General features: G+C 36.9%; 9 protein-coding genes across 14 annotated transcripts in view; 3 read left to right on the top strand and 6 right to left on the bottom strand.

Moving 5' to 3' along the window:
* LOC125480481 (serine carboxypeptidase-like 31) overlaps positions 1–2,250 on the top strand; it is a 3,876-nt gene extending 1,626 nt beyond the window's left edge. The window contains exons 4-10 of the mRNA XM_048591379.1: positions 130–222; positions 314–396; positions 498–785; positions 993–1,123; positions 1,275–1,370; positions 1,464–1,569; positions 1,711–2,250. Coding sequence (XP_048447336.1) covers positions 130–222; positions 314–396; positions 498–785; positions 993–1,123; positions 1,275–1,370; positions 1,464–1,569; positions 1,711–1,860 — 947 coding nt within the window. The 3' untranslated portion in view covers positions 1,861–2,250. The remainder of the gene's footprint in view (positions 1–129; positions 223–313; positions 397–497; positions 786–992; positions 1,124–1,274; positions 1,371–1,463; positions 1,570–1,710) is intronic.
* A 1,221-nt stretch (positions 2,251–3,471) lies between these two features.
* On the bottom strand, positions 3,472–7,418 carry LOC125480482 (NAC transcription factor 25-like). Of its 5 annotated transcripts, none has more exons than XR_007260826.1 (5): positions 7,140–7,418; positions 6,708–7,036; positions 5,888–6,497; positions 4,002–4,063; positions 3,472–3,796 (listed from the first exon to the last, which is right to left on the bottom strand). XR_007260826.1 is itself a non-coding variant. In XM_048591382.1 (4 exons), exons 1-3 carry the CDS (start codon positions 7,321–7,323, stop codon positions 5,898–5,900), a joined length of 1,113 nt encoding a protein of 370 aa, XP_048447339.1. In that variant the 5' UTR covers positions 7,324–7,418; the 3' UTR covers positions 3,472–3,796; positions 5,888–5,897. The 5 variants fall into 5 exon arrangements, 3 of the variants coding, with proteins under 3 accessions (XP_048447339.1, XP_048447338.1, XP_048447337.1); XR_007260827.1 differs by having other exon boundaries at positions 3,472–3,793; XM_048591382.1 differs by lacking the exon at positions 4,002–4,063.
* A 2,793-nt stretch (positions 7,419–10,211) lies between these two features.
* LOC125480449 (uncharacterized mitochondrial protein AtMg00810-like) lies at positions 10,212–11,587 on the bottom strand. The gene is made up of 2 exons (XM_048591335.1): positions 11,401–11,587; positions 10,212–10,966 (listed from the first exon to the last, which is right to left on the bottom strand). The coding sequence occupies exons 1-2, from the start codon at positions 11,585–11,587 to the stop codon at positions 10,212–10,214; spliced, it is 942 nt and encodes a 313-aa protein (XP_048447292.1).
* Positions 11,588–18,231: 6,644 nt separating this feature from the next.
* On the bottom strand, positions 18,232–21,403 carry LOC103926602 (alpha-galactosidase). The gene is given in 14 exon segments (XM_048591334.1): positions 18,232–18,303; positions 18,410–18,496; positions 18,498–18,538; positions 18,541–18,556; positions 18,670–18,810; positions 18,902–18,926; positions 18,928–18,979; positions 19,076–19,140; positions 19,268–19,352; positions 19,478–19,601; positions 19,724–19,799; positions 19,871–20,018; positions 20,102–20,176; positions 21,205–21,403. Coding segments are annotated over 14 exon segments (1,206 nt in total).
* Positions 21,404–25,391: 3,988 nt separating this feature from the next.
* On the bottom strand, positions 25,392–26,387 carry LOC125480447 (TIR-only protein-like). The gene is made up of 2 exons (XM_048591333.1): positions 25,906–26,387; positions 25,392–25,470 (listed from the first exon to the last, which is right to left on the bottom strand). Exons 1-2 carry the CDS (start codon positions 26,385–26,387, stop codon positions 25,392–25,394), a joined length of 561 nt encoding a protein of 186 aa, XP_048447290.1.
* A 7,844-nt stretch (positions 26,388–34,231) lies between these two features.
* On the bottom strand, positions 34,232–35,245 carry LOC103944259 (TIR-only protein). The gene is made up of 2 exons (XM_009354688.2): positions 34,764–35,245; positions 34,232–34,310 (listed from the first exon to the last, which is right to left on the bottom strand). The coding sequence occupies exons 1-2, from the start codon at positions 35,243–35,245 to the stop codon at positions 34,232–34,234; spliced, it is 561 nt and encodes a 186-aa protein (XP_009352963.2).
* An 8,487-nt stretch (positions 35,246–43,732) lies between these two features.
* LOC125480400 (COP1-interacting protein 7-like) lies at positions 43,733–47,948 on the top strand. Of its 2 annotated transcripts, XM_048591235.1 has the most exons (8): positions 43,733–43,973; positions 44,239–44,415; positions 44,523–44,620; positions 44,969–45,018; positions 45,103–45,155; positions 45,263–45,415; positions 45,690–47,448; positions 47,561–47,948. In XM_048591235.1, the coding sequence occupies exons 1-8, from the start codon at positions 43,921–43,923 to the stop codon at positions 47,741–47,743; spliced, it is 2,526 nt and encodes an 841-aa protein (XP_048447192.1). In that variant the 5' UTR covers positions 43,733–43,920; the 3' UTR covers positions 47,744–47,948. The 2 variants fall into 2 exon arrangements, with proteins under 2 accessions (XP_048447192.1, XP_048447194.1); XM_048591237.1 differs by lacking the exons at positions 43,733–43,973; positions 44,239–44,415 and having other exon boundaries at positions 44,558–44,620; positions 45,103–45,109.
* A 1,067-nt stretch (positions 47,949–49,015) lies between these two features.
* On the top strand, positions 49,016–53,112 carry LOC103926965 (uncharacterized protein At4g04980). Its single transcript, XM_048591441.1, has 9 exons — positions 49,016–49,395; positions 49,682–49,876; positions 50,039–50,134; positions 50,235–50,361; positions 50,491–51,832; positions 51,917–52,082; positions 52,186–52,350; positions 52,438–52,590; positions 52,679–53,112. The coding sequence occupies exons 1-9, from the start codon at positions 49,339–49,341 to the stop codon at positions 52,880–52,882; spliced, it is 2,505 nt and encodes an 834-aa protein (XP_048447398.1). The 5' UTR covers positions 49,016–49,338; the 3' UTR covers positions 52,883–53,112.
* A 15,440-nt stretch (positions 53,113–68,552) lies between these two features.
* The window catches only part of LOC103956758 (polyphenol oxidase, chloroplastic-like), a 2,338-nt gene continuing 593 nt past the window's right edge, over positions 68,553–70,297 (bottom strand). The window contains exon 1 of the mRNA XM_048591010.1: positions 68,553–70,297. This exon is cut by the window's right edge and continues 593 nt beyond it. Coding sequence (XP_048446967.1) covers positions 69,094–70,297 — 1,204 coding nt within the window. The 3' untranslated portion in view covers positions 68,553–69,093.

Raw genomic sequence — 70,297 nt, 5'->3', positions numbered from 1 at the left:
CTCTATTTATTTTCCAAACATGTTAATTTATATATTTTGACCTAATTAATGACGAGTCTCATGACTGTTAGAAGATTTTAATCTGGTTTTCTGATATGTTTTTCATTCTGTTCCTTGGATTTCATTCAGCGAATGATGCGTATAACTTCTTGCATAAGTGGTATCTCAAGTTCCCATCATACAGAAGAAGGACCTTCTACATTTCTGGAGAGAGTTATGCAGGTAAGTCACTCTCAGTCCCTCACCCTTTTGACCATGTGCTGCAACTGAACTTCCTTTGTGTACCCTAATTCTTCTCGGTCTTTGTTAACAGGAAAGTATGTTCCGGAACTCGCTGAGCTCATATATGACAAGAACAATAATCCTTCCCTCCATATTGATCTCAAGGGTATCCTGGTATGGTCATTTGGGAAACAATAAAAAGGATCTAGCTCCGTTTAGACATCAAATAAATAAATAAAAAATTGTCATTTCAATTTCTTGTGTTTGATGTACAGTTGGGTAATCCTGAAACATCTGATGCTGATGACTGGAGAGGTCTGGTAGATTATGCTTGGAGTCATGCTGTGATATCAGACGAAACTCACAAAGTAATAGGCGAAAGCTGTGATTTCGACAGAAATGATACTTGGAGTAACAAGGATTGTACTCTAGCTGTGGAAGAATTGCTAAAACAGTATGGGGAGATAGATATTTACAGCCTTTACACCTCAGTCTGCATCGGCGATACAGCAAGTTCAAATGATGGGTCGATGCACGTCATGATGAAGCGCACATCTACGATGGTGAGTAAACCTTTTTTTTTTTTTAAATAAATTTTATAAACCAGTACAGTGATATACAGATATATTATGTCCTTAATTCTACAATTTTAGGAGAGAATTGGTATATCAACTTTTTTCATCAGAACATGCTGTACTTATGAATTTTTGGTTCAACAGATATTTTAGGCACATTTAATTAGTTTAATGTTCATGATTAATTCTTATCAGATGCCAAGGATTATGGGTGGCTACGATCCATGTCTCGATGAATATTCAAAAACCTTCTATAACAGACCAGATGTGCAAAAGGCCCTCCATGTTAGTGATGGTGTCCGGCTCAAGAACTGGAGCATCTGCAAGTAATTAACGCTGCCTCCCTCTCGGTCTTTTCTGAAAGTAGCAGTTATAATTCATTTTAATATGTTTTCCAAGGTCATTTATCTTTAATATATGTATATTCAAGAAATTCCAACTTGCTGAGAACATGTTCTTCAACTATTTTGGTTGTAGCAAAACAATATTCGACGACTGGGCATATACGAAGCCGTCTGTTCTCCCTATATACAAGAAACTCATTGCAGCAGGGCTTAGAATATGGGTGTACAGGTAGATGTTTCCTGCCTCAGCATCGATTTCCTTGATAAATATAAAAAATATGAAACCCCGCCGGCTTATGTTTTTATTTTTCGGATGGCTCAGCGGAGACACAGATGGAAGAGTTCCTGTGCTTTCCACAAGATACAGCTTGAGTGCTCTGGGATTGCCTATTACTAAAGCATGGAGACCTTGGTACCACGAGAAGCAGGTAATTAGTTGATTAATTAGCTAGCTTTAAAAATTGAAGTTGGCATAAATAATTAAAACTATGATGATATAGCTTTTTTCTGTTCTCTGTTAATTCAACTTTACCAAATTAATTGATCTGGGATTATGGTATATGTTGCAGGTCAGTGGATGGTTTCAAGAATATGAAGGTCTTACATTTGCAACATTTAGAGGAGCTGGGCATGCAGTTCCCTGCTTCAAACCAAGCAACTCACTAGCTTTATTCACGTCTTTTCTCATTGGTGAACCTCTGCCCGCCTCTCGAGTGTAACTAATTAAAGTAGATCCTATATTAATCTGTATAGGGCTCAAAATGATTTTGCCCTTAGTACTTTACCAACTATTGCTAGACGACATATGTAGTAGAAGACTATATATAGCCAAAATAAAGGATAACAATGTTGGTTTACACATCAAGAGGGGTAACCCTTCAAATATTTCTATATAAAATAAAGCCCTCGGTGCCAAGAAATTAACGAGTATTATATACAAAACTACGGATGCAAAATAAAACCTTCAGATATCATTCAAATGTTCTGGTATCTACTTTTCTGAGTAGTTCTTTGTATATTCAAGTTTCGTATCTGTACATCTATCAATTTTTTTAGGGTTTTTACCTCGTTTGGTCTTGAAATTGAACCCTTCAATCAAAAGGTCCTTGGAATAGAAAATCCTTCAATTTGGTCCCTAAAAATGAGTCTCGAAATCAATTTGGTTCTTCTGTTACCTTTTTGTCAAATTTTCTGTAAGTGTGTTGATGTGGTACACATATAAGTCTCACCCAGACCAACATCTAAAATATCAACTGTCGACCAGATATCCTAGCTCAGACCAACATCTAGAGTATCAGCTGTGGATACCAATCACAATTAACCGGAATACTATCTATTTTTAGCATTAGACAGAGCAAAGGAGGGGGCTGGGTGCATTATGAAATAATTTCCGAGAAATATTTGAAATGTTTGTCTGTGAAGGAGAATGAATACTAAGTTGAATGGTGGGTGAAAAGACAGAAGAAAGTAAGCTTTCCTACCCAGATATCCTCCGCCCCATCTGCGCCCCACACCCTCCCACCCTAATCCCAGCCCAACAATACCCACACCCCTTCATCTGCCTCTTGAATTCGAGACCAATCAGATAACCCAAAAATTCAACCTTTCAAGTTGGGTAAGGGAAATGGGTGTAAAAAAAAAATAAAAAATGAGTGTTTAGAGAAAAATAAATTCATAAAATGTAAATGAATAAATTATTTTGGGTGATCAAAGAAATGAAGTAAATTAGATGTTCAGAAAAACAAAAGTGTATAGAGACCAAATTTGAGTGTACAAAGAATCACTCTTTTTTCTAGTAAGTACCCATTAGTCATTTTGAAATTACTAATCTTGTTTGATTAGGCTCAATGGACAATCGACATTATGCCACTGTCATGGAATGGCTCAAGGGGTTTCAATATTTTGCACAAGTTACAAGCAATATGGGAGGCAGTGGGAGTTAACACAGAACTTCATGTGCAAGGGTAAATGCTTTTAATTACTTGAACTAAAAGTCTCTAACGATTTTTGAACAATTTCAAGTTACACAATCAGTGCACAAATAAAAGTGTGGACGTGGGTTGGGATGTCGATCTGTCATTGATGGAAATGAAAATGATATCTCCTTTTCAATGTTTAGATGATTATGAAATGCCTATACTATACTAAGATTTTGGGTGACTTCCGATTTCTATTCCAAATGGACTAATTATGTGGATATTTTCATAAAGATATTTTGTTCTCTTTCTTAACTAGAGAAAGTGATTGCTTACAAAGCATGTTTAATTAGGTGGTAATGAAGATATGATGTCTTATATATATATATATATATATATATATAGAATGCATTATTCCGTGGATCCATAATTTCTTACTTCCACAAGATACAAATATGTCTTCTTGACATTTACAAAACATCATGTAAAAGATCTTAGTTTTTTTGTACGATGATAATGGTAAGGAGATCACATATTTATACTATACTTGTATACCATTTCATGCAATAAGCGATGTATATAATCAACATTCAATTGATGATATAAATTCATTAATTGACATGACATCTACACATCACTTATGACATCGTATGGTACACAAATGTGATATAAAAATGATGTCTCCCTAGAGTTTTCCAGACCTTGCATTGCATATTATTTTTCGAACTATGCTTCTCTGCTAAAAAAAAAAAAGCAACAAGTATTACTAAAAAACCAATCACAAATTGACACGTATTTGAATAATTGAATTTAAACTGTATTTGGACACTTGTCCATTTATGCTTGGATTTCAACAGTACTTCATGCTTTTTTTCAATAGCGAAACATAATTTTTATTTTTCCAATCAATTAAGATTTAGGGCAAATAGGTCAAGGACACGTACGCTATGAACTGCAGCCAATCAAGAAAACGCGACAATTAGGTGGAAGTGCTTTTGAGATAAGCCTGCCATTACCAGGGCGATACATAATGTGCATTAGAAATTAGAATTAGAGAAAAAATTAGCTCGGATGAAATATTCTATCGCGTCATTAAATGCCAACTTTTGCCACTTTGACATGTGAAACCCAAAATCTCATCTTGTAATCAACGGCGGATGGCGACATGGAATAATCATGCATCATTTCGTGGAAAATATTGGCCTCACTGATTCTCTCCCCATTTTCCATATCTTCATATATTATCTTAGGTTTTTCTTCCTACATTCAATTAGATTTGCGCCACTTGGCTGTCAATAATCACTATCAGTCCTTTTAATATTATGGTTTGTGTCCATATCATATGTTTTATAAAGTCTCGAAAATTCTATGCCATTAGTTTTGTTTTTTTTTTTCCGAAGCCCAAGGTATACTGCGCCCCGGAACTAGTTAATAAATTAATTCTAAACTGATAAAGATTTATTTTGATAATATTTCTTATTAAAGTTTTAAAATAATATAACAAGGTATAAAGAACATTTGTGTCTTGTCCAAAAAGAAAAAAAGATGGTAATATCTACAACAAAAATATAAAACGAAATCCTTTGTTTTGATGAAGATACAAAATCATATATTTAGTTAGACAGAATTTAACATTTCATGTTAAAAATGAAAGAGATTAAACAAATGAAATAAGGCCCTGCTAGCCGATAGCTAAACCCTAGCCAGTCAAAAGAAAGTAAATATATTGGAGACAACTAAAAAAACTGAAAGAAGCTTCGTGCAAGTTTGTGATGAGAATGAATCCTGTATGGACTTATAAGTAGTTGGTCTATTTCAAATTGCTAATTGGTTTTATAGTGGAATCTTAATTTTTTTATGGTACGTATCACATCAGGGGGTCCAATGTGTGAAGCCCATCATACACACGTACTTCACATCACCCGATTTGTGTTGTCTACGTGCTAGGTTTGAAATTTTACCACACTTAAGGGGTATGTTGAGAATGAATCTCACATTGACGAGAGATGACATTGCATGTGCTTATAAGTTATAAGTAATTGAACTAATCTTCATATTACAAATTAGTTTTATGGTGGAATCCCAACTCCTTCAGTTTGCTGCATGCACGCCTAGTTAACTTCATTAGTTTAAAGTCGTTTTAATAGTTCTAAAAATTCTAGCTTTTAATCGAAGGGTTTTTGGGCTGGCCTACATAGTTTTTAAATTTATTAAAATAAAGAAAATAATTCTAACAATTAAAACCATTTTTCCAAGAAAAATCGAATTGCCTAGTGCTGTTCTATAAATGTGCAAAATAAATAAATAAAAAGAAGGTCGAAAATTATTAGTGTATATTAAGTAATTGTGCATAAATGTAGATAACATCTCATATGGGTTTATGGTACGTAATTGAGAAACATCTCATGTGGCTTAAGTATGGCCTGGTGAGGGAACTGGCTAGAATTTTACCAAGATAATTTCAGATCACGCCACATTTTTTTTTTCTTTTGATACACCTATCATTCATACCACATTAAAAAAATAAGGAATAGATTGTCCTGATGGTTAGGCGTGCTAAACTCATTAGTATACATTAGCGTAGAATATCGTTTTTGATTTAAAAATAAATAAATCAAGGTTTCTATATATTCACACTTAATACAAATTAGAGTTGGATAAAACTATCAAATTAATTTTTTTATCAATTGTTTAAGTATCTACATATAACATATTTGTTTTCGCCTATATAACAAGTATATAATTTGAGAGTGAAACTAAACTAAAAATTTAAATCACATGTTCATTAAAAAAAAATATAATAACATAAAACATATATACGAAACCTTACCAAAACCAAACTAGGAATTCCAGTTCATGCTTGGGAGTTGAAACTGTGGGCGCAAAACCCCATCTCCTAGCAACTCAAGAAGTGCAGCATTAGCGTGAAACGGTGCCGTACCCTGTGGCGTCTGATTCAGCATAGAAACAAAGGAGTTGTTTTCATTGATGAGATCAGCATGAAACTTTTTTCTCGATGAAGTAGTAGCAGCAGCAGCAGTCCCTATCGATCCCACGTCGTTCCAAAACGGCGAAGGAAGATGACGTTTCAAGGGTAGGCTGCTTTTTGAGATGGAAGTTGATATAGCGCCAAACTGATCATGATCATGATGATGAGAGTGAGAGCCTGGTTGATGATCGCTTGACGATAGTATGCCCTCGAGATAGCTCTCGTGATCATCGCTTTCTAGCAACGCGGTGTAATCTGTAGTTGGCAGCTTTGATGATGGTGGCGGCGGCAGCGGTGGTGTTTTTTGAGTTGTCAGTATTGACGGGTGGAGAAACATATCTTCCATAGAACTATTAGAGTCCTCGGCCTTGTGAAGAAAATGATCACCATCTAAAGACATCACAGGCCCTTTGTTTTTCTTATAAATCCGACACAAAACCCAATCATCAAGCTACAACAACAACATGATCAACAATACATAACAAGGAATAGATCATACAGTCATGACAAAAAAAATGAGCACAAGATATATGTCGCACATGATGGCGTGAGTGAAAGTGCTATTCGTGGACTGTGCCTGATAACACGATATGCCGTACACTTTCAGTCAGGCCGTCTTGTGCTACACATGTCTTTTTTGTTGTACAAAAGAAGTGCATACCCTTAGGGAGGGTTTTTTGTTAGCTGGATCAGGAGGCTTAGTAGTACTAGAACTCATGTTGATGGTGGTGGTGGTGGTGTTGTTGACAAGCCGATACTCGTGCATAATCCAATTGGTTTTAGTCCCTTTTGGGGGTTTCCCTCCATAGAAAACAAGAGCTTTTTTCACACCGACTTTGTGGTTTCCGATTGATGATAGAACAGGTTTATCCGTCCCAGTCGCCTTCCAATACCCTGAAGTTGCTGCCCTGTTTGGCCGCGCCCCATTCGGATACTTCCGGTCCCTTGGGCTGAAAAAATACCACTCTTGCTCCCCAAACGTCGCCTTACCTATATCACCAAAACCAAAATCAAAATTTTCCCACAATTGAAATTTAATTTCAGACGCGAATTAGGTCAGTTCATATCATGTAAAAAAACCAAAGAAACGTACTTGGCAGTTCCCATGGATCAAACTTGTACAAGTCGACCTCCGCGATGATGGCGACCGAAAGCGGGATGGAGGCGGCCTTTTTCTTGAGGTAATGGACCACCAGTTCTTCGTCCGTCGGGTGAAACCGGAACCCCGGCGGAAGCTGCGGGTGCTGTGAACCCGATGATGAATTTGTGCTCTCCATCAAATTCTCCCTCTTAACAAATAATTAATATTTGAAAGAAAAGAAAAATACGAATATGAATTGATGAAGATTTAGAAAGGGTTTGAGAGTTGGCTGTGGGAGCTGGATATAAAAGACAGTAGGGGAACAGGTGATCGGCCGACATGTGGATTTTCTACGCAATGGATTGGCGACACGTGGGGGTTGGGGACCACGAATATGCAAGGGGGCGGGACAGGTTTTGTGGGTCGGAGTTTTGGAACTGCCTGTACGCCTTTCATGTCATGCTTTTCTTGTTGGACAGCCAAACACTCCCTCCAAATAACAGATTTTATGAGAGAGAGAGAGAGAGCATGTTGTAGATTCCATTTTCTCAATTTGTAGATGAACCAAAAACAGAAGGAAGGGTCCTGATGTAATCTGTGATCTTCTCATTGAGGATATAGTACTTTTTTGTGATCTTTATATTGGTGATGAACGCTCTTTTTCTCTCATTCGAGTTAAAATTCCTAACAAAATTTTTATCGAAACCCATTGTATGCATCCTATCTTTAATGTTGTACGTATTCAATTTTCAATGAATATTGTAAGGGAAAATTACACCTACCTCTTGAACTTGTCTTTTACTTTTGTTTACCAGGTGAGTGAGTTCATTGCTTGTAGATGTGATTGACTTGAATTTTTTTGTAATAGATGTTAATTAAAGGCAACAAGCTTTATTGGATTGAATCTATAGTCAGGCGGATAACATGTTTACTTACTTAAAATAGGGCTAGGTTAAGAGGAAATAGGCATATACGAGTTATCAACTTTTCAAATTAAAAAAAAAAATACAAAGTAACCAATCTAATTTCTAAGTTTTTAGAAATTGGATTACAAATTTTAATATGGAAATTAACATATTTTTTTTTATTAATTCGTATGTATTAATAAACACATGAAAATCCAAAATTGAATAACCTTAACATTCATTTCTCATAAGTAAACACGTCAAATTAGCGCAATTTCCACTACTAGCTCCCCATTGCATGCGTATTAATTAATTTAGAAGCTCAAGTAGCTAGTGATCAAATTAATTTAGCCATTTAAAATAAGACCCAAATGACATTTGAATTGTAATTTACCCATATAACTAATAACGCGGCCTAGCTATGGCTAGCTAGCCCTAGCTAGAAGATTCAGTTGAATGTTATTTTCTAATTTCCATTTAGGTAATTAAAACGCAATCATCTATTGGCTCATTTGGTTGTATTATTACTTCGATTTCTACATATTATCACATGGGCGAGTACTACCGATCCATGGAATCAATTATATAGGCCTAATCATGCATGGATGGACTTTGACGGATTTGGATCCCATATGAATCCAAATATCTTAATTATTCATCATGCGATCCGCATGATATATACTGAACAATTAGGATGTGGGGATTCCTAAGATCCCTATAAAATGAATTCGGAGGGAATCCTCTTCCGACTTTGACTACTATACGAATGGTCCATGTTACTTTTGTCCACTCAATTTGCTTTCAATAACCAAACGGTGGTATAGTGATGCTCACTTAAGGTCCTTGTTTTGAGAGCATGTGAGGACCTCTTTCATGTGAGTTGTTAGATTAATCTAACGATAGCTAAGCTTATTACTAAAATAAGTTAGGGTAAATTATATTTTACTCTCTCAGGTTTGTAGTCGATTTCAATTTCATACATTTACTTATCATTTTATTTCAATTTCATACATCCGTTAGAAAATCCATTAAGTAAATCGTTAAGTGATGACGTGACAAATATGGGATCCACATTTGTGCTGACATGGCTACCAAATTTATGCCACATGACAAAAAAAATAATTTTTATGCATTTAAAATATAACAATTCACCCTATTTAAAATTAAAAATAAAAATAAAAATAAAAAACCCAGAAACCCATCTTTCCCCCTCGATCCACTTCCTCTCCTCCACTCTCTTCACCTCCCCTCCCATCCAAAAACCCACCCCACCCCACCCCACCCAAAACCCCAAAAAACCCAGCTGTTAAACTCAAAACCCACATGTCTCATGCCTCATCACCCTACCTCATTTCTCCCTTCTCTTATCTGCAACCCCACCCCACCTTTCTCTCCTCTGCAACTCGCACCCACCCTCCATTCTCTCCTCTTTATCATCGACTCCATCCACCAACTGTTGGAACCAGAAACTTGCAAAGGACTGCTGTAATGCAAAGTTCGAGAGCATACAAAGCAACAAGGGAGAATTCTTATTAAGCAAAGCAAACTTCATGGCTATTAAATAGCCTTACATTTGAACAAGAAAATGAAACAACTACTTCCCACGATCACCAGACCTACGATCGTGGTGGAGACTACGTCAAAACAGAAACATGCATCATGTCCCTTAAGTATAGGGATTATTGTTTCCTAAGAGATAAGTCAACCCTAAAAACTAGGAACCCTAGCTGTAAACCCTTATCAGATAACGGCTAGAAGTTTTAAACAATTCTAACATCTTCCCTTAAACTGAATACCACAGCTATTCAGTTTACTCCTGAAGCTTGCAAACACCCAGTAATCCCCGCAACTTCAGAAACAAGTCGACCTTCAACGGTTTCGTGAAAATATCTGCAACTTGTTCCAGAGAAGAGCAGTGCACCAGTTCTAAAACTCCATCCTTGACCAAATTTCGAAGAAAATGGAACCTTACATCAATATGTTTGCTTCAACCATGCAACACAGGATTTCTTGATAGTTTGATAGTCGAAATATTATCACAATACACCACGGTTGGACTACGTTGCTCATGGTTAAGACTCTTCACAATTCTTCTTAACCAGACCACCTGGCATGCACTTGATGTTGCTGCTATGAATTCTGCCTCAGTAGTGGATAAAGTAACAACTATCTGTTTTTTTTAGGACCAAGAGACTGCGCCCATATTCACCATAAATACGTAACCTGAGGTGCTCTTCCTATCAACTTGATCACCTGCGTAATCACTATCGGTGTACCCAATCAACTCCTCAGTTCCTCCCTTCTTGTAGAATATCCCCAAATCAGTAGTTCCTTTAACATATCTGAGAACTCTTTTTGCCGTCTGCATGTGAACTTCAGTTGGACGCTCCATGTATCGGCTAATCAAACTTACAACAAACATTAAGTCAGGGCGTGTAGCTGTTAGGTACATGAGACTTCCTACCATCTGTTTGTAAACATTGCCATCAACCTCTATTCCTCCTTCATCTTTTGTAAGTTTGTAACCAGGAACAATGGGATTTAGTACTGAGTTGCATTGATCCATGTTAAACCTTTCCAATATCTCTTGAGCATACTTTCTTTGACTAATAAAGATTCCTTCAAAACCTTGTATTACTTCAATACCAAGAAAGTATCTCATTTTCCCGAGATAGGTCATGTCGAACTCCACCATCATAGATTTCTTAAATTGTTCAAACATCATCTTATCATTTCCAGTAAAAATGAGATCATCGACGTAAAGACATACTATCAAGATCTTACCTTCTTCTGCAGTTTTGATGAACAATGTGTGCTCAAAAGGACATTTGTTGAAACCTTCCTTGCTGAAATACGACTGTACCAGGCTCGGGGAGCCTGCTTGAGTCCATATAGAGCCTTCTTCAGTCGATACACTTTCGTCTCTTGCCCCTTCTATTCATACCCCGGTGGTTGATCAACAAATACTTCTTCATCTAACTCCCCATGCAGAAATGCGGACTTGACATCAAGCTGATAAATGTCCTAGTTCTTTTGCGCAGCAAGCGAGATTACTATGCGAATGGTGTCTAGACGAGCAACTGGTGCGAAGACTTCTGCATAGTCGATCCCATATTGTTGGCAATAACCTTTAGCGACTAGTCGAGCTTTATGTTTATCTACTTCTCCATTCTCGTTAAGTTTCGTCTTGAATACCTATTTTACTCCGATAGTTTTCTCTCCAGGTGGTAGCTCGACTAATTCCCACGTACTGTTTTTCTCGATTGCCCGTATTTCTTGATCCATGGCCTATCTCCATATTTCGGACGTCACTGCTTCTTCAAAGGTTGTGGGATCTTGATCAGTAAATAGTGCCAATTGAGCCATACCCTCATTCTCCTCATCGGATAAGCCCTGACCTGTTTTGTAGTCCCTCATCCAAGTTGGTGGTCTTCGAGTTCGTCCTGTGAAAGGTGAGGCTTCATCAACTTGGCTGTCTTCTTCAACTATTGATCCACCATGATCAGATTCAGTTTCAATTTCTTCATTACTTTCAACCTCAAGATGACTTGTCATCTCAGTGCCATTTTCTTCATCAATATCTCATTCGAGATCTGTCATAATAACTTCGTTGTGATTTTCATCCCAAACCCACTGTTTGTCTTCTTCGAACACTACATCTCGGCTTATGATTATTTTCTGTGAGACAGGATCAAATAATCGATAAGCTTTAGACTCTTCACTCACCCCAAGCAATACGCATTTACAGCTCTTGGCATCGAGATTCACTCTTTTATTGTCAGGTATGTGAGCATGAGCAATGCAACCAAAGATTCTGAAGTGGTCCACGGATGGTTTGTGTCCATTCCATGCCTCCTCAGGTGTCTTGTTCTTCACGGCAAGAGTGGGGCATCGGTTCAACACATGCATTGCCCAGTTAACTCCTTCTGGCCAGAAAGTTTTTGGAACTTGCTTGGCTGACAACATACTTCGCACCATATTCATGATGGTGCGATTCTTTCGTTCCGCTACACCGTTCTGTTGGGGAGTATATGCTGCGGTTAATTGCCTGTGGACTCCATTCTCTTGGCAAAAATTTGTAAATTCGTGTGAAGTGAACTCCCCTCTTCGATCTGTTCTTAAGCTTTTTATTGATGTCCCAGTTTCCTTCTCTACCCTTGCTTTGTAGGATTTGAACATGCCAAATGCTTCGGACTTCTCTACCAAGAAATAAACCCATGTTTTTCTGCTGAAATCATCTATAAAAGTGATAAGATACCTCTTTTTGCTGTTTGATGTAGGATTAATTGGCCCGCATATGTCCGCATGCACTAGTTGTAGTACCTCGGAAGCTCTCCATGTGCTTTCTCTGGGAAAAGGATCTTTGTGTTGTCTCCCCACCAAACAGTTTTCACATACCCTTTGAGAGGCAGTGAACTGAGGCATTCCTTCCACCATATGCTTCTGTTGAAGTATTCTGAGCCCATTCCAGCTAAGATGCCCGTAGCGATAGTGCTAGAGTCGTGTTTGATCAGTGGTTTGAGACGAGAAACATCTTTGTTCCTTTGGTGGACCTCGAGCTGATATTGCAAACATTCGATTAGAACTCATCTTGGTCTCCATGATTAGACCTTTCTCCGAGTGAAAGATTTTGCACCTTCCATGTTGGATAAGTACTGAGAGTCATTTCTCTTGTAATTGTCTGATGCTTAACAAGTTGTTCTTCAAATCTGGCACATAGAACACACTGGTGATCATGTGTATTATACCATTTACCTCCATTCGAACGTTTCCCTTGCCTTGGACAGTCAAGCTGGAATTATTTCCAAGCTTCACTGATTCTTTGAAGCTACTATCAAACTCACTAAATAGGTCACTCTTGCCACACATGTGATTGCTGCATCCAGAATCAAGGAACCATGTGTGCTCCGCTGTTGCCTCATTGAACTTCACAAGTGCCATCAACAAAATCTCTTATTTTGTCTCCACATAGTTTGCCTTCTTCTCCTTAGGTTTCTTTGGACACTCCCACTGAAAATGCCCTAGTTCATGGCAGTGATAGCATTCCAGGGTTGACTTGTCTAGCCTTCCCCGTCCTCTTCCTCTTCCTCGATAGGTTCCTCGTCCTCGTCCTCCTTGCTGGATTCCATGAGTAGCCTGAAGAGCATGTTCATCCTCCTGATGTCGACTCATCCTTTGCTCATGCACCAAAAGACTGCTCTGGAGTTCGTCGATAAACATGACATCTAGGTCATTCAATTCTTCAATCGAACAGACAACATAGTCGAACGTCGTTGTCATGGATCTCAGAATTTTCTCAATGATCACCACGTCGTCCATCCTTTCTCCGTGAGTCCGCATCTTGTTAGCCATGGCAAGAGTTCTGCCAAAATAACCATTGACTGTTTCTCCATTCTTCATGTGCAGCACCTCGAACTCCTTGCGAAGGGCCTGCAGTTGTGCACGTTTTACACGTGCAGTTCCTTGATACTTTTGTTTCAAGGAATCCCATATATCCTTTGCTGTGTCTTTCTTCAGAATGGTCTCCAAAATGGACCGATCTATTGCTTGGAACAAATTGTTCTTGGCCTTCAAGTCTTTCAGCTTTAGTTCATCTAAGATCTTCTTCTGTGCTTCCCCAGTTTCCGATCCTCCTGCTGCTGCAGTGATCCCAATCTCCACCAAGTTCCAATATTCTTTGGAACGAAGGAAGTTCTCCATAAGCATACTCCAGTGGTCATAGTGTCCATCAAGCTTGGGAATAGCTGGTTGTACGAAACTATTCTTAGACGCCATGGTTGTATCTCTCCGCTTAGGTTGCAGGCTCTCGATTAGGCCCCAGAGTGAGGCTCTGATACCAGATGTTGGAACCAGAAACTTGCAAAGGACTGCTGTAATGCAAAGTTCGAGAGCATACAAAGCAACAAGGGATAATTCTTATTAAGCAAAGCAAACTTCATGGCTATTAAATAGCCTTACATTTGAACAAGAAAATGAAACAACTACTTCCCACGATCACCGGACCTACGATCGTGGTGGAGACTACGTCAAAACAGAAACATGCAGCATGTCCCTTAAGTATAGGGATTATTGTTTCCTAAGAGATAAATCAACCCTAAAAACTAGGAACCCTAGCTGTAAACCCTTATCAGATAACGGCTAGAAGTTTTAAACAATTCTAACACCAACAACCATCATCTCTGTCTTCGCGCCTCCTTCCACGGCTAAGCCCAGCAAACCGTAAACCCTAATTGTCTAACCTTCAAATTAAATGGTGCAAGAGACTCAGCAACGGTGGGGGGCACGGGATTGCTGCTGCATTTTGCTGGGCTTGAAGATTGTGCTGGGCTGTGGGAGCAGAGGAAGGTGGCAGAGGCGGTTTGGACTTCTATTATTCATCTTCGACTTGATTTCACCGGCCATGGCTACGGGTTTAGCAACTAGGTTTTTTGGGGTTTTGGGTGGGGTGTGGTAAGGGGGTTGCGGGTGAGGTAGGGGTGGGGTAGGGGTGAGGGGTGCAGGGGAGGTGGGGGTGGGGTGGGATGGGGGGTTTGGGTTGCGGGGAAGGGGAAGGGGTCGGGGAAGGAAGATGGGTTTTTTTTTTTTTTTTTTTTTTTTTTTTTTTTTTTTAATAGGGTAAATTATTATATTTTAAATGCATAAAAAATAAATTTTTTTTTTTTGCCGGCACAAATTTGGTAGCCATGTCAACACAAATGTGGATCTCATATTTGCCACGTTATCACTTAACGGATTTTCTAACGGATGTATGAAATTGAAATAAAATGATAAGTAAATGTATGAAATTGAAATGTTTTAAAAATATTGTAACAAATTGAAATTGACCCCAAATATAAAGCGGTAAAATGTAATTTACCCAATAAGCTATGTTGTACCTAAACAAATCTAGCACAGGAACCAATTAAAAAAAGAAGATGGGGATCAATCTCTTCCGGTCAACGAGAAATCTTTGATTGTGACGAGAACATAGGTAATACATCACGTATTTTTATGTAAGTAGTTAAAATTTTTACTTTTTAAGTTATTAATTTTTTAACACGTATATCCCATTGTTTGTATAATAATACATGATGTACTATCTTGTGTGCTGATCACATTGAAAAATCTCTCCCAGTCGATGGAGAATAGCGTGCTATCGTTTGCACCTTGCTGATTATGTCCAACATCGAATCCCTTTCACTCGGAAATCCTTTCTTCGTCTTAATTTTTCATTTTTTGCCTATTAAAAATAAGGTCCGACTGGGATTTTGAGTCGTTTTTGTCAGAAAAATTGAATTCTTGAATTGTTGAAGCAATTTCCAAAACCCAGAAATCCCTATTTTCAGATCGACCCAATCTCAATCTTGTGGAATTGGGATTATGCGGATTTGAAAATTGTTGAATTTGTGGAACTGGATTTTGAAAAAATAATTTGGATGGTGTTGGCCCTGTTGCGTTTGCAAAGTTACTAAGGTTTTTATGTTATTGGATTTGTTGGATTTTCTTTACTGTATTTCATTCACGTTGATTGTTGAGATACACGATTAGGATGGCTGGGTTTTGCAGATGGAGGGAATATGTGAAAACTTCTTCCCTCTTTTTATTTTTATTTTTTTATCAATTAATATTTTGTTTAGGTGTAACATGGAGTATTTAAGCTAATAAACCTAGCTACCGTTAATTTAATCTATTGATTCACATAAAAAGTTCCTCAAAATTAAGACCTTAGGTGAGCATCATTGAAGGGTGGTGCTATCCACACACCTCTTTTTACATTTCACATACATCTCTAAATTTTCAACCGTCGGATCAAATGAATTGAAGATAATCAAATGAAAGAAATTAATAAGAATGTATGGAAGGTAAAAAAGAATGTATAAATAGCACCACCCTAACCAAAACCATCCATCACCATCCACAAATTATACAAACAAATGAGGTCATTTGCTTTGCTTCTATAGCTTTATATACCTTTGCAGTTTTGCTTCTGTACCATATCACATTGATCGGTGACTTGGGATGCTTTGTGCATCACAAAATCCAAACTTTGCTGATGAGATCTATTTAGGATTATTAATAGCCACATGCAGACATAATATAAGTTATATTAGTGATCTGTGATCAGCTTATGATTGAGGGATGTGGAATTAATTTCTTCATTATCTGATGTTTAATTAAAGCTTAATTAGGGTCAATGATATAGTTGATGCATGATATGATGATACAACTTAGCTTCGCTTTACCAAATGTAGTAAAAAAATTCTAATTTGAATGCACACTAATTTATTGGTGTGTTGATTGGAATACTTTTGGAAGAGCCAAAATCGCCATATGATCATAAAAAATGTTAATGCAAATGTTTGAAAAAAAAACTTAAACCATTTATAAGCTATAAAAGCGTTTTCTAAAAGCATTTATTTAAATTTCAATAAAGGAATTGTTATTAGCACTCTAAAAAATTCATTTGACATTCTCAACTTTCTATAATTAAAAAGATAAATACACTCATGAAGAGTGTAGAATGAAATTTTTAGAATGTTAATAACAATTTTCTTTAATAAAAACGATTATAAAGCGTTTAGTTAATCAACAAATGGGTTGGCCCGGATGCCAGTGAACATAAAAAAATTTCTTTTCTTAATTAAAATTATTATCATATGACAGCTGCCATTATCATGTGTACTACAACATGGTGTTCTGTGGCATAAAATCTGCGACCCATCACACTTCATTAGTTCATATCGTGCAAAATTGTGTAAACATGCACATGAACATACTCGAAGGTCAGATAGTATCTAGAACATCGTGGCTTCAAGTTAAAACAATTTTTAATCATTTTTGGCCCGACTTCAAAGTTCGAATTGAAATTAAGGCTTAATGAATAATGTTTCTAGAAAGAAGTCTCAAATTCCAGTTTGTCTTTAGCAAGTCATTTTCACTCCACTAATTGTCCTCTAAATCAATCAGAAATGTTCATTCAACTTTGAATTTTATATCAAAGACGGAAAATGAATGAAGATGTTTTCAATGTTTAATCTCAACCTTGATATTAAATCTAATGATGGGTGACCAAAAATCTTTAGTGTTTAATCACTAGCTGACCAAGAGAACAAACTCTTAATCGATATATCGAATAGCCACCGTGACGCAATTATTTTATCTTTATATAAAAAGCCAGGAGACCCTTTTGGGGTCACTGCCTTCACCAAAAAATTTAGAAAAAAATACCCCCCAAACAAAAAAATTCAAAAGAAATCCAAAATAATACACCAAATAATACATGAATAATTAATAAATAATACATGAGTAATTTGAGGATGGGGGCCTAGTGCAATGGCATTAGAGCCAAGACGCCTAGTGCAGTGGCACTAGTGCGCGTAGTGCCAGTTATAAAAAAGGTCTTTCACAGTGCATAATAATGTGATTCAATTAGTTGTCAAATAATTTTTTTTTTTTAACAAACGATGTTATCTACACTAAGGGGTTTCTTCTAGCATGGTCTAATATTATACATTTAGTTCAAACATTTGACTTTCTTTTTGTCATTAAAAAAATTATAGAAGCAATTCATGCATATAAATACATTTAAAACTTGTAAATAGCGCGTAGCACGTTGTGATTAAAAAAATGTCTTAAGTACACGCGTAAGCACTTGCATGAAGGCTAGTTATTTTTTATGCATGGACTTGGCAGGCCTTACGTTGGACCGGGGTAGCTCAAAGTTGCAAAATATTAATGAGGGATTTCATCTATATAAAATGTCACATAACTTTCTAATTGTATTTGATGTTAATGGAGAAATTAAATGTAATGTTTATGCAACATCAGCTACTTCATGGTATTGTTAACAAAATTAACAGATAGAGTAAGCTGGGACACTAAATAAGAGTACAAGAAGAAATGTGAGACCTAATAAAGTGCAGTGATAAAGTGAGACTTGATAAAGTGTACAAAGGGTTATTGTTAAAATAAGCCTTTCATATGAATAGGAGAGATTGTACAATTTGTGCACATTTTCTAAGTGGTTCTATTATTTTTCCTTATGGGGTAATGTTTCTGGAAAGGGCAATGGAGAAATTCGTACAAGCAATCACATAACTTCTCATTCAATATACAAGTCAAACCATTCAATTCAATAGATGTTTATATATTTATTTTATAAATCTTTGGAGAAATTAATCCCCTGTGGTAGGACTAATTAAGTAATCAGGACATTCATCTTACCAGTTACAACCATGAAGAGCAACATTTGCAGTCAGCCTAGTTTGCATGTTCCTTGAAGCAAATGAGTGCTGCAACCAAATGACATTACGGTTTGCTGTTAGTGAGGACTAAGATATAGTTCATTTATTTTATGAGGTACTAGAAAGAGAATTTTTTTTAATGTGGCAGTCATACCACTCATATATCTCGGACTACAACAGACGTATGTGATGAGAGTCCAACTTTCCTCCATGTCATAGTCATAGGTGCTAATGAATAATGACCTGCCTCTATTCCACAACACTACCACCACTCTTTTCCTTATAATGGTCCTGCCCACACCTGCATCAAATTCAAAGTCAGCATATGCCTTGCAGCCCAAGCATGATTAGTCAGTAATCTAAAATTAATTGTAGAAGTTATGGAAAATGGCGGCATTTTACACTACAACATACTTCTAGGCCATCTTTAGATCGCAGTTTCCCTGCTTGAACTCCGACTGGATCCTGATTAACATCAATGACCTCTTTGTTTCTGAGAATCTGAAGAGTTTCTTTGCTTGCAGATCGGATGTCACATCCGACAAGTAAAGGGGCATGTTGCAATTATATTTTTGGGACCATCGATGTATATATGCGAGTCAAACCAATGAACTGAAATTTATCAGACAATGTGGAAAGTACAAACTTTCATAACAGCCCAAATGCTAAAACCGGTACTCCTCAAAACTCATCCCTCCATTTCCCACTTCCAACATGTCAGGATCTATTACGATTAATTAAACTTCAAATAATTAAACAGCATTTTTTTTTAAGAAAGATAAGACAACAGGGCAGTCAATGCAACAACATAAAATATTACCATTCCACTTCCCAGGTCCTGCATATCTCCCCCAAATGTTGTTTTGATCTGCATTCGACGTGATACTAAAATTGTAGTATACATTAGATTAATTCAAGCAACCGTCTTAATGTTTTCATAGTTAGAATTCTCTGGCATATCAGAATTCAGGTTGAGAACTTGAAAGAAGAAAGGAATTGTTTTCGATCGAACCATTCCCAGTTGTCCTTAATGTCTCCTGTAATTCTCTAAGCGTTGCCGTACCGACCAGCCCATTTTGCAGGATCCTCTTGTCCCCTTCAAGAACATATTTCTTTATCAAAGCTTTGTTTGACAAAACCAAAAAGATTCCAACTTTCTAGTGATGCAAACAAACACCTTGTAAACAAATTTAGAGTATATGTAGAACGATTTCATGAGGTCATTTGCATATGGAGTACAGAATCGGCCTTCCAGCCTTTCGTAATGCAGAACTCATTCTGGGATATCTAATTTTAGGTTTAGAACCATCATGGTAGCAGTTATCGTACTTCAAATAATCGACACCCTACAGCGAAGTGCCCCGATCAGCTCAAGTTCATTTTTTTGTGTTGATGTTTCATCAAAGGTAGAAAACAAGACAAACTATATATGTTAATGTAGAACAGTAGAATAGTAACGGACACAAACCCATTCAGCGAAGGTTCTTGCATCTTGCTCTTCATGCCCAAGTGAGCCTGGCATTGTCTTGCTGCAAGTATAATAACTAAAAATACAGAAAGATGAGAAGTAATGATGATATGCCGGGTGCTATTTCAGATAACAAAGAATTTGAACATGTATTTACCCAGCATAGAGTATACGCCAAGTTTTAAACCTCTTGCGTGAACATAATCAGCAAGGGCCTTGATTCCAGAAGGAAATTTTGATGATTTTGCTCTTAGATTACCCCTCTTGTCTCTGTTTCTTTCAGCCCAACAATCGTCTCTCTTTTTTGGTCCACAGAATAACAAGCAAAAAGCTCACTCAAAACCACACTAATAAAGGAACTGATGTGAGGATACTGACCTAGATTGACATATTTGTATCCAAGTGCTGCCAAGTCAGTCGAAACAAGAGCATCAGCTGATGTATAGTCCAAAATTCAAACGAAAATCACAATGATAATGCCGCAATATTCTTTATAAGAAAGCTTGGATTCACAATTTGGCAACTAGTAACTATTAGAAACAAAATTTCTAGTAAACTGTAGATCATGCATGTGCTTATATCAATGTAACACAACACAAAATGTTGCGTCATGAATTAGTAGGAAGCGTTGAAGGAAATATGGAAGTCTAGCATAAGCACTTAAAATTTTTTGAACCTCTTCAACTATTGTCAATTGGTTACGGGCTGGATGCTCGTGTTAAAACGAGCTTAATTACTGATAAAATATATATTACAAAAGCAAGTACTGCAACTGTACGATATTGTGATATTACAAAAGCAGAACAAAGAGTGAGCTCCTGCCTCACCGACCCATTGTGGCAGAAATTGAGAGTGTGATGAATATTTGTATGAGATCTGATCCAAGAGCTTTAAAGAGGCTAAGAAATTAGTGCGGGAACAGTAAGACTGAGGAAGGATTTTTGAACGTGGCAGAAGTTTAAATGTGAAAATGGGCAAATACAAACAGATGACGCCATATTTATACAGTTGCAGACGGGGGTGGATGTATCGACACAACCTACTTAGAGTCTTAGATTCTTTTAGTAAGAAATAACATTATATAATAAGGATGCTCCACAGATATTCTTTAGGTCACAAATATTTTTTTTTTAGGGTAAATTATATAAAACTACATTAATTATGAGTTGAACTACAATCTCATAACTCATTTTTTAAACATTACAATGCCATATCTCAACTTATGAATTTATTACAATGTCAAACTTCTGTTAAATTTTTTATCAATTTGTCAATTAAATAATAACGTGACACCAGCATAGCCCGCTCTTTTCCCAACTGAAATAAAAAATTAATATTAATATATTATTAATTTTAATTAAATAATTAAAAACTCTCTTCCTCACGTCCTCTCCCTGCTATCGCTTCTTCATCCGTCCCCATTCTTCCTCCCCTCACTCATTCCTCCATCCCCCTTCTCCCTTTCTCTCCTTAAACACAACCAAATTTCCTGCGTTGATCCCCAGTGACATTTCCCTGGACCTCAACGCTCTCTTCGCCGCCCACGGCCTCCCACTCCGGCCGCCTCGTCGAGTTCCTCCATACCGGCTGATACACCGTCGTTGATGGTGAGGAGTGAACCTCAGAAAACTCCAGTTGGTGTTGCGAGAAATGCCTCGAATCCGGTCCGGGTTGGGTCATTTGATGTGCCCTTGCAGCTCTGCATTGGAGACCCGCATAGACCCGGGTTTTGAGCGAAAGCGGTTATGGCGAAAATCGAAAAGGACTTGGGTATTTCGCCAGTCAAACGGTTCCCAGAAACCCCCCACCTCCATTGCCGCCTTGTGATTCCACGGGCTGGCACGCCATCTTTTCTCTCTTTTCCTCATTTATCAGTTTGTTAGAAATGGAGAGAGAGACGTGAGAGAAACGGATAAACAATGAAAATGAAAGATAAAAGGGAGAGAGGGAATCCTGAGAGAAAGGGAGGGATAGGTGGGTGGATGCTACTGGTATTAGGGAGGGGAGTCGGCAAGGGGGTGGAGAAGGGTAGTGGAGGCAACTTGAAGAAATTTTAATTAATTTAATTACTAAATAAAAATTAATAATTTATCTTAATTAATGTTTTTATTTTAATTGGGCAAATAGTGGGCCCCGTTCCTATCACGTTATCATTTAAACAGAAAATTGAATGAAAGTCTGACATTGCAACGAATCCATAAATTGAGATATGACATTGCAATGCTTAAAACATGAGGTATGAGATTGTGGTTCGACCCGTATTAAGGCAGTTTTGTATTTTTCTTAAGGAAACGTTGGCTTTATTTGAATAAAACTCAATTACACAGGAGAGTGTTGGATGATGACGTTGTGTATATAATATTGGGAGGATCCTCGAATCAAACTAGATCATTTACCTACTCATATAATTTTGTTTTGAGTTCACATTTGAGTAAGACTTGTTAATCAAGACAGTCTGCCAATCTCTTTAAATCGATATTGTATAATTTTTTTATAATTTAAAATACAAAATACATAATTACATGTGGGTAAATAAACTACAAAGCATAATGATATATAGACTACAAAGCATAATGATATATAAATTATAAAGTATTAGAACATAATGAAGACATGAGGAACAAACATATAATATGTGTTCATCTAAGTATTCAACAAATCTCTTACAATTTATTAAAAAAGTAAAATGCAAAACGAAAGTTATCTATTTTTTGTTTAAGCGAGAGTCACGACTTAGGCAGGTGCCTAAGCAAGTTTGGGCGGACACCTAAGTAAGTCTAGACGCCCTTTGTTAATTTTCAAATGCTTAAGAATTAATCGAAACGATGACCAATTGCATAACACCTATGCCGTCTAGACGGATCTAAGCGAGAATTATAGAACGGTGAGCATGACATGAGTGAGAAAAAGTGATAAAACTCAAGTGATCATAGCATCACACGCATCCTCGTCAATCCATATAGCGCGTGTAAAATAACTAGACACGTATTGAGGCTTTGAGCTACGCAAAGTAAGGCATGCAGTCAAACAAGCAAGAGTGATGAGAATCTATAAAGGCTTTAAGAAAATAGTGGCTTGAATAAAATACAAATTCAAAAATCAAATGGACGAAAAAGAATTTGGCTTCACATGAGGTAAGAGGATGTGCATAGCGGAGACTGAATCATGAAATTCTTTTAATTTTTCGATTACTTTGTTTCTTCCTTTAAATTGTTTGGAGTTGTTTTCACAAGTTTTTAGATAACACAACATCGGTTATAGAATGTCATTGTGCTTGGTTTTGCACCAAGTCTTTCACTAACTTCATGTTTTATGCATTTTTCTTAAAATCTCTTTCAAAGTATTCATAAGTTTCTTTCTCTACTCTTTTTACTTTGAACTTCTGTCTCATAATCGCATATTCAAAACATCTGTAGGTTACTAATTAGAATAGAATGTTATTGTTTGAACTCTATTTAAAAAAAAAAAATAATCAGGTATGGGATTAGTAAATTGAGCCCAACAATATTATTCAGTTCCTATAAAAAGCATAAATGTGAAAAGAGAGGAGATTCCTTGTGCAAACTTTTTTTCCTCATAGCAGCATACGTACTTTAGATATTAATTACTCTTACTTCAAAATAAAAAGAAATTTCCACTTAAATAGAATACTACATGTGCTTAAAAAATGAAATTCTAGATGTCCTAACGTTTAAAAATCATTATTTGGCCAGACAAAGAATTGTTGAGAAGCTTCTTTTGGTTGGAAATGGACGGTGACTGAATGGTGGTTAGAGTTGAAGAGGGTGAAATTCTCAGTGCTGTCCATTCAATTCAAGGTCAATTTTCCCACACAATTGTATATTTATAGTAATTTCTCTAGTAGTACTATCTATATAAACAGGTGGATGGCCGTATGGGGTTTCCTTTGCAGAGTATGATTATCTCTCCTCTTATTCTCATTTCATTCACTCCCCTCCTTTTACACATTATTTTTTGTCTTATTATTTTTATAAAAAAAATCAACATAAGATGTTGACGTGACTTAACCATGATCATTTAAATAGAAGGGGATGAAAGGGAAGAAAGATTAGGAGGGGAAAGAATCCTTCTCCTTTTGCATTGCTGGGTGTACTGCTTCGTTGGCCGATGATAGCTGCTTCTTGGTAATCACAATGGAAATTCTATTTGTATCTTAGTTTGGAGAGGTTTTTCAATGTGCTGTAAACATAGCCCGATATCAAACATCATAATACAAGTGGTTGGAGACTTGAAAAAAATAATATTCAATGACTTATATTATGATAGTCGATGTACCGGACCATATTTACAGCACTGAAAGATTTCTCCTTAATTTGGATGTCATTTCCGAGCTTTTGCCTTTGAATTGAATAATGCTACAATATTGTTGCTATACCACTAAAATATATACATTGTGACTTTGTACAATAAGTTTAACTTGGTGATGACTAAAAGCAATCCTAATATATACATATATGTATATAATTATTTGATCAGTGCCGCTTCTGTTAATAGTCTTTAACGTTAGTGAGAAACATTTTAACAAACGGCAATCCTTAATGTTAGTAGAAGCATTTTAATAATCAAACTGTACATAAAAATCAAAACTGGACTTGGAAATTTGAGTCATTTGACTTTCCTAGTGTTTTCTTGCCGTTTTCAGAGAATTTTCTTACTTTTTCGTTGGGTATTACTGAAATAAATTGTTATTGAAAAAGATTAAAGATGGAGAAGGTCGAATATTTATTCTATATGAAATTAAATGGGAGGCGCATGATGGCTAATTTTTAAATAACAGTCCCGTAACCAAGCTATCATGTAAAATAAGTCATTTTTACGAGAATGCATCTCATTCTCTGATGCACCACTTCTAACGTTTCAAGGTTTGCATTCATAACATGCAGTCTGATCTTGGTCCTTTTTATGTCAGCTCCCATCAAGATTTCTTCCGAATGAAGCCGTTTGCTATGCTGAACATAACCAATTTTACTATATATTTGAGACCAATTTGCTTGAGCACATTGTCTAGGAAACTCCCGTTTCTATTAATCGATTTACAACGTTACTAAATTTTGTTTATTTATCTTCTTTGGGTAATGCTCATCTTGGTCTCCCTTGCATTATTCATCTTATTTTTCTCTCTTAAACACACACAAAAGAGAGGATTGAACCATTATTCATCTTCTTTTCCTCTCTTAAACACACACAAAAGAGAGGATTGAATCAATGTAGCAAGAAAAAGAAATTAACAATGAGGAGAGAACTAACTCCTACTAGTATTATTGTTCTTTAGTACAGGATGAAGAAGAAACAAGATATAAGATACAATGAATTGAACTTCACATTATTTATTAAGGAAGCATGAATTTGTTACAATTACAATACATCTTTGATTACAATATTTGGAAAAAGAAGATGTTTACAATTTATTGTATCATAATCAAACGAAGGACAAATCTACAGTATTGGAAACTTAGAAGATATTCTTTATTAATTTATCTCCTAAACAAAAGAATCAATGAATTTGTAATTAAAAAAACAAATAAATAAATGTGTGTGTATTTTAGAAATTGTAAAGTAATTGTTTTTATTTTTCTTGTGAAATTGTGAAGCAATCAAGTGATTGTGTGAGTCATATTAACTTTGATCCTGCACATGGTATCTACGTTCAGTGTGCTCCTTCTTCTACCTCCACCAAGTTCTGCAGCACTGCATTAGAAGCCTCTCTTAGGAACTCCGACCAGTTCCTAAAACACCCAAAACATCACGAAATTAGCAAAAATCAATAGTAGTGTTCGATTGCATATTCCGATAACAATTATATGTGCGAATAGATTCTATTTTAGAGTAGGTCTTATGCCTCTTTTTTTTTATAATGTTTTTTTTGGGCTTCAAGAAGGCTTAGGTTTATGTCCTTCACTTCTTTTATATTTTTTTTTCTTGCATTTTGAGGGTGATATTGATGTTCCCTAACTAAGTGTAACTATTTTTCATATCAATATAACTTTCTCTACTTCCAAGTTTTCTTACAAGAGAAAAGGTATAGATCTATAGACAAAGAAAAACATATATGAAACCCATGCATTCACTTACTTAGGATTGATATATTTTACAACTTTATTATAAGAAATTAATAAAGAATGACAATCTAATAATTCCTTATGATATAACGATATACGTACCCTTTACAGGAGTCGAAAGGGAGTCCAACCGTGTACTTAGCTTCTTCAAGTGCCCAACTGAACCTTTTTAGCTCATTTGGGGAGCAAGTTCCATTGTCCCTGACCTTAAGTTGAGACGGCTTTACATTACAGAAAACCGGTATCACCCTCTTCTTAGACTCCATGAGCAGAGCCAACTCATGGAGGCAAAAGTAAGATTCGCAATAATGAGGCGAAAACACGGCAACCCCCACCTTACATTTGTGGATCGCCGCGTCAATTTTGTCGAACAACTTGTCCCCAGGTTTCATGTTCTTGCTGTCCAAGAAAGGATGCAAGTTGAGCCTTGAGAAATGGTAAAAGAGCAACCCGGCCACGGTTCTCTTGGTGTCGATCCCCCGGTGGTTAATGAACACGTCGCATGACGGGCGTGATTTAAAGGTTAGGATTTGGTTGCTTCCCTGGCTGAGGAAATTGCGAACCAAAGCTGGTGAACGCTGCATGGCTCCTTGAAGAAGCTAACAAAAAAATGATGAGATATGAGATATGGTTTTTATGTACTTTCCGTTTCGGTTAAGGGTTATGTTTTTCGTTTGGACTTTCCTAAGGGTTACGATTTTGGTTGTGGGTGAGAGAGCTATAAATAGGTTCGGAGAGGGTTTGATTTTGATTTTTGGGGTCCAGATTCAAGGCAAATATTCCAAGTTTAAGATTGGACTTGAGAAAATGCCTGGTAGTTATTTTGATAAGACACAGAAAATAGAAGTATAAGCACAAGCGCGAGCCTTGAAAATTCTGACTGTTTAGGCTTAATAGAACTTAGAACAGTATACACCTTCAAACACGTCATTAAATATTGTATTTACTGCTTACTTGGTCACTCCACGATATATTTGCATGGTTTCAAGGCTTGTAAAAAATTTAAAATTTACCAATACATATAAAACCGCATGGAAGATTTTTGTTTTTTGTTTTTAGGGTTAAAATTTTACCCAGCGTGTGTTTTATTTTTTGATTTTCTAAGATAATCTCTTCCGACTCTCACACACCGATCCCTTACAAACTTTTTTTTTGAAACTCTTAAGAATTTTGGAAACTCAATATTTAATGGAAATAATATTAGAGATAAATTAACAACACCTTGTTACCTATTCGTACATATTAGTTGAGAATATGAATCTCACGTTAAGGAAAAAATGGACACTATATGTGTTTACACATTAAGGATAAAATGGACACTACATGTGTTTATAAAATGTTGAACTACTCTTCATATATTATCAAATGATTTTATGGTGAAATTTCAACTATTTTCATAATAGAATTGTTAGAAGAGTGGTTAGAAGATTGAAATATGTTTGTAAAAAAAGTTAATTAAATATTATTAAATTTGATATGCAACATAATTAAATATAATATAACAAAGGGGATGGGAACGTGCTCTTTGACTTGGCTGTTTGAAATTCAAAGCATGTGGTGTGTGTCTTGTACTCGTTGTGAAAACAATAGGAACACAACGGTCTTAATTCATGCATAGCTAGCACCACATTACTGTTTCCGTTTGGACGACAAATTTGAGCTGAGCACTTCGTTCTTGTCAAGCAGCTTGTTGGCAGTTCATGAAAACTAAAAGTTTGTTCACAAATCGAACTTGCATACCCAGCCGCATCCAATGTGAATACATAACTTGCTCCTCCATTGCAACGAAATTTTGAGATGTTTATGTGTAATTAAAAGCAACTCTAATGGTTTGAGTTTCCACTCATGCAATAAAAACCACAAATTAAAATTAATTTGAAGCAAATGAAGCTCCACATAAATTGTTGTATCGGAAAATGAATACAAGTACGAAGAAAAATGTTTATGCATATGTCAGTTGGGATTAGATGAACATTTATTCGAGTGTATTTTTGTTCGCTACCCTTAAGTAGTGACAATGATGTCAACCACTCTATTTATCGAGAAAAACTTATGTGGGGCTAGGCTTACCACTAGACAATGATGAGTGGCACTACCATTTACTCAAAACATGCCTAGTAAGCATTATGTAAAATATGTTTAATAATTTATATTTAAAATTTTCATAATACGATTATCTACAAAATAATTACACCATTAAAATTATCTAATGTCCCATTTTTTTTTCCTCAGTTCCTCCTCTTCTTTTCCTTGTTAGATTTTCTTCCCAACCACATATTTTTTTCTCCTCCCCTTCCCTTGTTTTGTTGTTTTTCGTTGAAAATTATTAAAAAAAAAAACAAAACAAAACAAAACAAAAATTGAGACCCCACCTTCTCTAACTTTTCATATTCTAGAAACTAGAAAGTAACTGTATTTGTCCCTTTTATTTCAAGTCAGTAGCTGATTTCATCATATGAACTTGACTTGATTAACCTACGAATCTCTAATATCCAACAAAAATGATACAAATTGAATATACCATTTTCAAACGAAGATGTTCTCATAATTTATTGTACAGAAATTCAAACCCCATAAGAAGATAACAAAATGTACAAATAAAGATACTTCTATGATTCTATTGGCTCAACATGTATGTAGGCAAGCATGTTATAGGTACACGGTTGATTTTCAACAAGATTGATAGTTTCTTTGGTTCTGAAGTGAATTCTTTTTTTCTCTCTATTGCTGCATATATTTATGAAGAAATGCAAGAAAAGGAATGGGACAAGCTGAGAAGAAAAGGAGACAGAGAAAGAGAGGAAAATTATAAAATATAAGATGAATTAGAATATTAATTAGGAACAATATTTATTACAAACACCTTAACTATGAAATTATGGTAAAATTATATTCAAAGGTTGCCACATGACAAGTTTCGAGTGGATGCTAGTGCCACTCAACGTCGTTCAGTGGCAAGTTAAGCCCTACATAAGTTTTTCACCTATTTATCACCGTTGGATGAGTTTAAATTTTAAAATTTATGTCTATTCACTACGTACATTTTAAACTTATCTAACGGTGATAAATAAGGTGATGCTAAGAGACCCAATTTTGTAAGCCAAATGATGTGGATGTTGATGATTGGATTATTACTAAGTGTTGATTAACGTGCTTATTTTCTATTGGTGACACGTCATTTGTTTACAAATTCCATTTAAAGGTTTGGTTCTTTTTATTAAGGAGAATTCTATTGTAAAAGATAAAACTTAGTTCACATTATTTGTTTTTGTATTTTTCAGTTTGTTATTCGGTTTGATTTGGTAGTTATAGGACTGCAGGTTGTTAGGATAATTTGGCATTATCTTGTGTGTAAAGCCATTGTATAAATACCAGCTGTAATCTTATGATTGATCATCAATGAAAGTAAACCTTCCTATTACTTTTTATTGTCATTATTTTTCCAAACAGCTTAATCTGATCTTTGAATGTAGCACCAGCTTTGAGAAATCACATACTAAAAAAATATTAAGATTTTGGAGGATTTCAATACGTTGTGGATTTTGTGGAATTTAAGAGCAAGAAGTGTGTGTGTGTGTGTGTATACACGTAACATCCCACATCTTCTAGAGGAGTGGATCATGTGAGCTTTATATGTATATTCTCATCTCTACCTAGCACGAGACCCTTTGGAAGCTCGCTGGCTTCGAGTTCCATCGGAACACTGAAGTTAAGAGAGTTCGCGTGAGAGCAATCCCATGATGGGTGACCCACTGGGAAGTTCTCGTGTGAGTTCCCATAAACAAAACCGTGAGGACATGGTTAGGGCCCAAAGCGGACAATATCGTGCTACGGTAGAGTCGAGCCCGAATGTGGTGGGTGCCCGAGCCGGGATGTGACAATATATATATATATATATATATAACCAAGACTAAGTGTAGTCAAACTAAGATTTTAAAGGATTTTAAAAGTGATAGATTTTATAGGATTTAAGAGGATTAAAGACTCCTACAAAATTCATATGGATTGTGGTGGAAGGATTTGAAATCCTAAGGGATGAGGTTGGATTGTGGTGGAAGGATTTGAAATCCTAGGGGGTGAAGTTGGATTCTTTTTAGTCTTGGTTATATATACTTTTTGTTTTCAAATCCCACAAAATTTACAACTTATTGAAATCCTGCAAAATCTTAATTTTTTTAATACATTTAGATCTGGATGGATTCTAAAATCCTTTAAAATCTTTTAATTGACTACATTAAGATTTTAAAGTCTTTTAAAATCCTCTCAAATACAAATTTGACTACACCACCCCCTAGGATTTCAAATCATTTTCCATCTGGGCAGTCCTTAAATCTCTACCAACCCCCAGCCACACACAGGTAACCTCCATATACTTTGGTGGAATCTCTTATTATGACCCTTAAACCTTAATTAGGCATGTATGATCATCGAAGGACATGATCAATCTAGGATTTTGATTAATACTACTCTCTCGCCATTCTGATTTTTTTAATGTATGTGGTACTACAAGCACTACTGAAGTACCACAGCGTACGTCTGTGGCAAAATGGCAGTCGGTGGTGATCGTTGTTGGTGGTGTAGTGCTCAAAAGCTTACCAAAGTTATGTTGATCTATCAATTGAGAAAGAGATGGAGCCGTGGTTGTGTGAAAGATGACCCAAAAAGGGAGGGGATAAAGTGGCTATGGAGTACAGTAGGGTAAGGGGAAAGATTTTTCCTTCTTTTTTTTTCAATAAAAAAATTATGTGAAAATCTACTACAATCCACCAAAATCTACAAACTAAATCCATTCAAATTCTTTAAAATCCATATGAATTTTGTAGGAGTCTTAAATCCTCCTAAATCCTATTAAATCTATCACTTTTGAAATCCTTTAAAATCCTTTAAAATCTTAGTTTGACTTGGGTAGGGCTATCCTAGCAGGTAAATTCTAAATTTTACACAATTCATCCAACCAACTAGGATGAGAATTTGAACTTGAGTATAAACGGAGGAACGCACTGCTCTAGTCAATTTGGCTAAACACAAATATATATTATGCACATCCTAAATGCTTTACTTTCTGTTCTTTTATTTATTTTTTCATTCAAAGCCAGTTTAAGAGAGGCGGTAGAGTTGAGACCAAACTCAGAGCTTTTTGGTATTCTGTAATGTGCTTAAAAACTGCAAATACGGCAATTGGTTGAGTGGTCTAATTCCTTCATTATCGGTAACTTTCCTTCTTAAATAATATTCTGATTGAGTCATTAGTCTTGTTCAGTACCTATGGACGAAAAAGAATGGGGAAGGAAAATAAATACATTTCAAATTAAGTAATTTCTTAATTTCCTTTCACATATATATTAATTCTCATGAATCTCTTCCACTGTCTACGCGATCAATTCCTGGAAACCCAACAAAGACATTAACTTTAGCAATGCATGATGCCTGGCTTGTAGCATTTTCTTCAATAGTCACTGAAAAAATAGTGTGAAACCTCAAGAATGGTACGTGAGCCAATAATTCACGATTTTTAACCGGTTTTACTAAGTTCTATAAAACATTATAAAACTTGCTTAAGCTTCCAATAGGACATTTCGAAGATGTTATGACAAACATAGATAACTCCATTCTCACTACGTTGACGGTCATGTTAGTATTTTTATAGGTTCTTCATTGTTCAACTTAAATCATTTTCCTTAGTGGGAGGACCTCTTCCATATGGGTCCCGGAGTGATGGTTAGGCCAAGGCCAAGAGAACCCTTATGACTCATATCATTTTCCTTACTTTGGCACACAATAGAGATAGCGAAAGCTCAAAAATTGAACTTTTTACAAAAATTGTAAGTAACCCGTGTTCTTCTTCTCTGTCACGCCTTAATCCCGACGTACGTCCAGGATTGACACGTTATGTCACCAAGTACCTGTATATCTAACATACCTCGCCTCTAGGATATGGGCAAAGCCTGAAAAAATAGTGTGAAACCTCAAGAATGGTATGTGAGCCAATAATTCACGACTTTTAACCGATTTTACTAAGTTCTATAAAACATTATAAAACTTGCTTAAGCTTCCAATAAGACATTTCGAAAATGTTATGACAAACATAGATAACTCCATTCTGACTATGTTGACGGCCATGTTAGTATTTTTACAGGTTCTTCATTGTTCAACTTAAATCATTTTCCTTAGTGGGAGGACTTCTTCCATATGGGTCCCGAAGTGATGATTAGGCCAAGGCCAAGAGAACCCTTATGACTCATATCATTTTCCTTACTTTGGCACACAATAGAGATCGCGAAAACTCAAAAATTGAACTTTTTACAAAAATTGTAAGTAACCCGTGTTCTTCTTCCGTGTCACGCCTTAATCCCGACATACGTCCAGGATTGACACGTTATGTCACCAAGTACCCGTATATCTAACATACCCCGTCTCCAGGATATGGGCAAAGCACAACACAAGATTCAGATTGTGTAGTAATTTATCCTATACTTTATGATTGCATCTAACTTCTTTGTTAAACTGCCTACGTACCCTCCGACGGGATCAAGCCATTCGTAGTTCACCATTTGTTAAACTCTGAACTATTCGTAAAACACTTATTAGTAGACAACATAAAGTACCACACTACACATCAACCATAAGCCAAACAAGAGTACATACAATACACCAAAATATAGGGCTAGAATAACACAGTTCAGTTGAAGCCTACATCTCTAAAGCTTTCTCATTTTTTGTTTTATTATTTTTATAAAAAAAATCAATATAAGATGTTGACATGGTTTAACTACGATCATTTAAATAGGAAAGGATGGAAGAGAAGAGAGATTAGGAGGGGAGAGAATCCTTCTCCTTTTGCATTTCTGGGTGTACTGCTTCGTTGGCCGCTGATAGTTGCTTCTTGGTAATCACAATGTGGAAATTCTATTTGTATCTTAGTTTGGAGAGGTTTTTCAATGTGCTGTAAACATAGCCTGATATCAAATATCATAATACAAGCGGTTGGATACTTGAAGAAAATAATATTCAATGACTTATATTATGATAGTCGATGTACCGGACCATATTTACAGCACTGAAAGATTTCTCCTTAATTTGGATGTCATTTCCAAGCATTTGCCTTTGAATTGAATAATGCTACAATATTGTTGTTATACCACTAAAATGTATACATTGTGACTTTGTACAATAAGTTTAACTTGGTGATGACTAAAAGCAATCCTAATATATACATATATGTATATAATTATTTGATTAGTGCCGCTTCTGTTAATAGTCCTTAATGTTAGTGAGAAACATTTTAACAAACGGCAATCCTTAATGTTAGTAGAAGCATTTTAATAATCAAACTGTACATAAAAATTAAAACTGGACTTGGAAATTTGAGTCATTTGACTTTCCTAGTGTTTTCTTGACGTTTTCAGAGAATTTTCTGACTTTTTCGTTGGGTATTACTGAAATAAATTGTTATTGAAAAAGATTAAAGATGGAGAAGGTCGAATATTTATTATATATGAAATTAAATGGGAGGCGCATGATGGCTAATTTTTAAATAACAGTCCCATAACCAAGCTATCATGTAAAATAAGTCATTTTTACGAGAATGCATCTTATTCTCTGATGCAGCACTTCTAACGTTTCAAGGTTTGCATTCATAACATGCAGTCTGATCTTGGTCCTTTTTATGTCAGTTCCCATCAAGATTTCTTCCGAATTAAGCCGTTTGCTATGCTGAACATAACCAATTTTACTATATATTTGAGACCAATATGTTTGAGTACATTGTCTAGGAAACTCCCGTTTCTATTAATCAATTTACAACATTACTAAATTTTGTTTATTTATCTTCTTTGGATAATGCTCATCTTGGTCTCCCTTGCATTATTCATCTTATTTTCCTCTCTTAAACACACACAAAAGAGAGGATTGAAGCATTATTCATCTTCTTTTCCTCTCTTAAACACACATAAAAGAGAGGATTGAATCAATGTAGCAAGAAAAAGAAATTAACAATGAGGAGAGAACTAACTCCTACTAGTATTATTGTTCTTTAGTACAGGATGAAGAAGAAACAAGATATAAGATACAATGAATTGAACTTCACATTATTTATTAAGGAAGCATGAATTTGTTACAATTACAATACATCTTTGATTACAATATTTGGAAAAAGAAGATGTTTACAATTTATTGTATCATAATCAAACGAAGGACAAATCTACAGTATTAGAAACTTAGAAGATATTCTTTATTAATTTATCTCCTAAACAAAAGAATCAATGAATTTGTAATAAATAAATAAATGTGTGTGTATTTTAGAAATTGTAAAGTAATTGTTATTTTAGAAATTGTAAAGTAATTGTTTTTATTTTTCTTGTGAAATTGTGAAGCAATCAAGTGATTGGGTGAGTCGTATTAACTTTGATCCTGCACATGGTATCTACGTTCAGTATGCTCCTTCTTCTACCTCCACCAAGTTCTGCAGCACTGCATTAGAAGCCTCTCTTAGGAACTCCGACCAGTTCCTAAAACACCCAAAACATCACGAAATTAGCAAAAATCAATAGTAGTGTTCGATCAAATAAACCTAGTGCATATTCCAATAACAATTATATGTGCGAATAGATTCTATTTTAGAGGGGTTAGGTCTTATGCCTCCTCTTTTTTTTATAATGTTTTTTTTTGGCTTCAAGAAGGTTTAGGTTTATGTCCTTCACTTCTTTTATATTTTTTTTCTTGCATTCTGAGGGTGATATTGATGTTCCCTAACTAAGTGTAACTATTTTTCATATCAATATAACTTTCTCTACTTCCAAGTTTTCTTACAAGAGAAAAGGTAAAGATCTATAGACAAAGAAAAACATATATGAAACCCATGCATTCACTTGCTTAAGATTGATATATTTTACAACTTTATTATAAGAAATTAATAAAGAATGACAATCTAATAATTCCTTATGATATAACGATATACGTACCCTTTACAGGAGTCGAAAGGGATTCCAACCGTGTACTTAGCTTCTTCAAGTGCCCAACTGAACCTTTGTAGCTCATTTGGGGAGCAAGTTCCATTGTCCCTGACCTTAAGTTGAGACGGCTTTACATTACAGAAAACCGGTATCACCCTCTTCTTAGACTCCATGAGCAGAGCCAACTCATGGAGGCAAAAGTAAGATTCGCAATAATGAGGCGAAAACACGGCAACCCCCACCTTACATTTGTGGATCGCCGCGTCAATTTTGTCGAACAACTTGTCCCCAGGTTTCATGTTCTTGCTGTCCAAGAAAGGATGCAAGTTGAGCCTTGAGAAATGGTAAAAGAGCAACCCGGCCACGGTTCTCTTGGTGTCGATCCCCCGGTGGTTAATGAACACGTCGCATGGCGGGCGTGATTTAAAGGTTAGGATTTGGTTGCTTCCCTGGCTGAGGAAATTGCGAACCAAAGCTGGTGAACGCTGCATGGCTCCTTGAAGAAGCTAACAAAAAAATGATGAGATATGAGATATGGTTTTTATGTACTTTCCGTTTCGGTTAAGGGTTATGTTTTTCGTTTGGACTTTCCTAAGGGTTACGATTTTGGTTGTGGGTGAGAGAGCTATAAATAGGTTCGGAGAGGGTTTGATTTTGATTTTTGGGGTCCAGATTCAAGGCAAATATTCCAAGTTTAAGATTGGACTTAAGAAAATGCCTGGTAGTTATTTTGATAAGACACAGAAAATAGAAGTATAAGCACAAGCGCGAGCCTTGAAAATTCTGACTATTTAGGCTTAATAGAACTTAGAACAGTATACACCTTCAAACACGTCATTAAATATTGTATTTACTGCTTACTTGGTCACTCCACGATATATTTGCATAGTTTCAAGGCTTGTAAAAAATTTAAAATTTACCAATACATATAAAACCGCATGGAAGATTTTTGTTTTTTGTCTTTAGGGTTAAAATTTTGCCCAGCGTGTGTTTTATTTTTTGATTTTCTAAGATAATCTCTTCCGACTCTCACACACCGATCCCTTACAAACTTTTTTTTTGAAACTCTTAAGAATTTTGGAAACTCAATATTTAATGGAAATAATATTAGAGATAAATTAACAACACCTTGTTACCTATTAGTACATATTAGTTGAGAATATGAATCTCACGTTAAGGAAAAAATGAACACTAAATGTGTTTACACGTTAAGGATAAAATGGACACTACATGTGTTTATAAAATATTGAACTACTCTTCATATATTATCAAATAATTTTATGGCGAAACTTTAACTATTTTCATGATAGAATTGTTAGAAGAGTGGTTGGAAGATTGAAAAATGTTTGTAAAAAAAGTTAATTAGATATTATTAAATTTGATATGCAACATAATTAAATATAATATAACAAAGGGGATGGGAACGTGCTCTTTGACTTGGCTATTTGAAATTCAAAGCATGTGGTATGTGTCTTGTACTCGTTGTGAAAACAATAGGAACGCATCGGTCTTAATTCACGCATAGCTAGCACCACATTCCTGTTTCCTTTTGGACGACAAATTTGAGCTGAGCACTTCGTTCTTGTCAAGCAGCTTGTTGGCAGTTCATGAAAACTAAAAGTTTGTTCACAAATCGAACTTGCTCCTCCATTGCAACGAAATTTTGAGATGTTTATGTGTAATTAAAAGCAACTCTAATGGTGTGAGTTTCCACTCATGCAATAAAAACCACAAATTAAAATTAATTTGAAGCAAATGAAGCTCCACATAAATAGTCGTATCGGAAAATGAATACAAGTACGAAGAAAAATGTTTATGCATATGTCGGTTGGGATCAGATGAACATTTATTCAAATGCATTTTTGTTCGCTACCCTTAAGTAGTGACAATGATGTTCACCCACTCTATTTATCGAGAAAAACTTATGTGGAGCTAGGCTTACCACTAGACAATGATGAGTGACACTACCGTTTACTTAAAACATGCCTAGTAAGCATTATGTACAATATGTTTAATAATTTATATTTAAAATTTTCATAATACGATTATCTACTAAATAATTACACCATTAAAATTATCTAATGTCCCATTTTTTTTTCCTCAATTCCTCCTCTCCTTTCCTTGTTAGATTTTCTTCCCAACCACGTATTTTTTTTCTCTTCCCCTTCCCTTGTTTTGTTGCTTTTCGTTGAAAATTTCAAAAAAAAAAAAAAAAACAAAACAAAACAAAAATTGAGACCCCACCTTCTCTGACTTTTCATATTCTAGAAACTAGAAAGTAACTGATTTTGTCCCTTTTAATTGAATAGCTGATTTCATCATATAAACTTGACTTGATTAACCTACAAATCTCTAATATCCAACAAAAATGATACAAATTGAATCTACCATTTTTAACTGAAAATGTTCTCATAATTTACTGTACAGAAATTCAAACCCCATAAGAAGATAACAAAATGTACAAATAAAGATACTTCTATGATTCTATTGGCTCAACATGTATGTAGGCGAGCATTTTATAGGTACACGGTTGATTTTCAACACGATTGATAGTTTCTTTGGTTCTAAAGTGAATTCCTTTTTTCTCTCTATTGCTGCATATATTTATCAAGAAATGCAAGAAAAGGAATGGGACAAGCTGAGAAGAAAAGGTGACAGATAAAGAGAGGAAAATTATAAAATATTAGATGAATAAGAATATTAATTAGGAACAATATTTATTACAAACACCTTAACTATGAAATTATGGTAAAATTATATTTAAAGGTTGCCACATGACAAGTTTCGAGTGGATGCTAGTGCCACTTAGTGTCGTTCAGTGGCAAGTTAAGTCCTACATAAGTTTTTCACCTATTTATCACTGTTGGATGAGTTTAAATTTTAAAATTTCTGTCTATTCACTACGTACATTTTAAACTTATCTAACGGTGATAAATAAGGTGATGCTAGGAGACCCAATTTTGTAAACCAAATTATGTGGATGTTGATGATTGGATTATTACTAAGTGTTGATTAACGTGCTTATTTTCTATTGGTGACACATGATTTGTTTACAAATTCCATTTAAAGGTTTGGTTCTTTTTATTAAGAAGAATTCTATTGTAAAAGATAAAACTTAGTTCACATTGTTTGGCTTTGTATTTTTCAGTTTGTTATTCGGTTTGATTTGGTAGTTATAGGACTGCAGGTTGTTAGGATAATTTGGCATTATCTTGTGTGTAAAGCCATTGTATAAATACCAGTTGTAATCTTATGATTGATCATCAATGAAAGTAAACCTTCCTATTACTTTTTATTATCATTATTTTTCCAAACAGGTTAATCTGATCTTTGAATGCAGCACCAACTTTGAGAAATCACATATTAAAAAAAATTAAGATTTTGGAGGATTTCAATACGTTGTGGATTTTGTGGAATTTAAGAGCGAGAAGTGTGTGTGTGTGTGTGTGTGTATATATATGTAACATCTCACATCGTCGAGAAGGGTGGATCATGTAAGTCTTATATGTATATTCTCATCTCTACCTAGCACGAGACCTTTTGGGAGCTCACTGGCTTCGAGTTCCATCGAAACTCTGAAGTTAAGAGAGTTCGCGGGAGAGCAATCCCATGATGAGTGACCCACTGGGAAGTTCTCATGTGAGTTCCTAGAAACAAAACCGTGAGGGCATGGCCAAGGCCCAAAGCGGACAATATCGTGCTACGATAGAGTTGAGCCCGAGATGTGGTGGGTGCCCGAGCCGGGATGTGACAATATATATATATATATGTATATATATAACCAAGACTAAGTGTAGTCAAACTAAGATTTTAAAGAATTTTAAAAGTGATAGATTTTATAGGATTAAAGAGGATTAAAGACTCCTACAAAATTTATATGGATTGTGGTGGAAGGATTTGAAATCCTAAGGGGTAAGGTTGGATTGTGGTGGAAGGATTTGAAATACTAGGGGGTGAAATTGAATTCTTTTTAGTCTTGGTTATATATACATTTTGCTTTTAAATCCCACAAAATTCACAACTTATTGAAATCCTCCAAAATCTTAATTTTTTTAATACACTTAGATTTGGATGGATTCTAAAATCCTTTAAAATCTTTTAATTGACTACACTAAGATTTTAAAATTTTTTAAAATCCTCTCAAATCCGAGTTTGACTACATCACTCCCTAGGATTTCAAATCATTTTCCATCTGGCCAGTCCTTAAATTTCTACCAACCCCCAGCCACACACAGGTAATCTCCATATACTTTGGTGGAATCTCTTATTATGACCCTTAGACCTTAATTAGGCATGTATGATCATTGAAGGACATGATCAATCTAGGATTTTGATTAATACTACTCTCTGGCCATTCTGATTTTTTAATGTATGTGGTACTACAAACACTACTGAAGTACCACAGTGTACGTCTATGACAAAATGGCAGTCGGTGGTGATGGTTGTTGGTGGTGTAGTGCTCAAAAGCTCACCAAATGTATGTTGATCTATCAATTGAGAAAGAGATGGAGCCGTGGTTGTGTGAAAGGGGACCCAAAAAGGGAGGGGATAAAGTAGCTATCGAGTACAGTAGGACAAAGGGAAAGATTTTTCCTTCTTTTTTTTTTTTCAATAAAAAAATTATATGAAAATCTACTACAATCCACCAAAATCTACAAACTAAATCCATTCAAATTCTTTAAAATCCATATGAATTTTGTAGGAGTCTTAAATCCTCTTAAATCCTATCAAATCTATCATTTTTAAAATTCTTTAAAATCCTTTAAAATCTTAGTTTGACTTGGGTAGGGCTATCCCAGCAGGTAAATTCTAAATTTTACACATTTCATCCAACCAACTAGGATGAGAATTTGAACTTGAGTATAAACGGAGGAACGCACTACTTTAGTCAACTTGGCTAAACACAAATATATATTATGCACATCCTAAATGCTTTACTTTCCGTTCTTTTATTTATTTTTTCATTCAAAGCTAGTTTAAGCGAGGCGGTAGAGTTGAGACCAAACTCAGAGCTTTTTGGTATTCTGTCATGTGCTTAAAAACTGCAAATACGGCAATTGGTTGAGTGGTCTAATTCCTTCATTACAGGTAACTTTCATTCTTAAATAATATTCTGATTGAGCCACTAGTCTTGTTCAGTACCTCTGGACGAAAAAGAATGGGGAAGGAAAATAAATACATTTCAAATTAAGTAATTTCTTAATTTCCTTTCACATAGATATTAATTCTCTTGAATCTCTTCCACTGTCTACGCGATCAATTCCTGGAAACCCAACAGAGACATTAACTTTAGCAATGCATGATGCCTGGCTTGTAGCATTTTCTTTAATTGTCACTGAAAAAATAATGTGAAACCTCAAGAATGGTATGTGAGCCAATAATTCACGATTTTTAACTGGTTTTACTAAGTTCTATAAAACATTATAAAACTTGCTTAAGCTTCCAATAGGACATTTCGATGATGTTATGACAAACATAGATAACTCCATTCTGACTACGTTGACGGCCATGTTAGTATTTTTATAGGTTCTTCATTCTTCAACTTAAATCATTTTCCTTAGTGGGAGGACCTCTTCCATATGGGTCCCGAAGTGATGGTTAGGCCAAGGCCAAGAGAACCCTTATGACTTATATCATTTTCCTTACTTTGGCACACAATAGAGATAGCGAAAGCTAAAAAATTGAACTTTTTACAAAAATTGTAAGTAATCCGTGTTCTTCTTCCGTGTCACGCCTTAATCCCGACGTACGTCTAGGATCGACACGTTATATCACCAAGTACCCGTATATCTAACATACCCCGCCTCCAGCATATGGGCAAAGAACAACACAAGATTCAGATTGTGTAGTAATTTTTCGTATACCTTTATAGCTGCATCTAACTTCTTTGTTAGACTGCCTACATACCCTCCAACGAGATCAAGCCATTCGTAGTTCACCATTTGTTAAACTCTGAACTGTTCGTAAAACACTTCCTAGTAGACAACATAGAGTACCACACTAAACATCAACCATAAGCCAAACAAGAGTACATACAATACACCAAAATATAGGGCTAGAGTAAAACAGTTCAGTCAAAGCCTACATCTCTGAAGCTTTCTTAATTTAGACCGAATCCAACGAATCAGTGAAGTCAATGATATGATTTCAGAGCACTTAACAAAATCCAACAACATCGGGTTCCAGGCCACTCAATAGAACCAAAGTACCAAATGGGATTTCAGACCACTCAACGAAATCCAAACCAGGATTCGATTCCGAACCACTCAACGAAATCGCGGAGTAGAAGGGATTCTAGACCTCTCAACGAATCCAAGTGGATACAATTCCGGACCACTCGACAGAATCACGGAGTACAATGGATATTGGATCACTCAATAAAATTCAAAGCAGGATACGATTCTGGACCACTCAATAGAATCAAGCGGAAGTTGAAGAAACACAACAACGGCTTGAAGAAATAAGACATGAATCAAGTTACTCAATTCATGAAGGCTCAACGAAATGAAACAAGCATAAGTACTAAATTTAGAACGGATTAACAAAGCAAGAAATGAAATGATAACGAAGCAACGAATTCTCATGACAATGGGTTAACGGTCCACTGATATCCCTCACATTTAACGAACAATCCAACACGCATTTCAAATCACATTTCACAAATATCTTCAATACACAAGTCAAATCACATTTAATAAACATAGATCAATAGGTAAATAGTAAAAAAAAAATCACATTTCAATAGAAATCACATTTATAAAATCAAGTGATATCCATAAAGGATACAAAATACGAAATCAGGGTAATAATCATATCACATACATTAAAGTCACTCACTAACCAATGTAGGCCCACTAGACTTCACTTAGACTCTAGTAGTACTAATTTTAGTATTTAAAACGATTCGAGACATGTTAACCAAAAGTCAAATCTCAGTCAACGGTGGGGTCCACAACCCTACGTAATTTGATCTGAAATATCCGTCACAGATTTCCGATCCGTAATTTTCCAAGAGTCTTATTTATTTTCTAGAACAATATCCTAAAATTTCAAAACGATCCAACGGTCGGATCTCTGTCAATCACTAAAATTAAGTAGCAGTCAACAATTAGTTATACAAACTTAAAAATTCAATTCATCAAGATCCACAAGTCCCGGATTATCAATTGTTATAATGATCAAGTGGCGCACCTTAACGAAAATATGTTCAAACGATGAAATTTCATCAATCGGATGTCAAATATAAAATCAGAATATTGCATTTAGCCTAGAAAGACAAAGTTGGCCTATTGGCCACACGCCACCACAGGTCGGGGTCGACTGCCCCGACTCGCCGAAAAATTCACCTAACTCCAAAAATTACCAAATTTTACAAATTGTAGAACACAACACAGGGAAGAACTTTCATACCTAGGCCGAAGTCCAATTCAACCGGAAAACACCTGAAATCACCCTCAATTTGCTGAAAACCCAAAAATGTTGTTCTTCGATTCGACTTCCCCGCTACACCATCGCCCCAAAATTGTTTGGGGTTTGTTCCTGGGCTTGAGAAGAGTATTTTGGTGATGGTGATCGATGGAAAACATTTCAGAAATGGCAGATTTCGCCATCGTGCACCCGTGAAACCTATCGGTGCAATCTCTCGAAATCGAGGTCAATTCTCGTTGGTTTTTTGGTGTAAATGGAAAAGGGAATGATGGGAAATGTTTTCTAGGTGGTGGCGAGCCTTTGATCATCGGAAAAATGCCAGAATCGGCATCAGGGAGTGTGGAGGAACCAGGCCATCGGGTTAAAGGTTTTGAGATCCGGTTTCTTTCCTTCCCTCATCCCCTTATTTCCCTCATTTCCCCCTTTCTGATTGGGCAGCACCCCCTCCTTTCTCTCATTTCTCTATTCCTTCTCCAATCACATTTCACTCTTCCTTCTCCAATCAAAGCCACACACGTGGCACATTAGATTTGCTGGAGCCTTCTAGATTTATGATCAAATGACCATTTCGCCCCTGTCTTTACTCGTTTATAACTTCTTCATTATAACTCCAAATTACATTCTGTTTATGCCTACACATCCATATCGAGACGTACTATTTGAATATGTAAAGAAATCTGAAAAATCATGAAAGGATCAAATACGTCCGCGAAGAATCCCCATTTAATACAATAAGGGCAATTTCCTCCTTTTACTTATTGAAAAAAAACTATATGCCGTAAATATAAAAGCCTTGAAACTATGAATACAAATACGAAATACGTAATTTTAAATAGTGAAATCCGGGAATGGGATTTCACATTCCAGGTGTCCGCATATACACTTAAGTGATTGACCTCGCAACATTTCTTCACTTTTTTTTTTTTTTTTTATCAAGAACCTCTCCCTATTGCGTAACCCCGCTTTCCATGATTTACTTCTTCATTTTACTATCATTCAGTGCCTTGCTTCTTCGACTATCATGTTATCTACTAATTTCTATCAGGATTGCTTGTACACCCACTCACCAAGTAAGGTCATTAAATCTATTTGCGTGGGGCTTAAACCCCGACCTTTATGCCACTTAGGGACAACGAAGAAGCAACAACCAACAGCCAATAATCACTTAACGACCAATAACAGATAGGGATGAGCAACTATTTCCTTATGTTCTTACTACACACGCAAAAAATCTTATAAAAAGTCAACAGTCATATTTTCTCGCAAAAACTCGTGACTCTCATTTTAATCCTTTATCCAATTTTTCTCCCTTAGATATTGAAAGTGGTTATAGGTTCTAGAGTTTTTTTTTTTTCTTTTCTTCCTTCCACATTGAAACAGGTTGTTAATATAAGTTATATGCGTAAGCCTCTTCATGTGATAATGTATTACGAGACGCTTAGTCATGTTTTTGGATTCTAATGGATTTTGATATCAAGCTGTACCACATGACAACTCTCAAAATAGTTTTTATGATTCTATAATCCCGCCCACCTTTATGATTGGCATGTGCAAAGCTTCATCACTTCCTAGCTGTCTCTGAACTGTTTGCTCTTTCTCCGTCTCTTCCATTTCAACTTGGAACTACTGTGGGAATGTGACATGCACGTTCCAGGAATATGACATTCTACCGTTTGCAATATACACACTGAAACTATGCACTTGCAGTTGTAGTCTCTCTTTTCTTCCATTTTCCGCCATGGAAGCTCGCCTCGACCATGCTTTGTTTCAGCTCACTCCAACTCGAACCAGGTAGCTATATTTGCACTCGGCAAATGATTTCCGCACAACCCTTTTCTCCTACAGTATGATCCTGTTTATTTTTGTAGCCCAATTCTCTTTTGATTTATTCAATCCAATAAACAGACTGTGCATGGAGAGAAAAATAATGTACAGAAATCACTTCCTTTTGCACTCTTTCCACTTTCTCGCCCACTATGACTAATTTGTATTTCACTCTGCTTAGTGTTAATCTTGAATTTCTTTCTAATTTTGTGTCTAAATTAAATGAGTGCAGATGTGACTTGGTGATCTTCTATGGAGCCAAATCTGAGAAACTAGCATCTGGGTTGTTCCAACCCTTTGTTTCTCACCTCAAATCTGTAAAAGATGAGATTTCCAGAGGTGGGTATTCCATTACTCTTCGCCCGCCTACCCAAATGGCACCCTGGTTCACCAAATCCACATTTCAAAGGTACGGTAGTTCCCAAATTTGAGTCATTTCTCACTGATACAATTTCTAATCTCTAATTTGGATAAAAAATTTATTTTGGTTCTCTTTAATTATGTACTGTGGGGCAGATTTGTGAGGTTTGTTAGCACCCCTGCTGTTCTGGAGAGGTTTGTCAGTATTGAAAAGGAGATTTTGCAGATTGAGAGTTCAGTTCAACTGGAGGAAGGTATCTCATCAAAATCTTTGAATTTTTCATTTTTAATTTATGGGTTTTATGATTTAAGATCAACCTTTCTGGTGCTGTATTGGGTAATTTCTGTTCTTTGTGTTGAATGTATTGTTTCTGTTCTAGTGATCTTAGGGCAAATCCAACTCTGGGCATTGATCATCTTGCTCGTTTTCCGGCATTAAAAACCGTTGTTTTTCTCTATTTGATAATTGGGTTTGGAGGCTAGGGTTAGGCATTCGATATATCAGATAATGTTCTTACATTATGGAAAGAATGTTCTTCGATTTGGATCGAATGAGGACTTGAACTTTGCAATTTGATCCCTAATTAATCTTGGTTTATCAGGAGTTGTATCTGCTAATCAGAGTACAAGGAAATCAGCTGGTTCTTTGGAGGTATTTTATATATAGATTACATAACAAGTGAGGTATTCTCAAAGAATGATCTCATTACTTAAGCTACTATATTTTTCTTTTCAGAAAAGAGGTGAGCTTGAAGCAGCAGGGGCTGTTGTAAAAAACGAAAACTCCAAGTAACTATTTCTTTTGGATAGCTACAATTATGAATGAATTAGTCTCACTTGCAGTGTCATTCAGTATTTTTGTCATTGATTCATTCAGTTTTATTGTAATATGACAGGGTTTTCCTTCAACACCTTCTTCAAACTCGAGTGGCATTGCTTCAGAAACAGCAAGCCATGGCTTATGCCCGTGGCCTTGTTGCTGGTTTTGAAATCTACAATATGGATGATCTCATTTCTTTTTCGGATGCATTTGGTGCTTCACGCTTAAGGTATAAACTTGTAACCATTAAAGTTGATTATTTGAATTATGTTTTGTTTCATTAGTCTCTTTTTTTGAAATCTACACTTAGGTGATATCATATCAGCCACCAGATGGACCTCGGATTCTTTTGTTTTGCAAATTAGTCTCTGTTGTTTACTCTAATCGCATTTTCATGGTCTACTTTTCACGTCATTTTGGAGAAATTAGATATAGTTCATTTTATTTTGCTGTAATGTTGAGCCTGCTGGAGTTTCTTAAGATCAAGTGTTGGTTATTTGTAGGGAAGCATGCATTAACTTCAAGGAATTATACAAGCAAAAGCACACAGATGGTTTATGGATAAAAGAAGTAGCAGCAGTAGTGGCCTGTTCTTCATCAGATCTGCAATTCAGGGGAGCGTCCGAAATTACACTTACAAATGAAGCAGAGGTCACTAATCAAAATGTTATGTTAAATCTTCCCAATAGCGGTATCCTAAGTAGTGAAAAAGTTCAAGCGCCAATGCCATTTCCACATCTGAATTCTCAGTACTTTTATGGTTCACTAGGCCATACAAACCAGTTGCCTCCATATCATGGATATCCTTTCCCTACTATGCAGTCTTTTCCTCCTCATTATCCAAGGAACATGCAATGGCCTCCCAACATGGATGAAGCAAGCAATGGTCGGGAACCGAATTATCATAGGATTCAGAAGCCATCTTCAAGAAGAAGGAAGAAGAATAAAACACGACCTGACTACTCAGGGGAAGGCAACCAAACTGAGTCCAGTGACTCCACTTCTGAGACTAATTCAGATTCAGAGACATATCAAGAGAGAAAGCATTCTGATATGGAGAATTCATCCAGAAAGAAGTTTAAGAAGAAATCCTCGCGGAAAGTGGTCATTCAAAACATCAACTACATCACCCCCAAGAGGAGGGATGGTAATAAAGGAGGAGTTTCTGATGAATCTTTTTCAGATGAGGTGACTGAGAAAGCAGAAGTATTGGAGGTATCCCATGAGTCACACTTGCAAGAAAGAGATGTGGAGAAGAGTCGCTCTATGTTTAATGGATCAAGTAATGAGGATTTGACAGTTCGTGCTGTAGTCCCCATTGATGTTCAAGATGCACATTTTATAGCAAAGTCTGAAGATGGTAATTCATTAGCAGAGAGGCCTAATTTGGGGCTCAATCTCGAGAGAACTCCAAAGAAACTAACAGTTTCAGTTGCAACTGATCCTTTGGTTGCAATGGAGAGGAATGGAACAAATGACTATGAGGTTAAGTTGGAAGATTTTCGGAATGAAGAAAATTTCAGTTCAGTTATGGAGAGAAAAGATTGTGCAGATGAGGACATATTACTTTTGCAGAGATCGGCAAAATCAGAAACTGAAATTAGGTCTGCCTTTTCTGCTTCTGCTGCTGAGTCTACTGTAACCAGGACTCTAAGGGGAGAAGATTGGTTTGACGTGAATCATTCAAAAAGTACAGAAGACCAGAAAGTACCAAAGAAGCAAACAGTTTTTGATGGTGATTGCATCTTCACGTCGGAGAGAAAAAGCAATATATGCGGAGATGATTCTTTCTTTATACAGTCTCGGTCAGCAGTTGATGATATGTATGAATCACCATGGAAAACAGAAATAAGCATGGACAACAATCTGAGTTTAGCCGCGCGTAAGGAAAATGGAGTTATGGATACTCCACAGACTCGAACATCTGAGCCAGATGACCTTAGCATGATTCTTGAAAGGGATTCCAACTTGGAGTCCGCTGAAATTTCTTGGACTATAGACTACGGAGCAGATATTTCATTTACCGAGGCAAATAGAAAACATTCTGGTGTTGAGACAACTGATGGTGTGGATAACAAGCCTGCTTCGAACGGTATGGCAACCAATGTGAAGAGCAATAAAGTTCCTGGACCAAAAGAACGCGGTAAAGAAGCAAAGTCTAACATCGTAAAGAGATCCCTAGTTAACAACAGACCTGATATCAAAAGCAAAAAAGTATTTCCTACAAGGGGGCCTACAATACAAAAGAGCAAATTCGAGAAGGTAAATAATGAGTGTGCAGTTGCTAATTATGTAGTATTTATTTGGATACCTCTCATTGTCGTACTTTTGATTTTCTTTTTATGGAATCTGATGAGAATGTGCTTGTATACAGGAAGAAGAAATTCGGCAAAAGATGGAGGAACTGCGGATAGAACGTCAAAAGCGAATTGCTGAGAAAACTGCAGCGGCTGGCTTTTCTCCAGTAGCACCCAGAAGAGCTTCATTAGAAGGCAAAACAGCAAAGGGCTCTCCCAAGAGTAAACTACAACCTACCAAGAGAACTCTAAATCTGTAAATGGATACAAAGCAGTTGAGTCCATGAGTTCTTCAAACTGCAATACATATTTGTTCATACTTATGATTTGTTTGTAAAATATCCCCTGCTATATATTTTTATAGACATATACCTTTGGCATGATGCCTCTACTTTTTGCTTATTTATTTATTCATGGGATGCTGAGTTTGGGAATTTGGAATAATTAAAAAGTGATTCTTCTCCACTTACTAAATGCTAATACCACTTAAATTCAAGTATCTACACGTGAGTGTCTCCCTTATCATGTGACTCAAAGATGATATATTCCTGATTAGACATTAGAACCTCCCTTGTCCATGCCGGCCACGGTCGCGCTTGGAATTTTCACCAAATGGGTTGAAGTGTTTATATCCACATAGTATACGAACAATTGTCCCTCTTATGGTGAAATGACAATATCATGCATCGTCCTTTGCAAAGGCTACCACGGACTCAGAACTCTCTGTTTGACCAAGGCAAACGACATAATATATGAAGGCTTCACTGCCCAAATTTGGTGACAAGAAGAGGATAGAAATGTTCCAGGTTCCAACTTTCTAATCGCCAATTGGGGTACTTGCTGTCAAGTCAAAACAAAAATGGAAAACAAATGAGATATGAACATTGACTAATAACACCACGTTTTTTGGAGTAATCAAGACCTTAGCTACTATATATTTGACGTATAGGTATTTTTATTTTGACCTAGTCGATGTAGGATATTTCGTACAAAATTTTATTATAAACTTTGTTGAAAAAGTTTAACTAAAATATATATATATATATATTGTATTAATAAACAGACACGTGTATATGTTAGAACATAAGCACGTAATTATCACTCCGATAACAAAACTTTTGATAAGGATGCATTTTGTTAATTATGGCATCAATTTTGTTTAAATGGATAATTGATACAGAAAATAAAATTTAGAAATTTCAGATTTTTCTGGTACAACGATAATACAACCACCACCTCATCTTACTCAAGTGAGAAGCTGTATCGTTCTGTAATAGCTGCCAGCCATCAAAATCTAGCACCAGTTCCTGCAATCAAGGAATGCACGATTTAGATAACTAAACAGGTAATTAATTAATTAATTAAAAAACCTAATTAAAAATAAAATAGAAAAAAAAAGAAAGGAAAGTTTAGGTCTGAGACGGCTACAGCCTACTAGATGATCTTCCTTAATAAAAGGGACTTTGCCATTCTGATTTTGCTTGGCTTCTCTTTTCAGAGAAAGTTCCAAGGCTGAAAGAAAGAAATGGTTTTTCCAGTTTCTTGTACATACTAATTAACCCAAGGATTAATTAAGTGCCTCGCACGTAATTGTGTTTTTATCTCATTTTCTTTTTCGAAGAAATTGTGTTTCCATCTTGTTGAACGCATTACAATTTTATATTTTGGAGTTGTTTTCTTTTTCACATGAAGCTTTAAAGGTGTGCTGACCAGTAAGGGTTGAAAACCCAGTTGTATGATCATTTAACAATATTGTCATCGTCATCATCTTTGTCGTCGTTGTTTTCTTCGTCATTCAATCATCATCACCACAATCACCTTTGTTTCGTCGCAAGTCTCAGCGTAGGTTCGAGCCATGGCTATCGGAAGCTGTTTCGGTCCATTGTTTCGTCACAAGCCTTCTGGAATTAAGGTACTTTTTGTGCTTCCATGTTTAATTTCCTTAAGCATGTGTTATATATATGTAACACATCGTGTTTAAATCTAGCTTCTAACAAAAACTGACCATCTACATCTAGGCATGCTAATATTCTATAAGGAAACATGGCAGCCTTGTTTCTTGTCCAGATTAAATTTGTTGCATGTAGCCATAAATCTTTGATTAAGGTTCATAAAAGAAAATAATCTTTGATTAGGTATGGATTAGCAATAAGGTCTAGACTAGAAAATGGTTAACATGAAAAGAGTTGCTCTTGCAGGCAATGAAAGACTCTAGGGAGCCCAAGGGTCTTCCTGTGAAACAGAAGAATGCTTCTAGGAGAGGCATGCCAAAAGATAGGTCTTCCGAAGATTCAGGCAACCGGGTTCGGATGACTGAGCTCCGGAAGAAGATCATCTTCTTCAGGGACATCATCGACCTACCAGCTTGTGATGCTTCTGCTGCCACAAATGAGGTATGTGTCCCTTTTTTTCCTTTTTCCAAAGAGCTCTTACAGTAACTCTAAAAATGTCATCGTACACTTCCCTAAAAGAAGATGTTTTTCTGTTGAAATCTTGTTTAATTTTCTGGATTAAACGACAATTTGTTTAATGTTCCTATTATTTTCTGCTTGCAGATGGTAATGAGGTTGATGAGGGATCTACAGAAACTTTACCCTGAAATTGTGCTACATAAACAGTTATCAGAAATAAAGGGAGCATCTATAGAAAAGGTAATTAAGAATTTAAGATCCATAAGAAATAGCTTAAAACGCATATGTAATTATACTCGAGACCATTAAGCTTATGTACAAATTAAACATCTGCATTCAGGTCCTGGCCTCCTTCTGCAAGGCATTGAAATCTATTGGAGAGTCTTGGATGACAAGTTATGACAGGTTGGACAAACCGAGATATGAATTCCCATCACTCAAGGAGAATGTCAATTCTGAGCAACTCGGTAGGTTCAAATTTTTCTCTAGGACTAGATGAGGCCTCTCCATTTGGCAAAGGAAGCAACAATCTAACAGTTTCTTCCTTTTGTGAAATTTTAAGTTAAGGCTGATTGCAACTCTATACGATTTTGTAGTTGAGATGGTGTTGGGAACACTTGATTGCTTGATGAAGATGGCATGGGACAAGTTCGATATGATGGATCAGGATGACCAGAAAGGAGAAGATTACAGCCCTCGGAATAGCTCATTCGGGAAGCTCTTGAGCGATTCGGAAAGCTGCACCTCAGGCTCCACCTGCCCTTCTCCGGTCACTCCATCTTCTGTCCTTCCCGAGATTGATGGTTCTTCTAGATCACGAAAGAAGGCCAACATTGGTTCCAAATCACCATTGCTTTGGACTTTGAGAGTGCAAGCAGTTGGGAAGCTGAATCTAATTGATGTTAAAAACTTGTCTCTTCACTTGTCGAAACAAGGAGCTCATGGCACCGGCGATGGCATGGAAAAGATTGAAAATTTGGTTGAGGAACCATCAATTGGGACAGAATTAGACAGCAACCCTCAAAAGAAAATTGCAGCAACAGATGCGGAAGTAGTAGCCCCAAATCTGAGTTTGAATGAGAACTCTAGTGGAAAGGGAATAGACAACACAAGTGATGATGTTGAAACTCCAACCACAACCCCTGAGACATTGGAAGCAGACACCACAGAATTGTCATTGCCTTCCTCGCCGCCAACACTACCACAACAAAAATCAGCGCCTCCGCCTCCACCTCCACCTCCACCAGCGCAACAACTTTCACTGCCTAATACACAAGCAGCAACAAGAATACCAACACCCCCTCCACCACCATCATTACCCACATTGAAGCTAAATGTTGCAACACTGCCGCCACCACCATCAATGCCCACCTTGCAGCCACAAGTTACAGCACCTCCTCCGCCGCCACCAACATTAACACCACAAAATGTAGCAGCAGTTGGGGGGCCACCACCCCCACCACCTCCACCAATGGCACCAGGATCAGTGTCAGTAACTCCACCAACCCCACCACCAACACCAATGATACCAGGGTCAACAATAGTGGCTCCATCCCCACCTCCACCAGGATCGTCAAATGGAGCTCCACCACCACCTCCTCCACCAGGATCGTCAATTGGCGGCCCTCCACCCCCACCACCTCCACCAGGACCATCAAATGGAGGTCCTCCACCCCCACCACCCATGTTAAAAGGCCCATCAAATGGAGCTGCTCCACCCCCACCTCCTGCACTCGGTGCAGGAAGATCCTTGCGCCCCAAGAAAGACACCAAACTGAAGAGATCATCCCAAATGGGGAGTCTCTATCGCCTTCTCAAGGGAAAGGTGGAAGGATCTAGCTTGGATGGAAAAGCATCCAATGGGAGAAAGGGCGGAGTTGGAAGCAGCTCTGGCGGAAAACAAGGAATGGCTGATGCTCTAGCAGAGATGACAAAGAGGTATTTCTTGTACGGATAAGTAATCTAAGTACTCAAAGCCAAATAAAGCGAAAATCATAGAAGTTTCTACTTTTTGTGTCTCAGATCAGCATACTTTCAACAAATTGAAGAAGATGTTAAGAAGTATACAAAGCCTATCACGGAAATGAGAACTACCCTTAGTTCTTTCAAAACAAAAGACATGAATGAACTGATGCAGTTTCACAAGAAAGTCGAATCTGTTCTTGAACACTTGACTGATGAGTCACAGGTCAATAACCACTCATTGTCCGCTTTAGTTTTGTTCATTTCCATAGTAGTTATATGATCACTTCATGATCGTGTTTCATGACATGCCGTTTTGCGAATTGTAGGTGCTATCAAGGATTGAAGGGTTCCCAACAAAGAAGTTGGAAACAATAAGGATGGCAGCAGCACTGCACAAAAAATTAAATACAATGCTCACTGAACTGCAGAATTGGAAACTAGTGGCTCCATTGGGTCAGCTCCTTGACAAGGCAGAACGCTACTTCAATAAGGTGCATAAATGTTCATTTTATACAATCTTAATTACTTAATTGTCTCTTTCCATTTTCCATAAACTAATAAAAAAATGTAATACACAGATCAAAGGAGAAATAGACGCCATGGAACGAACTAAAGACGACGAAGCCAAGAAGTTTCAGAGCCAGAATATCCATTTCGACTTCAATATCCTCATCCGGATCAAAGAAGCCATGGTGGATGTTTCCTCAAGCTGCATGGAGATGGCACTAAAGGTTAGCTACTCAGAGTTAATTACTTTAAACAATCATATAACAATGATTTGGAAAAGAGAGTTTGACTTTGAATTGTTATATGATGCAGGAAAGGAGAGAAGCAAAGGCTGCAGAGAAGAGTACTGGAACAAAAACTGATCAGAAGCAAGCAAAGATTTGTGTTAAAATGCTGTGGAGGGCTTTTCAGTTTGCTTTTAGGGTTTATACGTTTGCTGGTGGACATGATGATCGGGCTGACATGCTCACAAAAGAACTGGCTAATGAAATTGAGTCCGAACCGCAGCACCACTGAAACCCTAATTCCCAGATGGTCTTAAGGGCTTTGAAAGCAATAAATCGTAGTATTACCCATAACTTAATCTCCGTATGATTAACAGCATTCTGTTTTTGTAAAACCAAAAAAAAGTTCATTTTTCTTTTGTTGTGACCCTTGTAAATAATCCGGTCCAAAAAAAATCTTGTAAAAAAATTAAGGCTTTGTATGTATTGAGTATGATTTTGATTAGGAATTAATTAGTACCACTCCAAGGCCGACATGAGTACAGATCTTGTCTTTGTTGTGTCCTTGTAAATTGTATCTTCTTATACACACACACACACACACACACACACACACACACACACACACATATATACATATATACATACATGTCTGAGTTGTTACATTAATTAGTTCCATGAGTTGAAGATTTCATATTTCATATACAATTTTATGCTTAATAACCGGGATAATGAATATCCGTACTTGGGATCTCTTCTAGCATTGAATTAGCTCTAGACTACAGTATCTAGATTTCATAGTTTTTTAACGAGTTAAGGGTTGTAGGTATGGAAGAATTGACAAAAAAAATGCCAAAGGCACAATTAGGAAGAAAATTGGCCAAAAGAAAAACATCGAAGACACATAAAAGAGGCAATGTTTTAGATCAAGGTTTACTCCTTCGGCTTCTGGATTTTTCTTGTTTTTGCCCTCTCCTATTTGGCCCTATTCCTATTCCGTTATTTCCCTTTTTTAAAAAGGTTTTTTTTTTAAAGGATGAAAAAATAAAATACTTTTTAACTTGTTATTCACGAAATTTGAACTTATATTAATCTAGCCTTGCAGTCATAATAAATCAACACTAATATATAGTCAGAAAAAGAAAGGAAAATAGAGAGAAAATACTAGTCTCTGAATTTACAAGAACCATGAATATTAGGTATGAACAGGGAGTTGTAATTAAGGATATACAAAGAATATTAGGTATTGAATGGAAGTGCTTTACCTAATAATCAAATCTCTTAATTATATTTATTCTTTAAGCAACAACATCTTCATTAAGTGTGTGTGTGTACACACAAAAATAGTAAAATACTACTCTTTTCACATATTTGTACTATCTCTCTAATAAAGATATGACCTACATGTGTTAACAGATTCTACCTCAATTAGAAAAATGATATAAACAAATGATAAATGTAGTATATGCTCCCTCATTTGAGCAAGTAATTAATTAAATAGATGAATGATGGAAGCACAGTGGCCATGGATATGGCACCTTTTTATTTTATGGTTTATCTATCAAATTCATTAAATAGATTGTTAATTTCTAGATGCAGCGAACAAGAACTTCATTTGCTCTGTGAGAGGGAATTTGAATTTGATCAAATACCTCATCTACATTTCACAACTGTAACACTTTAATTATGCTCTCAGAGTCACTGTTAGCCTTTATATAATAAAATTTAGCTAAAATGATCTTGAGATTAGCACAACTTTTTACTTTAATTTCTGACAATGAAAATCGATAAGTGGTTCATGAGTTTGTCTATCGTACATCGTTTTAGTAATTCCATTAAAAATCTATCAATATCCTCGTTAAATTGTCACATGAGGAACCACGTGACCACCTTTTTAAAGGTATTTTTGGCAAACCAACTCTCTACTTAACTAGGATATTGATAGAATTTTCGAGGAATGATCAAAATTATTTATAATGGACAAACTCAAAGATCACTTCTATTGATTTTCACTGTCGATGATCAAAATAAAGAGTTATGTCAATCTTAGTAACCATTTTGGCTAAAAGGCCATAAAAAAAACTATATAGTTAGAACGTCAAACGTTAAAGGATGAAAACGAATTTTCATAACAAATAAATCTGTAAAAAGAAAATTTTGAAGCCAAATCGTCATTAAAAGAGGTTTTAAAAAGCAACTAAATTTCCACAATTTTTATTCTGTTATAAATAGATAAAATTTAGAGAGATAACCTTTCTAAGGACAGAAGTAAAGCAGGTGCAAAATATCACACTATGACTTTATTAGCTATAACACAAAAAGGATGATAGATAAAGAGAGGGAGGGATACTCATATTATTTCTCTTGCTTTCTTTCGCAGTGCATTTGATAACAGACGGAGTGCTCTATTTATAGAGCGACTCTCGTAACTACAACTATTAAAAATAGGGTAAAGTACAAAAAACTACCTCAACTATTAGGATCACGACAGTTTCATACCTCATCTTTTAAAATTGACAATGTCATACCTCATCTTACGAATTTGTGACAATGTCATACCTCCGTCAATTTTTCTGTTATTTTTTCTGTTAAGTGCTGACGTGACTTGATTCGGGACCTACTTTCTATTAAAAAATTATTAAAAACTAAAAAACAATTATTTAATATTTTTTAAATATTAAAATAATAATAAAATGTAAAAATAAAAAATAAAAAAAGACCCTCATTTCGTCCCTCCCCTCCCCCCTCCTTCCTCCTCTCTCCTCTACCCATCTTCATCTTCTTCCCCCACCTGCAAATCCCAACAAACAAACAAACAAAAAAAAAAAATCCAATTTGTCTTCCCCCCACACCTACACTCAATTTCCCCCACACCCACACTCTTCTCCCTCCTGCAACCCAAAAAAAAAAAGCCCAGAGAAGGTGGAGAATGGATGAGAGTGGTGGATTTGGGGTTTGATGGGTTTTCAAATTTTTTTTTTTTCTTCTTCTTCCGCAGAAATTTCCTCTTCTTCTTTCGCAGGAGAGTTGATGGTTTTTAACAAAAAAAAATTCCTTCCTCCTTTTTTTCCTCTTCTTCTTCTTCTTCTTCTTCTTCCTCCTTCTCCTTCTCCTTCTCCTTATTCCGCAGAAATTTCCTCTTCTTCTTTCGCAGGGGAGTTGATGGTTTTCAACAAAAAAAAAAAAAAAAAAAATTCCTTCCTCCTTTTTTTCCTCTTCTTCTTCTTCTTCTTCTTCTTCCTCCTTCTCCTTCTCCTTCTCCTTCTTCCGCAGAAATTTCCTTCCTCCTTTTTTTCCTCTTCTTCTTCTTCTTCTTCCTCCTTCTCCTTCTCCTTTCTTCTTCTTCCGCGCCGACAGGGGGGAAATTTTTTTTTTCCTTCCTCCTTTTTTTCCTCTTCTTCTTCTTCTTCCTCCTCCTCCTCTTCCTTTTCCTTCTTGTTCTTCCGCAGGGGGGGTTGTTAGGTTTTCAAATAATTTTTTTTTAGTTTTTAATAATATTTTAATGATTTTTTAATAGAAAGTGGACCCCGAATCAAGCCACGTCAGCATTTAACTGAAAAGTAAACGGCCAAGTAACTGAAGGTATAATATTGGACCAAATTCTAAAGATGAGGTATGAAAGTGTCATGACACTAATAGTTGATGTAGTTTTTTGTACTTTACCCTTAAAAATATAATGATAATATTTAGTAAGTATCAAACACTATTCCTAAATCATACTCTTTTTGAGTGGGCATTCATTCATCCATCAATATATCAATTTTACAATACTCCCCCTTGGATGCCCATATATCAACATCAGTTGCCTCATTAAAACCTTTCTTGGGAAAACCCTGTGGGAAAAACCATAGCGAAGGAAAAAGAGTACAACTTTACATGGATGGTTGATATACTGTTAAGTATGCTTATATTGCCTCGTTAAAACCTTGATAGGAAAAACCCTATGGGAAAAATCCTAGTCGAAGGAAAAAAGTACAACAATCATGTATCATAGATGCTTCCCCTGATATTTATCTCCTCCTGATTCTGCATTCTTCAAATTTAGCTAATTGGTAAATCAACGTAATCTGATACTCTTCACTAACTTCTGAAACGTGCACTTTGGTAGAGAATTGGTGAACAAATCTGCTAGATTTTCATTGGAACGAATTTGTCTGACTTCAATAACTTTAGCCTTTTGTAGCTCACGTGCACTGAAAAACTTTGGCAATATGTGTTTAGTATCATCGCCTTTAATGAATCATTCTTTCATTTGGACAACACAGACTGCATTATCTTCATGGATGACAGTTGGATTGTCTGTCTTCGAAGGTAGACCACATGAATTCCGAATATGATGGATCATTGATCTTAACCAGGAACATTCACAACTTGCTTCATGTAAAGCAAGTATTTCTAAGTGATTTGAAGATGTAGCAACTAATGTTTGCTTTGTTGAGCGTCATGAGATTGCTGTATCTCCATTAGTGAACACATATCTAGTTTGTGAGCGGGCTTTATGCGAATTAGAGAAGAAACCAGCATCTGCATATCCAACAAGGATCAGGTCATTTGTGGATTTTCCTAAGTAGAAAAGACCCATGTATGTTGTCCCACGAAGGTATCGCAAAACATCTTTAACCCCTTTCCAATGACGCATTGTTGGAGTAAAGTTATACCTTGCTAACAAGTTAACTGAAAAAGTTATATCTGGTCTAGTACATTGCGCTAAGTACAATAAAACACCTATTGCACTCATATATGGTACTTCTGGACCAAGGACCATTTCATCATATTTTTCTGGACGGAATGGATCTTTCTTAATGTCCAAAGAACGAACGACTATTAGCATGCTGAGTGGATAAGTCTTGTCCATGCCAAATCGCTTCAGGATTTTTTCAATGTAAGCTGATTGGCGGACCAATATTCCATTAGCACAATGCTCGATCTGTAGGTCGAGAAAATATTTTGTTTTCCCGGGGTCTTTTATTTCAAATTCGCTTTTCAGATATTCAGCAGTTTTATTAAGCTCTTCAGAAGTTTCAACTAGGTTCGTATCATCAACATATACTGCCACTATAGCAAATCCAAAATTGAATTTCTTAATGAACACACAAGAGCAAATGACATTGTTGATATATCCTTCTTTGATCAAATATTCACTGAGACGATTATACCACATTCGTCCAGATTGTTTCAGCTCATACAATCATCGTCTTAATTTGATCGAGAGCATACATCGTGGTTTGTTAGTTGTTTCAGGCAACTTATGTCCTTCTGGGACCTTCATGTATATGTCAGTAACTAATTCTTTATATAGATACACAATGATGACATCCATAAGTCACATGTCAGGCTTTTTCTGAAACCACTAAACTTATTAAGTAACGAAACGTAATTGGATCCATTACGAGAGAATATGTCTCCTCATAATCAATTCCAGGTCTTTGTGAAAAACCTTATGCAACGAGTCGTGCTTTGTATCTTGCTATCTCATTTTTCTCATTGCGTTTTCTTGTGAATACCCATTTGTAGCCCACGAGATTTACATCAGGCGGAGTTTGGACTACCGGTTCAAAAACACTTTTCCTTTCTAAGGAATTTAATTTTGCCTGGATTGCATCTTTCCACTTAGGCCAATCTTGTCTCTGTTTGCATTTATCAACAGAGCGGGGCTCAATATCATCACTTAATATGATTTCAGTAGCTATTGCGAATGCGAACATATCATCGATGATTATTTCATTATGATCCCACAATTCATTTGTACATACATAATTTATGAAGATTTCTTTGCCTTCATGTACTGCTGTCTCTTCAGGGACATGTGTCTCATCAAGAACATTTTCTTTTTCTGGAAGTACAGAATCATGAATTCGGATTTTTCATTCATTTTCTCTTCCTGAATGATTTCATTTGGATTCAGCTGTGCCCTTGTCTTTCTCTTTCAAGAGGCTGAATCTTTTGAACCTAAGGGTCTACCACGTTTCAGGCGTGCACCAGATGAATCATTCGCTACCACTTTATTTTGTCCAGCAGAAACATCAATTCTTGCAAGTGCATTTGCAGCTGGTATATGTGATTTTGTCACTTTTATAGCATCATTAAATGTATCTGGCATTTCATTGGCAACACTTTGAAGATGAACGATCATTTTCACTTCATTTTCACATTGAGTGCTACGTGGATCAAAATGAGACAATGTGGGTACAACCCATGTCAGCTCTTTCCGTTCTTCTAGAACAGTTTTTTCTCCCCCCTAACAACGGGAAGACTGTCTCATCAAAGTGACAATCAGCAAAACGAGCTGTAAACATATCAATTGTCAAGGGTTCCAAATATCTAATGATACATGGTGAATCAAAACCCACATAAATTCCCAATCTACGCTGAGGTCCCATTTTAGTGCGTTGCAGCGATGCAATAGGCACATAAACAACACAACCAAAAACTCGTAAATGTGAAATGTTTGGCTGATATCCAAACATGAGTTATACTAAGGAGTATTGGTGGTTGGCTATTGGTCTCAATCTAAGCAATGATGCAGCTTGTAAGATGGCATATCCCCATGAAGAAACTGATAATTTTATTTTCATGAGTAAAGTGCAAGCTATTAACTGAAGCCGCTTGATCAATGCTTATGCTAAACTATTTTGAGTATGGACATGAAGAACAGAGTGTTCAACATCAAAGCCCAATGTCATGCGGTAATCATCAAAGGTTTGAGACGTAAATTCACTAGCGTTATCAAGTCGAATTGACTTAATGGGATAATCTGAGAATTGTGCTCGCAACTTGATTATCTAAGCAAGAAGTCTCGCAAAAGCTACATTCCAAGTAAATAAGAGACAAACATGTGACCATTAGGTAGATGCATCAACCAAAACCATAAAATATCAAAATGGTACACAAGATGGTTGAATAGGTCCACAAATATCCCCTTGAATTCTTTGCAAAAATGATGGGGATTCAACATTAACCTTTAGTTGTGATGGTCTAATTACCAACTTCCCTTGAAAACAAGCCTTACAAAGGTTATCATTTGAAATAGCAATGTCTCTGCTCAATAATGGATGTCCATTAGAGTTGCTAATGATCATACGCATCATGGTGGATCCTGGATGGCCCAAACGATCATGTCAAAGCATGTAATCTTTTGAATCAATGAACTTTTGGTTCATGACAACATGTGATTCAATTGTCCTTATGTATGTATAATACAATCCACGTAACTTCTCCAATATACGTTTCTGGGTATCATTGGAGGTAATGCATAGATACTCCACATTTTCTGCATTTTTCGTTTCAATGTGGTATCCATTTAAACGTATGTCTTTGAAACACAACAAATTTCGAGTAGATCGAGTAGCATACAATGCATTCTGTATGGACAATATTGTTCCATTTGGTAACATAATCTAGGTTTTCCCTGAGCCTTCAATTACATCTGATTGACTTGATAGTGTTGTTACCCTTACTCTTATAAGCATCAAGCTTGAGAAATAGTTTCGATCACGAAGTATTGTATGTATGGTTGTGCTGTCTGCAAGACAAATATCTCCGTCATTTCTCATGTTTTAAGAATAACCTTAGCTTTTATCCATGATTTCTGAGTAAAGGGAATCACGGTTAAAAACAACTTAGAAATTCAAATGCCTATTTTATTGAAATGCGAGTTTTTAAACTACAAGTTCAAAATAATAAAAGTACATCAAATATAAATGATTTAGTCGGACTAATACACTTCATTTCTCCTTTCCACAATGAAGTCCGAGACATCTAGGTGGGTTGTATTCAACTGTCCTGATAAGTCGCACACTAGATCAGGTATATCCATTGGTCTAGCCTGGTCGAGGAAATTAGTCTCGACACCCTTCTCCTTAAGGGAGGCTTGATATAGATCCACCAGATGTTTTGGGGTACGACAGGTACGCGCCCAATGCCCATCGCCACCACACATATGACAGGCTCCATCAGAGTTTCTAGGAGCATTGTTCATACGAGCTTTGCTTTTGTGGTGATTTCCATTTTTAAAGCTCATGCCTGAATTTTTCCTTGGAATCTGGTTGTGAAACTGACCACCATGATTCTTGTCTTTCCTGTTCCACCAGCCTTGCTTATGGCCACGTCCTAGTTTATGATTATCGCCACTAGAGGATATGGTGTTCATTTCGAGGGAATCAACATTCCCTTCTGGAATGGTGCAGATCCAGTAGGTCGGGACTGATGATTTTTCATCAGGAGCTCATTGTTTTGTTCAGCTACCAAAAGCACAGATATCAGCTGGTTGTATTCAGTGAAGCCCCGCACTCTATACTGCAGCTGCATGAGCACGTTAGAGGCATGAAATGTGCTGAAAGTCTTTTCCAGCATATCTTCCTCAGTAATGGTATCCCCACAGAGCTTTATCTAAGAGGTAATTCTGAACAACGCAGAATTGTACTCAGCCACTGACTTGAAATCATGGATCCTTAGGTGAGTTCATTCATAGCGAGCCCTTGGAAGAATCACTATTGTCTGCTGATTGTATCTGTTTCTCAATGCCTTCTAGAGAGCCAACGGATCTTCAACCGTTAAGTACTCGTTCTTTAGTTCCTCATCAAGATGGCAACGAATAAAGATCATGGTCTTCGCCCGATCTTAAAAGGATGAGTTGTTTTCTTCCCTAATGGTATCTCTAAAATTCCCTGCTTCCAGATGGATCTTGGTATCCAGTACCCAAGTAAGGTAATTATTCCCAGTAATGTCCAGGGCAGAAAAATCAAGCTTTGCCAAATTCGCCATTTTCTTTTCTTTCTGAAAGAAAAATGAGATGCGTAAGAACTTGCAATAATATGTATTCCTGGAGGAATATAGAGTTAAAACTTCTGGTTCTTACAAATTTTTCATTTTGATCTTCAGGCCAAAAATGATAAGCACTTGAAATTTCAGGTTCGAGATTTTCATGATTAATGAGAATGGCGATTGTACCACATCATTCTCATTGAAACAAGCATAGGATGGGCGATTATTCCACACCACTTGAACAACAGAAAAAATTTAAATATGCAGGGTAGGGTAGACGATTATACCGCACCACCTAAAATTGCAATAAAATTATGCAGAGCAAGATATAATCGATTTGAATATGCAGAGCAAGGTGGACGATTATACCACACCACCTAAAATTTGCAATAAAATTAAATCTACAGCTTAAGATGGGCGATTGTACCGCACCATCTTTGATCACAGTGAAAATTAATGCAGTTCAAGATAGGCGATTATACCGCACCATCTTTGATTACAGTAAAATTAACATAAATAAATTTAGAATGAGAAGCAGGCATGGTGCTAGCAGTTCATCGCGAGGGTGCATCACGCAGATGAAGCAGAAGAAGAAGAAAAACAGGAAAAACCTTAAAGGAAGCATTTTTTTTTCTTTCGGTGAAGGGAGATGTGAACTATTTAAGGTTAGAGAGTTGTGCTGATAACGTGTTATAAATAGACAAAAGTTAGAGAGAGAACCTTTCTAAGGACAGGAGTGAAGCAGGTGCAAAATATCACACTATAACTTTAGTAGCTATAACACAAAAAGGATGGCAAATAAAGAGAGAGAGGGATACTGATATTATTTCTCTTGCTTTCTTTCGCAGTGAATTTTATAACAGACGAAGTGCTGTATTTATAAAGTGACTCTCGTAACTACAACCATTAAAAATATAATGATGATATTTTGAAAGTATCAAACATTATTCCTAAGTCTTACTCTTTTTGAGTGAGCATTCATTCATCCATCAATCCATTGGTCATTTTGATGGTAAGCTGTACTGCATTATGATGCATGTTTAAAGTGTCCAAACTATACTTTAAAGGGGTAATATTGATATTGCACAAACTCTAGAGACTCAATTTGTGTATGTACGACTGTTATACCATCAATCTGGCTGCAACTCTCAAAATAAATATTTCTGACGTATTTCTTTATTTTTTGGCCTATTACGACACTAATATGTCTTCACTTTGTAATTCTTACTGCAAATCGTGATATTTAGGTCAATTATGTTAGAGTATAGTGTTTTAACATTGTGACACTTGTCACAATCTTACTATAGTTAGTTAGTTAGCTGTTATATGTAATAGTATATATAAGAACTCTTCATGTAATTACTTAATCATCAAGAAATATAACAGATTGTTCTTCTCTCTCTAACTTCTCTCTAGTCTCTCTTTCTTTCTCCTCTGTTCTTGATTCAGTATACAAGATTACAGTATATGTTAATCGTTTGATATAGATTAACATGGTATCAATCGCCATTGTTGCTTACGCTTGAAGATACGATCCTCTGTTGCTTCCGCCTTCTTTGATTCGGATTGGTTTCTGTTTCTTTCTCGATCCGACTTCGTCTTCTCCTATTTCTCATTTCTGCAATTTCTAGGGTTTTCTTATCGTTCTTTTGCTCTTCTTTGGTACGTGCTCAATTCTGCACACCTTGTGTTTGTTGTATTGTCTCACTGACAAGTTGATCTTGAATTCACGATGGTGACTGCTTCCCAACTACAACTCCTTCAATCTCCGATTACGGGCCTGATTTCATCCATTTCTACGTCGGTTAATGTCAAGCTTGATGATTCAAACTATCTCAATTGGCACTTCCAGATGCAACTCTTGCTTGATAGCAATGGCATCATGGGGTATGTTGATGGTTTGATTGCCTGTCCATCTCAATATGTTTCGTCATCCGGTGAATCTGGTATCTCTTCTTCTTCTCTGAATGATGAATACATAGTATGGAAAATGCATGACCGAGCTATTATGCAATTGATTACTGCCACTTTATCTCCTATTGCCATGTCTTGTGCTATTGGTAGTACTAGCTCCAAGGATCTGTGGTTTAGGTTAAAGGAACAATTCTCAACTGTTTCCCGGACTAGCATCTTTCAGATGAAATCCAATTTGCAAACCATTAAAAAGGGGTCCGATTCGATTTCTCAATATCTTCATCGCATTAAGGAAGCTCGAGACTATTTGTCTGCTGCTGGGGTCTTTTTTGCGGATGAAGACATTGTTATTCTTGCTTTGAATGGTTTACCTGCTGAGTATAACACTTTCAGGTGTGTTATCAGGGGGCGTGAAAGTGTGATTTCACTTAAAGATTTTCGGTCACAGTTACTTGCAGAGGAAATCATTGTTGACAATTCAGTTCATAATCCTCTTATGACTGCTATGGTTGCTAATACAGGTTCCACTTACACAAAAGGGGCTTCGGTTCAATCTCAAGGGTTCTCTCCTCATCATGGTCAATCTCAGGTAGCCACTGGAGGTTTTAGACCCTATAATGGGAACAAGAACAAGGGCAAAGGTCGTTTCAATCAGGGCTTGAGATTTTATAATTCTAGACCAGTGTTTTCCTCCATGGCACATATGCTTCCTCATTCTAATCCTGGAGTTCTTGGTCCATCTCCTGGTCAACAGTTTGGTCGTCCTTCTGCACCTATGCCTCACATTTGTCAGTTGTGCAATTCTGAGGGACATACTGCCCCATTCTGTGGAGCTTCTTCACATGAGCCAACAAAATGTCACATTTGTGGTCGAAGGAACCATACAACTTGGTATTGCTTCCATAATGATAAGGGTCCCAATTACATGGGAATGCATAACCCTTCTTCTGTTCTTCCACAGTCCTCATATGTTATGCAACCACCGCCTGTTCAGTATAATTCCTATCAAGCTCCTCCTCAGCATTCCTCATTCACACTTTCTCAGTTTCATGCACCGCCACCCCCTATGCAAGCCATGCACACAATGCACAACTCTGCACCTCAGTCATCAAGTTCTTCAGGTCCTTCTCAAGTGTGGCTCACGGACTCTGGGGCCACCAATCATATGACAGCTGATTTGACAAATCTGTCCCTGGCATCACCATATCCATCAAATGAAACAATTCACACTGCAAATGGGGAAGGTTTGAAAGTATCACATGTTGGTCATTCTACTATTCATACATCAGTTTCTCCAATCAAATTGAACTCTGTGCTCTGTGTTCCTCAATTAACTCAGAACCTGTTGTCAGTACATCGCATTTGCCTTGACAATAATTGCTGGCTTATATTTGATGCTTTTTGTTTTTGGATTCAGGACAAAACCACAGGGAGGATCCTCTACAGAGGCTTGTGCAGTAATGGGCTGTATCCTATCCACTCTTTGTCCACTTCCAATTTTCAGAAGAATAATTCAGCTAAGGCCTTTCTTGGACAACTGGTTCAATCTGATATGTGGCACCATAGGTTAGGTCATCCAACAAATAATGTTGTCTCTCTGATGTTGCATAAATCTAATGTACCTGTTCCCAAATCCTCATTACCTATGCCATGTCATAACTGTCTAGAAGGCAAATTTAGCAAGCTCCCTTTTCCACAGCATGTTAATAAGTCAGTCATTCCTTTTGAAACTATTCATACAGATTTGTGGGGTCCTGCACCATGTATATCAGTGGATGGTTATCGATATTACACCATCTTTATAGATGAATGTACCAGATATTGCTGGATTTTCCCTTTAATAAACAAGTCTGATTTGTTCTCTACGTTTGTTGCTTTTCATTCCTTTGTTGTTACTCAGTTTTCTGCCTCAATTAAAATTCTTCAATCTGATGGGGGGGGAGAGTATACCAGCCTCAAATTGAAACATTTTCTTCTTGACAAAGGTATTTCACATCAATTATCTTGTCCCTATACCCCTGAACAAAATGGGGTAGCTGAAAGGAAGCATAGACATATCATTGAAACCACTATCACACTGCTTCAAACAGCCAAGTTGCCACATCAGTTCTGGTCTTATGCTTGTCAAACAGCCATCTATCTTATCAATCGAATGCCTACTGCTGTCCTTAATAACAAATCTCCTTTTGAGCTCCTATTTGGGACATATCCAATGCTTACACATCTTCGAATTTTTGGATGTGCTTGTTTTCCCCTTCTCAAACCCTATACTAGTACCAAATTACAAGCAAAAACCACAAAGTGTGTGTTTCTAGGGTATGCCACAAAATATAAAGGTTATCTGTGCTATCATGTGTCTACAAAGAAAGTGTTTGTTTCTCGGCATGTTATCTTTGATGAACAACATTTTCCCTACACAGATTTATTGCATGCATCTTCCCACACAGTTTCAACTGCACATAGAGTTGTCTGTCCATCTTCTAGTTTCAATTGTCATGCCCCTATAGTTACTCCCGCAAATAGAATTGTCTCATTTATCCCAGAATCATCTCATCAACCTTCTGCCTTGGATTTACCTGAAGTCTCTCCAAGTTCTCAGTCCATTACTGCTCCAATCCAAGTCTCTTCTCAGATCCCTGTGGTACCTGATATCAGTTCCAATTCTGCATCGGAAATACCTGGTTTTAATCCTGATACTCTGTCAGTAGTTTTGCCCATTCCTCCACTTAATTTGCATCCTATGCAAACCCGAAGCAAAAGTGGGATTTTCAAAAAGAAGGCTCTCTTAGCTAGTGTTCAGGATTCTGGGGGCACTGATCTATCCTTGATTGAACCAGCTAGTTATAAGTCTGCCCTCAAAGTACCTGTGTGGTTAGCAGCCATGAAAGAAGAAGTTAATGCTTTACATGCTCAAGGCACTTGGAGTCTAGTTCACTTACCAGCAAACAAGAACCTGGTTGGATGTAAATGGATTTTCAAGATTAAGAGACACTCAGATGGGTCTATTGCAAGACACAAAGCCCGGTTAGTTGCTAAGGGCTTCAGTCAAGAACCCGGATTGGATTATGGGGAGACTTTTAGCCCTGTAGTGAAACCTGCTACAGTACGGTTAGTTCTTGCTCTTGCTACTCAGTTTAATTGGTCTCTTCGCCAGTTGGATGTTAAAAATGCGTTTTTGCATGGCCTTCTACAAGAGGAGGTCTACATGTCTCAACCTCCAGGTTTTGAAGATCCAAATCGTCCTTCTCTCGTGTGTAAGCTGCATAAATCTCTCTATGGTCTCAAGCAGGCTCCTCGGGCCTGGAATGACCGTTTTACTCAGTTTCTTCCTTCTTTGGGATTTGAGACCACATATTCTGACTCGTCTCTGTTTGTTAAGCATGTTGGTCATGAAATTGTGGTGTTGCTTCTCTATGTGGATGACATCATTATAACTGGCAATGCTTCTGGTGCAATTACACAGGTGATTAGTGCTCTCACCACTGAGTTTGATATCAAGGACTTAGGCTTACTCCACTACTTCTTAGGGATTCAAATCACTAAGACTGCACATGGTTTGTTCCTGTCACAAACCAAATATGTTGAGGATTTGTTGGTTAAATCTGAAATGATTGAAGCCAAACCGTGTGATACCCCTTGTCTTCCTTACAACAGGTTACTGAAGGAGGATGGGGAACCTTATTCCAATCCTACGTTGTATCGAAGTCTTGTAGGAGCTCTTCAATACTTGACTTTCACACGGCCTGACATTGCTTTTTCTGTGCACCAAGTGTGTCAGTTCATGCAGAATCCAATGGTGTCCCATTTTACTGCGGTTAAACGCATATTACGATATCTGAAGGGCACAATGCAGTTTGGTATGTCATATACTAAAGGAGATTTGCAGTTGAAGGCTTTTAGTGATGCTGATTGGGCAGGGGACCCTAATGACAGGCGCTCTACTACTGGTTTGGTGGTCTTTTTGGGTAATAGTCCGATTTCATGGTCCTCTAAGAAGCAACCAACTGTTTCTCGATCCTCAACCGAAGCTGAGTACCGAGCTTTATCGTTTACATCTGCTAAGTTGGATTGGATCAAACAGTTGTTAGTGTTTCTGCACATTCCCTTACCTAGTGTGCCTGTCCTCTTTTGTGACAATCTGCCCGCCATTGCCTTGTCTTTCAACCCTGTCCAGCATCAAAAGACTAAGCACATCGAAGTCGACGTCCATTTTGTTCGCGAAAGGGTCTCACAGAAACAACTATCAGTGCAATTTGTGTCTTCTCAAGAGCAGTTTGCCGATATTCTTACCAAGGGCTTGAGTGGTCCTCTTTTCCGAACTCATTGCTGCAATCTCATGCTTGGTTCATCACCGCATGTTCTTGAGGGAGGATGTTAGAGTATAGTGTTTTAACATTGTGACACTTGTCACAATCTTACTATAGTTAGTTAGTTAGCTGTTATATGTAATAGTATATATAAGAACTCTTCATGTAATTACTTAATCATCAAGAAATATAACAGATTGTTCTTCTCTCTCTAACTTCTCTCTAGTCTCTCTTTCTTTCTCCTCTGTTCTTGATTCAGTATACAAGATTACAGTATATGTTAATCGTTTGATATAGATTAACAAATTACACATAAGCCGACCATTTTGCAAAAAGAAGGGAGTCGTTGAGAACTCGATCGAGAGACGAACCGCTCAAGCCTGTCCAAAAGCATGTAAGTGCTTTATTTGTGTTGAATACACTATTTAACATTACAGGAAATGTTGTCTTTCATTTTCTTTTTCCTTTGAGAATTAAAGCTTACATCAACGAACAGATACGATATTATATAAGAGATGTTTGGGTAATTTATCCTTCAGTTTGGACAATTGGTTGAGAAGATTGGGGACCAATTTGCCACAAATTGTTGTTTGAAGGGCACGTTAGTTTCCATCATTTCACTTCGGAAGTCGTTCCTCTAGTTAGGTGAAGCACGCAAGGACCTTAAATCGTTCTGGTTAAATCCCTTTTACAGTATTTGGTGTATAGGATGATATTTTCTTCAATAAGCATGAGGAAATTAGGTGAGCTTTAGTAATCAAATATAAACTTTTAGGTGTGAAGTTCAAAATCATCCTATATGTTATGAATATGTGTATTATAACAGTGAATAGAAAATATAACGTGCCACTGTTAGAATAAAAAATAAAATACTTTAGAACTGAATAGATAAACATCACATAACAATGTTATGATGATACCGTTAAAGAGTAAATGTTACTAGCTAACTATTAATGGTTAATGCATAGGGGGAAAAAATTAAGCAAGGTGAAATTAACGAACAAAATGATTTCTAATTCATATTTCATGGTGATGAAAATGCCACATCATCATCATGTTTATTTTGTCCACGAACATTGATTTTTTTTTTTTTTGAACGCCAAACGAAACCAATATATATAGAATCCTACAGAGAGGCAAACACCAATACAACAACCAAGCAGTGACAACTTAATGAGGACAAGGTAGCCCATCATTATTCAAAACAAAGACCAATGAAGATGGGGGCCTATCGACCCAAACGACATCACACATCTCCGGAAAACCAACCGACGCAATCTCATGCACCACACCATTAGCTGATCTGGGCACCCAAGACCAGCGGCAATCAAGAAAACCCCCCCCCCCAACTGCTTAACCCGAGCCAACACGGGGAAAGCCTCCCAACTACCCATAGACAGAGAGCTAGAAAGACATTTTAAAAGCAACAAAACCACCAAATTGAAGAACTACAACACATGATCGATCCAAGCATGATGATGATCATACGATTCTTGATGCCTCGGCTGACATAACTTAACTAAGAAGCAAACTCAATCTTGATACCACCAATGTTGACAGCGCCGTACTTGGGCACCAAAGTCACCACCACGCTGTCATCGTCCTCCGCCTCAATTTCCTCCAACAAATCTGTCAGCCCTAACCTCAAAATAGTGTTTATCTTCTTCTTGTGCTTGTGCCTGTGCGGCACACTTACAAAGCTTCCGGCAAACTCCGTCTTGTCAGGCCCACTCGGCAAGTCATCGACGTCATTCACAAACACATCAAACTTCACAGCCACGTCCCTGTCAAACTCGATTCCCTCAATCACCAATATCTCCTCCTCATCCTCCTTGGCCTTCTTGCTCCTCTTCTTCTGCTTCGGCCTCTTCACCACCGTGCTTATCTTCGACCCCAGACTTATCGGGAACTCAGTGCCTGCCACCACCTTGCTGGACGACGCAACAGCTGCGTGAGCAACTCCCAGCTTCTTCGCTATCTTGCCCAATGCAACTTTAGCCCTTCGCGGAGTTGGCTTCGAGCTGAGCCAAGGAATGTCCACATCTTGGTATGCATACCCAAGATTTTTGGTCTCCAAACAGTCCCTGACCTTGACTCGGACTAACTCTGCGTTCTCGTTGTAAAACAAGAATCCGGAGTCCAACCAGTCCTTGTCAGCAAGATCAGTTCTCTTACCTCCAAGAGTTTTCCAAATACTCCACATTCGATCGACATTCGAATGGTGTGCATAAAATACGGGGTCCCTACCAGCGGAGTAAAAGTTCCCCATGTCCTCAAAGTTGGGCTGGGTGTTGTCACCGGTCCATAAATGAACCGACCCGTGTGGGGTCCCCTCGATGGAACCGCCACCAGGGTTAGGCCCGTCCCCAGCCCTGTACGGGTTCCCAAAGAACAACTGAGCATTCTTGGAATTGGACACCATTTGCCTGTACATGATTTTGAGATTGGCGTTGATTGTGGTTTCCGTTGACACATTGTCCTCGGTCCTGTTGTAATCGAGATCGATCAGAGTCGGCGGCTGATGTTTGGCAGATCGGAACTTGTCGTAGAGAGGGGTCTTTGGATCAGCATAAATCGCGGGCAGTGGCATGCCGGCTGGCGAGTCCCAGTTCCAGAACGGCATAGCGAATGTCGGATCGTTAATGAGTTTGCCTAGGATCTTCTCGAAAAAGTACAAGTAGTAACGGTGGAACGGGAAGAAGAGCCATGAGTCGTGGACTTGG

Source organism: the organism of the source record quoted next, unplaced genomic scaffold, assembly GCF_019419815.1.
Source record: "Pyrus x bretschneideri cultivar Hongxiangsu unplaced genomic scaffold, Pyrus_bretschneideri_v1 Contig33, whole genome shotgun sequence".
In the NCBI taxonomy this organism is placed as follows: Eukaryota; Viridiplantae; Streptophyta; class Magnoliopsida; order Rosales; family Rosaceae; genus Pyrus; species Pyrus x bretschneideri.
Note: the sequence above shows the minus strand (reverse complement) of the source record. Positions and strands in the feature narration are given on the sequence as shown.

Bases quoted from the DNA above. Each gene is read 5' to 3' on its own strand.
- LOC103944259 (XM_009354688.2), bottom strand. From the start codon at position 35,245: ATGCAGCGTTCACCAGCTTTGGTTCGCAATTTCCTCAGCCAGGGAAGC. The intron at 34,311-34,763 runs GTACGTATATCG...TGGGTGTTTTAG, and splicing joins CCTTTCGACTCCTGTAAAGG to GAACTGGTCGGAGTTCCTAA.
- LOC103926965 (XM_048591441.1), top strand. From the start codon at position 49,339: ATGGCTATCGGAAGCTGTTTCGGTCCATTGTTTCGTCACAAGCCTTCT. The intron at 49,877-50,038 runs GTATGTGTCCCT...TTCTGCTTGCAG, and splicing joins CTTCTGCTGCCACAAATGAG to ATGGTAATGAGGTTGATGAG. The intron at 50,362-50,490 runs GTAGGTTCAAAT...ACGATTTTGTAG, and splicing joins TGTCAATTCTGAGCAACTCG to TTGAGATGGTGTTGGGAACA.
- LOC125480482 (XM_048591382.1), bottom strand. From the start codon at position 7,323: ATGGAGAGCACAAATTCATCATCGGGTTCACAGCACCCGCAGCTTCCG. The intron at 7,037-7,139 runs GTACGTTTCTTT...TTGGTGATATAG, and splicing joins TGATCCATGGGAACTGCCAA to GTAAGGCGACGTTTGGGGAG. The intron at 6,498-6,707 runs GTATGCACTTCT...TTGTTGTTGTAG, and splicing joins ACAAAAAACCCTCCCTAAGG to CTTGATGATTGGGTTTTGTG.
- LOC125480447 (XM_048591333.1), bottom strand. From the start codon at position 26,387: ATGCAGCGTTCACCAGCTTTGGTTCGCAATTTCCTCAGCCAGGGAAGC. The intron at 25,471-25,905 runs GTACGTATATCG...TGGGTGTTTTAG, and splicing joins CCTTTCGACTCCTGTAAAGG to GAACTGGTCGGAGTTCCTAA.
- LOC125480449 (XM_048591335.1), bottom strand. From the start codon at position 11,587: ATGACAAGTCATCTTGAGGTTGAAAGTAATGAAGAAATTGAAACTGAA. The intron at 10,967-11,400 runs GTATGGCTCAAT...GGGTATGAATAG, and splicing joins ATCCGATGAGGAGAATGAGG to AAGGGGCAAGAGACGAAAGT.
- LOC125480400 (XM_048591235.1), top strand. From the start codon at position 43,921: ATGGAAGCTCGCCTCGACCATGCTTTGTTTCAGCTCACTCCAACTCGA. The intron at 44,621-44,968 runs GTATCTCATCAA...TTGGTTTATCAG, and splicing joins TTCAGTTCAACTGGAGGAAG to GAGTTGTATCTGCTAATCAG. The intron at 45,156-45,262 runs GTAACTATTTCT...GTAATATGACAG, and splicing joins GTAAAAAACGAAAACTCCAA to GGTTTTCCTTCAACACCTTC.